The sequence below is a fragment of the Dipodomys merriami genome, unplaced genomic scaffold (genome assembly GCF_024711535.1).
Source record: "Dipodomys merriami isolate MVZ:Mamm:240054 unplaced genomic scaffold, mDipMer1.0.p SCAF_137, whole genome shotgun sequence".
NCBI classification, from domain to species: Eukaryota; Metazoa; Chordata; class Mammalia; order Rodentia; family Heteromyidae; genus Dipodomys; species Dipodomys merriami.
The window spans coordinates 3,387,357-3,449,939 of record NW_027202682.1 but is presented as its reverse complement, the minus strand read 5'-3'; the positions used below and the strand labels follow the sequence as shown (position 1 = coordinate 3,449,939).

General features: G+C 57.4%; 3 protein-coding genes across 6 annotated transcripts in view; 2 read left to right on the top strand and 1 right to left on the bottom strand.

Moving 5' to 3' along the window:
- The first annotated feature begins 5,604 nt into the window (after positions 1–5,604).
- On the top strand, positions 5,605–23,329 carry LOC138825286 (coronin-7-like). The gene is made up of 23 exons (XM_070019683.1): positions 5,605–5,642; positions 5,812–5,866; positions 6,599–6,656; positions 6,737–6,882; positions 6,973–7,065; positions 7,260–7,391; positions 8,596–8,722; positions 8,918–9,093; positions 9,604–9,712; positions 9,819–9,905; positions 9,985–10,127; positions 10,203–10,307; positions 10,388–10,473; positions 11,241–11,382; positions 11,466–11,555; positions 13,023–13,139; positions 13,378–13,513; positions 13,895–13,986; positions 14,641–14,727; positions 21,361–21,445; positions 22,253–22,389; positions 22,727–22,792; positions 23,164–23,329. Exons 1-23 carry the CDS (start codon positions 5,605–5,607, stop codon positions 23,248–23,250), a joined length of 2,394 nt encoding a protein of 797 aa, XP_069875784.1. The 3' UTR covers positions 23,251–23,329.
- A 205-nt stretch (positions 23,330–23,534) lies between these two features.
- LOC138825503 (zinc finger protein GLIS2-like) lies at positions 23,535–42,482 on the bottom strand. 4 transcript variants are annotated; one of them, XM_070020158.1, is made up of 7 exons: positions 42,287–42,482; positions 28,961–29,201; positions 28,152–28,324; positions 27,232–27,408; positions 27,073–27,152; positions 26,824–26,942; positions 23,535–26,010 (listed from the first exon to the last, which is right to left on the bottom strand). In XM_070020158.1, the coding sequence occupies exons 2-7, from the start codon at positions 29,130–29,132 to the stop codon at positions 25,211–25,213; spliced, it is 1,521 nt and encodes a 506-aa protein (XP_069876259.1). In that variant the 5' UTR covers positions 29,133–29,201; positions 42,287–42,482; the 3' UTR covers positions 23,535–25,210. The 4 variants fall into 4 exon arrangements, with proteins under 4 accessions (XP_069876259.1, XP_069876256.1, XP_069876258.1 ...); XM_070020155.1 differs by having other exon boundaries at positions 27,019–27,152; positions 42,287–42,480; XM_070020157.1 differs by lacking the exon at positions 42,287–42,482 and adding an exon at positions 41,835–41,879 and having other exon boundaries at positions 27,019–27,152.
- An 18,936-nt stretch (positions 42,483–61,418) lies between these two features.
- The window catches only part of LOC138825502 (transcription factor AP-4), a 16,341-nt gene continuing 15,176 nt past the window's right edge, over positions 61,419–62,583 (top strand). The window contains exon 1 of the mRNA XM_070020153.1: positions 61,419–61,501. The gene's annotated coding sequence lies outside the window, so the exon portion shown is untranslated. The remainder of the gene's footprint in view (positions 61,502–62,583) is intronic.

The window sequence follows — 62,583 nt, the reverse complement described above, 5'->3', positions numbered from 1 at the left end:
CATGTGTGCTCCTGGGTCCTTTCCCTCCCTTGACCGCGAGAGGCTAGATAATGGTCTGGAGGGAATCCAGCTGGGCTGCTCATTACCAGAGCCCTCTTCCTGCCTCTGACACTCTGTTTACAGAAGCCTAGGGGGCTGATTCCCCCTGGGAGAAGACAGTAAACTCTTCGGGACTGCTCTCCCATCCCCCCACCAGCCTGTCCCAGCTCTGTTGGGCTCTGCCAACAGCTGGGCCCATACTGGACTTCACTGCCCTCCTGGAGGATGCCAGCCCGGCCACTCCTGTAGTGGGCAACACCGAAAGTCTAGCCTAACAGGAAAGGATCTTCAGGATTTAGGCCTGTTCTTGGTTTTAGCTTCCGGTGCCTCTCTCTGAACCTGTGCAGAAGACCAGCAGAGAAGACACCTGGACCTGGGGGCCCATCCTGCCCTGCAGACTCCACCCCTGGGCTTCCAGCAGAAGTGGTCAGCGACCCTGGTGTGGTAACCGTTAACAAATGGGGAGGAAGCAGAATGGTTGGCACCAATCAGCTGGCCTGCCAGTGACCACAGGGAACCTCGGCAGTCCTCAGGCCCTAGAACTGCCAGCCCAGGGACACAAAAGACTAGGCTGGCTATAGGCCATTAAGTTCGCAGCCCAAGCACAGCCCCCCCCCCCTCCCCGGCAGAGGCAGAGATGCAGAAATGGGGTGCCCTGTTGTCTGGAGCACTGGCTAGCCAAGGTGCCTCCCCCACCTCGGGGTGGGGGGGTAGGGAGACCCCCGCCACAGCCCCCCTGCATGTGTGACAAGACCCAGAGGGAGGACTCCCCTCCCCCCCCCCAAGGAAAAGTAAGCGAAGACTATGGCTGGGTCATCCCCTGAAAGGGGTTTGATTCATAAAACTGGTCGTGCCGGAGGGCGGGCCGGCCGTGGGAGGAGGAAGGGAGGGAGGGAGGGGGTGTTTATTTTGTCTGCTCGCGGCCACTGAACCATGAACACGCGCGCACCCAGGCCAGCCGTGGGGGGCGTCGCCCCGGGACGGCCATGGGCGGGGGCGCGGGGACCGTGCGAGGCCGGGGGTCGCCATCCGCCCCGGGGTGCGGGGGCGCGCGGTGCGGGTCTGCGCGCGCACGCTGGGTGCACGGAGCCCACCAGACGTCCCCACACCCGTTCTCGCCCGCAGCCTCCCTACTCCCCATCTCCCAAATACTCACCGGCTGGCGGTGGCGGCCGAGGGAGCCGGTAGGGGCGGGCCGCGGCCTCAGTCCTTGGCGACCGGCCGGGCCCTGAGAGCTCCGGGGTCCCGGGGTCCCGAGGCAGCGGTGTCCCCCGTCTCCCCCGCCCCGGGCTCGGGCTCTGGAGTCGGCCCGCAGGAGGCGGGTCGGGCCTTAAGAGTGGGGGGCGTGGCTGTGGTGGGGGCGTGGTCCGTCGGCAGGGGGCGTGGCTCCTCCCCATTGGCTGGGACGGGCGGGGCCTGTGGTCGTCCGCCCACTCCTCCGCCGAGGCTCCTTGGACCGTTCTGGTCTCTTCTTCACCCTGTCACACCCCGGCCTGGTCCAGCAGGAGAGACTTCACCCCACCTGGTGGGAGTCAGAAGGCCTGGGCTCAACTCTGCCTCTAGTTTACTATGTGACATTAAGCTTTTCGCATTAAAAGCAAGCAAATACCGACAGCAAGTTAGAAACCACATGCCTCTGAGTCACCAGACAAGGTGAAGGTAGATGCAAGGAGTGGACCCCGGGGCCTGTGGGGCCTAGGAGAGGCAGGGGTATGGCAGTCGGTGGGCTGGGATAAGGGCTTAGTTCCCATGACCAGCCTAGCCTGCCAGGGCTAAAGACTTTAAAAGACAATCCAAAATCCAGATTTTGAGGCACAGCCTCTCAATGTGAGTATTGTTAGCAGCTAATCCCAATTTCAAACACTCCTTCCAGGAGCTACTTACATACGACCTCCTTAAAACTGGGGTCCTAGCCTCAGGACAGAACAAGCTGGAGCCCTTCCCCACATTTTAGATGGAGGACAGATATGGAAAGGGAAGTGGCCATGCGCCCAAGGCCCCAACAGCTACTGGCAGTTTCCAGTCCAGAATGTGCCAGAGGTGGGGGTTAGGGTGGGGGGATTGGGGACTTCTGTAGCTGTGGATGGGGCTTGTGTTTCAGTTCACTATGGCCTTTGATTGGCTAGGAGGGATGGGTGCCAGGGGGTGGACTAGTCCAGAAAAATCCCCTGGCTTGGAGGATTCCAGGAAAATGCTCTGTCCTCCTCCCCCTCCATGTTTGTGGTCAGAGTCATGCCTCAGAGCCTTTGGGGACCCAGGTCAGCAAATGAGCTTCCGGACACCATACCCCCTCCTGCCTGGGCTACAGCCAAGGCCTTTGGCTAGGCCATGCCAGTTGGTGACTTATATAGTCCTGGAGGCCCCTGCCTCCAGAAAGCAGGATGGTCTTGTGTCCTCTTGTTGTCAGGGCCTAATCAGGGTCCAACTGTGACAGTCACCTTCTAGATGTCTCCCCTTGGCCCTTTGGCCTCCACAGGGTCCTCTCTCCAGGACAGATGGTGCTCGTCGTCACATACATTCTTGTGTCATGGGTGTTTGCACGGCCTGTGAACCCCTGTTCTTGAGCAGAGCTCACCGCTGAATGTGTTTCGTTTGGCCCACATAGCAGGTTAAAACTTTGAAGGCGCTGCCAGCATTGAAAAATCAGGTGGTTTTGTACTAAAATGGGACTTCCCAGCTTGCCTCGGACAGGAAGTCTCAGCCGGGGCTGAGTGGCAACCCCTTCTGGCCAAGGCCTGGGCAGCTTAGAGGTCACTCTGACCCCCACCTCCCCTGTTTTCTCACACTGGGCTCTCCACTCAGCCAGCTTCCTGCTGGCTCAGAAGCATGTGCGTTCAGTGCTATGTGACTTCGGGGCAGACTGTCCCTGAGCCTTCATTGCACCATGAGTCCTCAGAGGCCCTGGAGAATATTCCACTGATGACCCACAGGAGTGATGTCCCAGGCTCCAGCCTGATATTCTCCAGGCCTCAAAGCCATTTGCCTCTGTTGCCAGTTGCTCAAATGTACTCTCTACGTAAGATGTCCCCTGCCCTGATCCCAGGCCCTAGGCTCATGTGAGTCTCCTAACCCTCCAGAGACTCCTGGGTAGCCTCCAAGAAACCTCCCCAGCTTTCCCAATCTGCAGATCACAGGAGATCTGGGAGAACTGGCAGCATTATGAGGGACAAAAGCCCCTCTTGTTGGTCCATCCTCTTAACTTGAGCTGAAGGCTAGGGGCCGATGTGAGCTCTCGGGCTTCTAAGCCTTCGAGTCAGAGGCCTTGGAGATGGAAGGCCCAGCAGTGGGTGAGGCACAGGCACTGCTCCTTACCGTCTCTGGCTCTCTGCCAGGCCACAATGCACCGCCTGCATTCCAGACGCAGACCTAGGTTGGCTGTCTTCATGAGGCCCGGGGTCAGGCCCGTGCCAGATCTTGGCCAACTCTTGGCACTGGATGTCATGACCCCATTTTTCAGTGCACGCTGTGCCATGGACAGGAGGATGCTCCTGCCTGGCAGAGCTGCCCAGATGGCTCTGCCTGAGGCAAGGAGGACTGGCCTGACCTGTCAGAGGAGCCAGCCCTGCTGGCTGGGCCTTTCTGCCCCCGCATCCTGAGTGCCTGAGTCAATGGGCAGGGGCTGATGCGGCATAGTATGGGGTGGGCAGGGAAGCCGTCCATGGCCCAATAGAATCCTCAGGACTCATCCTGGTCTTACCTAGGCAGCAGAGGGCCGCCCCGCCTTCCCCCCCCCTCCCCACCCCCATGCGTCCCTTGTTCTCAGCCTTGACCCTGGGTCCCATGTTTCCTCCTGTCCCACTCTTCCTACCTGAACCTGTCCAGTGCAGCCTCTGTTCAGTGACACCCTGGTCCTACCCCCCCCCCACCTTTGCATAAAATGTGCCATCAGGGGCCGGTGGTAAAACTCACTAGAGAGCTTGCCTGGAATGCACAGGGTTAGCCCTCAGCTTTTGTTGCTCAATCTCCCAATAAAGTCAGAACTCCCCCATTCTAGCAGAACACACACCCCTCCACCTGTTGTTGTCACAGCCCAGGTCACCAGGAATGTATCACTCTTCCTGCCCTGAGTGGCTTTGCATCCACCCACCACAGGACCCTTGTACATGCTGCTCTTATTGGAACTGTGGCCTCTTGGATTTTTCTCCTAACATTGGGACCATAGGGAAAGATTTCTCCTGAGCGGCCCAGCCAAGGCTTAGTCATCCTATCCCCCATACTGAGATTCATTGTGGGAGTGTGTCTGCCCCATGAGGCAGTGAATTCCTTATAGACAGACAGGTTTCTGTTGGGGTCACCTCAGATCACTCTAGCAGGCTGAGCAGGGGGCTAGAATGCACAATAACTAGTCAAGACATGACCTTTTTTTTTTTTTTGTCGGCCATGGGGCTTGAACTCTGGGCTTGGGCACTGTCCTTGTGCTCTTCAGCTCAAGGCAAGCACTCTACCACTTGAGCCACAGCGCCACTTCTGGTTTTCTAGTGCTTGATTGAAGATAAGAGTCTCACAGACTTTCCTGCCCAGGCTGGCTTTGAACCTTGATTCTCAGATCTCAGCCTCCTGAATAGCTAGGATGACAGGTGTGAGCCACTGGCACCCAGCTTATAAACGTTCTTTAAGGAATGGATGTGAGTTAGAGGCGTGTAGGAGCTACTGCAGGGACCGGATGCCAACCCACTGGTTCCAGCTCAGTGTGGGATGTGCCCAGGCTACACATCATCTCTCTGCCGCAGCAGGCAGTGATGACAGTGCTGAGCCTGGCTTGCCCTGCTGGCCTGAGGTAATTAGGGCCTGTGTTACTCACAGGTGTCCAGCCCAGGGCCCTCCAGGAAGTTGTGGAGACACCAGGGCCCCACCCAGCTCCTCACCCATTCTGTGGTGTGGGCAGGAAACTGGTGGGCAGGGGACAGGGAGGTTGAGCCCCTTGTTACCTGGGTGAGGGACACAGGCAGCTGCCGCAGCTGGTAACCTGAGGGGGACTGGGGGGGGGGGGGGCGCGGGACAGGGCCCTGCTGCCAGGGTGGTGAGGTTGAGCCAGGCCCAAGGGTCCCCAGGGACAAGAAGCCAAGACCAGGGGCAAGGTAAAGAAAACTCACATCCAACTTCTGACCCCTCCCCAAGTGCTGCAGGACAGAAGGCAGTGCTTCTAAGCCCGGGGAGGTCTCAGTGACCTTCCAGGGCCCAGAGAAGAGAGGTGTGAATCCCTGGTCACACACAGTCGGCAGAGGCTGGGCGCAGCGTAGGGTAGCTCCAGTCCACCCTTCACTTTCCCAGCTGCTATCCCACCTCAGAGACGGGATGGAGGTGTCCTGCCCACTTGGTCCGGGGAGGCCAGGAAAGCTCCGCCATGGTCCCTTCTCCCCAGCATCTGGCTCAAGCCTCGGGTCTGGGACTTAAGAGACTGCCTCTCTGGGGCATCCAGAGGACCTCTAGCATGGTGGGGGGTGGAATAGTTGGTACCACCTCAGTGAAGACCTAAGAGTGGGTGGCTGGGCCCCGCTGTCCTCAGGCAGCACTAGGGCCCTGCTCTGGCAGTGTCCCCAACACCCTCCTGGCCGTGATGGCCTCATGACTAGCCAGGCCGAGGGCAACAGGACCGATGGCATGTGAGGTGGAGGTCCCCAGTGCCCAGGTCCTGAAGGGAAGCAGGTTGGGCACAGGAGGAGTCGGAAGGGTTAAGTGGATCCTGGTCCCTGGTACTTTCCAGGTCTCTGATCTGAGATCGCACGTGCTGTCCTGTAACTTTCATCCCATCCCCTGGCCCTCTCTCCCCAGGTCTCTGATACCCCTGCTGGACCCAGACTCGGGACTCCTGGTCCTGGCTGGAAAGGTAAACAAGAAGCTGCTCTGGTGCCATCAGCCACCTAGATTCTGCACCCTCTTCTGCTGGTGTCCTCCTTGCTGTACCCTCTAAGAGGAGTGCCTAAGCTGCATGCTGGTGGTCCGGCCTATAATCCTAGCTACTCAGGAGGCTGAGATCTGAGTATTGCAGTTCAAAGCCAGCCCGGGCAGGAAAGTCTGTGAAACTCTTATCTCCAATAAGCCACCAGAAAACCAGAAGTGGCGCAGTGGCTCAAGTGGTAGAGTGCTAGCCTTGAGCTGAATCGCTGAGGGACAGCGCTCAGGCCCAGAGTTCAAGCCCCATAACTGAGGAAAAAAAAAAAAAAAAAGAGGAGGACCTAGAAAAGTGCATGCTGGCCCTGAGGGGGTCCTGCCCTCCCCTCCCCGCGCCACTGCCATTCACCTCTTCACCTGATCAGCCAAATGATCAGATGATGTAGTCCTAGACATCTGACTTCAGAGCTGTGTTAGCACACAGTGGGCAAGCCGTAAATGCTCCCACAAACACTGGGTACTCGTCATGTGAAATTGGTGGTTAAACAAGTGAGGGAAGGTCTGCCAAGGGCACAGCTCAGCACCCAACAGTCGGTGCTTCTAGATGGCCCTCATGGCTCTGTGGCTTGGGTCCCGGGAGGAGCTGGGACTCTGGTGTCAGAGCCAGGCCCTGCCCAGGCCACCAGGGCACAGCCAGCAGATGGAACTCAGACAGGGCTTGTTTCAGGGCGAGAGTCAGCTGTCCTGCTACGAGGTGGCTCTGCAGCAGCCAGCACTGAGCCCAGGTGAGTCCCCACCCCTCTCCAGCCCTCCCCTTCCATCCTTTGAAAACCTCCCTCACTGTCCCTGGTGATGTCCTTGGCAGTGACTCGGTGTGTGCTGGAAAGTGTGCTGCGGGGGGCGGCCCTTGTCCCCCGGCGGGCGCTGGCTGTCATGAGCTGTGAGGTACTCCGTGTCCTGCAGCTGAGTGATACAGCCATCGTACCCATCAGCCACCATGTGCCCCGGAAGGTGAGGAGGAGTTTGGGAAAGGGACTGCGGGTGGGGGGCGGGGGGGTTCTGAGAGATGAGGGCCTTACCACCCCACCTGCCCATCACTAGGCTGTGGAGTTCCATGAAGACCTATTTCCAGACACCGCTGGCTGTGTGCCTGCTTCTGACACCCAAGCCTGGTGGGCTGGGAGCAACCAGCAGGTAGGGCCAACCTTGCCTCTTGCTCCCACCCAGCTCCACCAGCCCCTGCAGCTCCAGTATAGCCATGTGCAACTTACTGGACCAGCTGTTCCCTCCGCTCACCCCAGCCTTCATCTAGTCTACCCCTTCAGAGGTTCCCTACCCACGTACTAGCCTGTGGTGCTCCCTGCCCTCAACTGCCAGCCTCTCCACAGGTGCAGAAGGTCAGTCTCAACCCAGCCTGCCGGCCCCAACTCAGCTTCACTTCCTGTCTGGTACCCCCTATGGAGCCTCCCCCAGATACCACCCAGCCTGTGGAGACACCTGGGACCAATGCAGACCCAAGCGTAAGTATGAACCACGCTACCTTCCCGTGGCTGATACATGACCCTGATGGGTGCACTGTCACTTGACCATGCCTCCATTCCTTTTCAGTTCATTTTTCAGATAGGACCTCATGCTTCTGCCACAATCCTCCCTACCTCTATCCTGTCCTAGCTAGGATTACAGATATGCACCACCATGAAAACATACACACACACACACACACACAGAGCCAAGTTCTATTTTATGCTAGGATTACAGATATGCACCACCATACAAACACACGTACACACACATACACAGAGAGAGCCAAGTTCTATTTTATGCTAGGATTACAGATATGCACCACCATGAAAACACACACACACACACACACACACACACACACACACACACACACACACACACGCACGCACGCACGCACGCACGCACGCACGCACGCGCGCGCGCGAGCCAAGTTCTATCTTGGGGCTTAAACTCAGGATCTGAGCACTGGCCCTGAGCTTCTTTTTTCTCAGGGCTAGTGCTCTATCACTTGAGCCACAACACCACTTCTGGCCTTTTCTGAGTAGTTTATTAGAGATGAGAATCTCACAGACTTTCCTGCCCACACTGACTTCAAACCATGATCCTCAGATCTCAGCCTCCTGAGCAGCTAGGCTTGTAGCTGTGAGCCACTAGAGCCTGGCTTAGCCAAGTTCTTTATCTTGTATGCATTCCTGAATCTGTTATGCTTGACAATTAGACAAGACCATACATAAGGACTGGGTGTGGTGTCACCCACCTGTGAACACCTGTCATCACCAAGTGTTCTCCCTCTTGTTCCGTATCGTGAGCCCTTTTATTTAGTGATTTTGTTTTTTGATAGAGAGTGTTTCTGCCCTGGCTGTCCCCAAATTTATGTTTCTTCTGCTTCTACCTCCTGAGTGGCTGGGCTCACAGGCATGTGTCACCATGCCCAGCTGATGTCCACTAGCAACATTGTTCTGGCTTCAAACACTGGCAGCTGAAACTTCCTGGCGCAGCCTCCCACCAAGCTAGGAGCCAAGACCTGCTACCTCTGTCCACATGGCCTGAAGCCCAGTCCCTGCCACCATCCATGCCAGCAGCAGAGCCTATGCCCAGTCCAGTGTCCCATAGCCAAGAGAGGCCCACAACAGGAGTTGGCCTGGCTCTGCCTAGCCAGCACACCAGGGATCTGATGGCTAACTGGGTCCTTCTCCCCAGGAGGGCTTCTCTTCCCCTCCCAGCTCGCTGACCTCACCCTCCACACCCTCCAGCCTGGGGCCCTCGTTCTCCAGCACCAGCGGCATTGGTACCAGCCCCAGTCAGAGGTCGCTGCAAAGCCTCCTGGGTAAGCTGCTCAGGACAGCCCCAGCTGTCCTCCGTCCCCCTCAGCCAGATCCAGGCTCCTTGGAGTCATTTGTTCTGTGTGTGTGTGGGGGGGGGGACAGAGAGCGAGCTTCTGCCCTGTCCCACAGGGAGGACAGCAGGCAGGCCAGCAGGCCAAGCCCACAGTGACAGGCTCTGTGTGTCCTCTATCCTCTAGGCCCCAGCTCCAAGTTCCGCCACGCTCAGGGCACTGTCCTGCACCGAGACAGCCACATCACCAACCTCAAAGGGCTCAACCTTACCACACCTGGCGAGAGCGATGGCTTCTGTGCCAACCGGCTGCGAGTAGCCGTGCCCCTGCTCAGCAGTGGTGGGCAGGTGGCCGTGCTGGAGGTGAGGGGCCTCACCCCATTAAGGTTGCCTCTCAGCTGCCTGTAGTTGGCAAGGATGCTCAGGGCATCAGCCACCCACATCATCTCTCTGAGCAGGGGCACGTGCCAGGCTCCTGCCCATCACGTCCCACAGTCCTCCCAGCTGGCCCATGCTGTGGGTGCTATTCTTATCCCCATTTTACAGATGAGAGTGAAGAGGCACAGAGAGGTTTAGTGACTTGCCCTGGTCACACAACTGTGTAAGTGGAGCTGAGTTTGAACCCAGGCCACCTGAACCCTAAGCCTGAGCTCTTTCCACTACTCCACGCTGCCACCCCCTCACTTTCTGGGGCCTCACCGTTGGCACCTGGGACTCAGAGCATGAGGGACCTAAGGCAGAGGGCTTGGGCCATCCAGCAGTGGGTGCATCTGCTCCGGAGGGGTGGGGGCCTAGGCACAGTGTGGCCCTGCAGTCCTAGGACTCGCCCTTCTGCCTCCTCCTGATGGGGCAGGGGGTGGGGTGCCTCCCCAGCTGCGGAAGCCTGGCCGCCTGCCCGACACAGCGCTGCCCACGCTTCAGAATGGGGCAGCCGTGACTGACCTGGCCTGGGACCCTTTCGACCCCCACCGCCTAGCTGTGGGTAAGGAGGCTCCCCCCACCCCGCCCCCTTCCCCACTGGCTTGAGGGAAGGCCACAGATCCTGAAGAGGCGGGGCCTGGCAATGAAAGCTGCTCCTCTCTCTGCAGCCGGGGAGGACGCCCGCATCCGACTGTGGCGAGTACCCCCAGGGGGCCTGGAGGATGTCCTCACCACACCGGAGACTATACTCACAGGTTAGGGTGACTCAGGTAGAAGGAGTCTGCGGGGGCTGTGACTCCCGAGGGGCTCAGAGTCACCTGTGGCCCTCCCCAGGTCACACAGAAAAGATCTACTCTGTGCGCTTCCACCCACTGGCGGCCGACGTGCTGGCCTCCTCTTCCTACGACCTCACCATCCGCATCTGGGATCTTCGGGCCGGAGCTGAGCGGCTGAGGTTGCGGGGCCACCAGGACCAGGTAGGACAGCTACTAGAGCAGACAACCCAGGCGTGTGGTGAGAAAGTTGCCCCTTAACCCCCACTTGGTCCCCAGATCTTTGGTCTGGCCTGGAGTCCCAATGGACAGCAGCTGGCCACTGTGTGCAAGGACGGGCGTGTGCGGGTCTACCAGCCCCGGAGCAGCCCTGAGCCCCTGCAGGTGAGTACACAGAGGCTAGGTGTTGCCCACTGACCCACTTGGGGAGCCCTGTCTGGGCCTCATGTGCTGGTTCTCAACAGGAAGGCCCAGGACCTGAGGGAGCTCGAGGAGCTCGTATTGTCTGGGTGTGTGACGGTCACTGTCTTCTGGTGTCTGGCTTTGACAGGTGAGGATTTGGGGATCCCTGCTCCCCCCCGCCCCGTCTCCACCAGAGTCCCCTTTCTCCACAGTCAGGCCTGCAAAATAAGTTTCCTCCCTTCCTTACTCAGTGGGACCCGTGGCTAGATGGGTGGCTGGTTGAGGGGTAGGTGAGTTGATGGGTGGGTGAAGGGGTGAATGAGCAGGTGGATGGACGGACAGGTGAGAAGATGTGCTTGGGAAGGAAAAGTGAGTCAATGAGGAGCGAGGGGTTCAGGCCAGGCCCAGAAAACCAGGCCTGATAGGAACTAGAGGGGCACAGGAAGCCCAGAGCCAGGCCAGCGAAAGAGGCCTGGACATGGACACCTGGAGCTTTGGAGGTTGGATCAGGGAAGGGTCCCTCAAGGTTGAGACCATCGGGCTGGGTCACAAAGGTGCTGCTACAACCTGGAGAGGAGGGCATTGCAACCTGGACGGGAAGGCCGGAAAGCTGCCCAGCTGAGCCGAGGGCCAGGAGCAGCATGTGCGGAGAGGTCCCTAGTTAGGAGGCTAGCAGTGGGCTAGGCTGGGCACCCCCCTGCACTGAGGAGGGTAAGACAGAACAAGGAGTTGGGTTGGGACTCCACGGCCCCTGCCCCTGGCCAGGCCAGTTCTGAGAGTTGGAGTTGGCTTTCCTGTTGCCTACTGGCCCTCAGGCTCCCAGCCCAGAAAGGATGAGGGTCCCTGTGGGCATCTCTGCCCTGCCCCAGGCCTCTTCCAGCCCTAAGGACCTGATTCTGCCCTGACCCCTGGCAGCCGAAGTGAGCGCCAGCTACTACTGTACGCAGCTGATGCCCTAGCGGGTGGCGCCTGTGCAGTACTGGGCCTCGACGTAGCTCCCTCCACCCTGCTGCCCAGCTATGACCCAGATACCAGCTTGGTGCTCCTCACTGGCAAGGTGGGCTGGGATGGGTGGTGGGGTGTGGGAAAGGCTGGTATAGCTAGTCCCTTCACTGTCGCTTTCCATCCTCTGTCCCCCAGGGTGACACCCGCGTGTTCCTGTATGAGCTGCTCCCTGAAGCCCCTTTCTTCCTGGAGTGTAACAGCTTCACATCATCAGACCCCCACAAGGTGGTACCCCAAACCTGGCCATTGATCTTCTGTCCCCGGTTAGGACTGCAGAGCTTCCCTGCCCCCCTGTGGTCATGAGAGGAAGTGCAGGAGCATGTGGGGTTGGGATCAGACTCAGGGAGACTGGCTGAAATTATCCAGGACTTTTGAGGCCTGGTTATTATGCAGGGTCAGTATTAAAAATCAAACTTTATAAGGTTAAGCTATGTGAACCTGCAGTATGAACTTACAAGCAATTCCACGAAAAACAAAAATAAATAAAGGAAGTAGAGCTGTGGCTCAAAGGGATAGAGCTGTAGCCTTGAGCAAAAGAGCTTAAAGACAGCACCCAGGCCCTAAGTTCAAGCCCTATGGCGCGCACACACACACACACACACACACACACACACACACACACACACACACACACACACACACACACACACACACACACACACACACACACACACACACACACACACACACACACACACACACACACACACACACACACACACACACACACACACACACACACACACACACACACACACACACGGCACTGATGGCTCACACCTGTAATCCTAGCTTCTCGGGAAGCTGAGATCTAAGGATCATAGTTCTAAGCCAGCCACGGCAGGGAAGTCTGAGACTCTTATCTCCAATTAACCTCCAGAAAAGTGGAAGTAGAGCTATGGCTCAAAGTGGTAGAGCACTAGCCATAAGCAAAAAGAGCTCAGGGACAGAGCCCAGGTCTGGAGTTCAGTCCCTTCACCACCACCACCACTACAAACAACTACAAAAACAAGCAAAAGGAGTTGGTGGCTCATACCTAACTCATGAGGCTGAGATCTGAAGATTGCAGTTCAAAGTCAGCCCAGGCGAAAAATAAAATAATAATAAAGCCAGAAATGGAGCTATTGACCAAATGGTACAGCCAGGCCCCAAGTTTAAGCCCCAGGACCAGCAGGAAAAAGAAAAAAATCAAGGAAACTAGGCATAGTGATGTATACCTATAATCCCAGCTACTCAGGATACTGAGGTAGGATTGTGATCCAAGACTAGCCTGGGCAAAAAAGGTTATCATGTGACCCTATCTCAAAAATCAGACTATAAAGAAAAAGGACTGGAGGTGAGGCTCAACTGGGAGAGAACTTGCCTAGCAAGAATGAGGCCCTAAATCCCATCCTTAGATGGGGCAGAAGAAAGAAAAATAAAAAATGGGTCCTCTGTATCACTTGGTGATGTCACTAAGGCTATGCACCTACCCTGATTCTGAGTTAAGTGACCCATCCATCCTTGCTCAGCTTGGTATTCTGTGAATTGAACTGGCGGCTTGAGATGAGCCATGGTTGCAGTTTGCCCTCTCTGTTCACGTTACCAGCACGCCACTGTCCAGGGCCAGTCTCTGGTCACCATGGCCACCTGGAGTGCTGTGTGCCCAGCCAGGAGCTTTTGGCTCCAGCTTCTGCTTCCTTGTCCCCCCAGGGTTTTGTCCTCCTGCCTAAGACTGAGTGTGACGTGCGGGAAGTAGAGTTCGCTCGATGCCTGCGGCTGCGCCACACCTCCCTGGAGCCTGTTGCTTTCCGGCTGCCCCGAGTCCGGGTGAGTTTGGGTCTAAAGACTGCAGTGCCAAGCCCTCCATCCCACATTGGTGGGAACTTAAGTTCTTGTCTGGCCCTGCCTCCAGCCCCTCCCCTATTCCCTGCTTTTTGAAGACACCTGCCTCTTAATTTGGCTGGAACTCAGGGAAACCCTGGTATTGGGGGGTGGGGGGATCCCCACTGCTGGTGTGCCTGGTCTCTGATCAGTGTTTCAGGATGGCTGCCTCCCTTTGCTACAGAAAGAGTTCTTCCAGGATGATGTTTTCCCCAACACGGCTGTGAGCTGGGAGCCGGTGCTCAGTGCTGAGGCCTGGCTGGGAGGCGCTAATGGGCAGCCCCGGCTACTCAACCTGCAGCCCCCCGGCATGACCCCAGGTAGGAGAAGGGTCCAGACTGGGTGAGTGAGAAAGCAGGAGTTGGAGGAAGGGACAGAAGGCCCAAGTCCAATCTTTTGACGCTATGACCACACAGAGACCTGGGTCTCTTCCTGAGAATAGAGGGAAGTCTCTCGACCTATCCCTGTGCTCCTGGAGGGCAGGGCTTGTGCTCCTGTTTCCATCCCAGTTCCCAACCCCAACTCACACGTGTATGTGCCCACATCTCCAACCTGGTCCCTGGAACAACCTTGTGAAGAGGGGCTTGGATAACTGTTAAAGATACTCCTTGGGTCTCAACCTGGAGGTGCAAGTCCCCTGGATGCTAGCACCCAGAACCCCACCCAAGGGACTCTTGATACCTTATCTTGCCTCTCCTCAGTGAGCCAGGCCCCCCGGGAGGCCCCCGCCAGGAAGGCCCCATCCTCAGCACAGTACCTGGAAGAGAAGTCAGACCAACAGAAGAAAGAAGAGGTAGGTATGGGGAAGAACTGGACTGCAATGCAGTGAGGGAGAGCATGTGTCACACTGTCTCTACAGCAGAGCTTGGAGGGGGAGCATGGAGGGACATTGCACGGCCTCCGGGGCATAGGAAGCCAGGGGAGCGGCAAAGGGCCTCAGCCTGGCCAGCCCTAACTGAACCAAAGCTGGACGTTGGTACAGAAATGGCAGCATCTGGACCAGGAGTCACAATGCCTTGGTCTCTGACTGCCTAGCCAGGCATGGTAGCTCCTACCTATAATGCCAGAACTCAGGAGACTTGATGCAGGAGGATCAGAACTTCAAGGCAAGCCTGGGCTACATACAAGTCTGTGCAAAAAACATGTCTCATGTGATAGAATAGCTGCCTAGCAAGTCCAAGGTCCTGAGTTCAAACCCCAGTACTACTCTCCCCCAAAAAAGGTCATAAGGATATAGTCAGTAATAGAGCATTTGCCTAGAATGCACAAAGCTCTGAAGTTGATCCATAGCATGATCAAAAATGTAAAAATTGATGTATGCTAATAAGCAAAATCAACTTTGCCAGGGCTCTAGTTGAAATGGCTCTTTTCCTGACACTGTTGGGGTTGAGCTCATGAGATTTTGATGTGTTCCTGAGGTCAATGCTCTTCCTGTCTACTTTTGTAGCTGCTCAATGCCATGGTAGCCAAGCTGGGGAACCGTGAGGACCCGCTGCCCCAGGACTCCTTTGAAGGAGTGGATGAGGATGAGTGGGTGAGTGGCAGGCAGGCCCAGCTCCCAAGCCAGCAGTACCATTCCTCCCGAGCATCCTGCAGCTCGCCCCCATCCCTGTCCTTCCTAGACCCCCTTAGCCCCCTCCCACCTCTTGGTTTCTCATCCCAGGACTAGCCTGCTCACCAGGTACCCTGGGCCTCAGATGCCACTGCCGCCTCCTAGAGCACACCTCATATCTCTTCCACCTGGAGGCTGCCACTCTGGCCCTGGTACACTTCTCCCAGAAGCCCTGGCCTCCTGTGGAGCTCGGGTACTTCCACAGCTGCTGCACCCACCACATCTCCAAGGACTGTCCACACCTCTGCTTCCTCTGGGACGAGCTGCCTCTCCTCAGCCGCCTGCTAGCATGTGGAACCAAGGGATGGGGGCTGGGGGGTCAGTAGCATGTCCCTGGGCAGGTTCTGGGCTCCCTACCTCCCCTATTCTTTCTGCCGCCTGGGCTGGCTTTGTCTAGCATTTTCAGTGGCTACATGCCAACCCATCTTGCCTGCTGCCCCAATTCTGGTCAAGGGTGTTGGGGGCTGGCCCTCCACCACACTGGGAGCAGCTCCAGCCTCAGGGGCCTCGGACCAGTTACCCTGCTTCCCAGGGCAAGTCAGGAGAAGAGGGTCTCACCCAACTGATGATCCCAATTAAGGGTCATGGGGCCCCTCAGGGACCTGGGTATTCTCAGCAATTAAACTTTTCTAAGCTGGCCATCTCCTGTACTGCTCTAGAAGGGGGAAGGGGAGGGGAGTGTGAGTGAGTGAGAAGGCCCTGGGTGCCTGTGGGTCTCAGCCTGACTTTGATCTTAAGGCCTTGAATGCTGCAAACTTGTGAGTTCATTCACTTAGCGCTCAGATAGCTAGCAGTACTCTGGGTGCTTGGGTGCTGTAATGAACTGCAGGAGAGATAGGACTTCGGGTATTACAGCCTTTTACAAAGGAAGCAGACTTCATGAGCAGAGTGAGGATGGACAGTCAGAAGATGAACTATGAGGAAGCAAATGACTTGGATGCAAAAGCTGGTAGAGTGTTCATGGGTCGAGAAGGGGACTCTCATGTAACCTGAAAGCTAAGACCTGAAGAAGCCTGCCACAGAGAGACCAGGAGAATGGTTTGCACACAAGGAAGCTCAGCATAGTGCTGGGGGAAGAAGGAATTTGGACAGCCAGAGGAAAGAAGGGAGGGAAAACACAGGAAAGGACAAGAGAAGAAAGGAGGGGGAAAGAGAAGGGAGTAGAGAGGAGAAAAGAGGAGAGGAAAAAAGTCAGTGGTCCAGAATGTAAGCCCAAGGTAGCCTGGTTTTCATCCATCTGCCACACACTTGGGGAGTGGAGAAGAAAGATCAAAGTCCTAACCACTGGGAATTCTATTAGGAGTGGACTATGAAGAATAAGCAAAATTAATAAATTAAAGGATAAAGGAATTATATAATAGGTTAGAGGATAAGAGCTCTGGAGACAAAAAAAAAAATAGAGATCTCAAGAACAGAGGCCACATTCCTGTGGGATGTCCAGAGCAGATCAGTCCAGAGGAACAGAATGCAGAGAAAAAAAAAAAAAAATGAGGTCTGGGAAGGTGGCTCAGTGGTAGAGCGCTTGCCTTGCATGCATGAGGCCCTGGGTTCGATTCCTCAGCATCACATAAGCAAAAAGAAAAAAGCCAGAAGTGGCACTGTGGCTCAATGGTAGGCTGCTTGCCTTGAGCTGAAGAGCTGAGGGACAGTGTTCAGGCCCAGAGTTCAGCCCCTACGACCGGACCCAAAAAAAAAAAAGAAAGAAAAAAAAAGAAAAATTCACAGGACTCCCATCTCCAATTGATCAGCAAAATGTCAGGCTGGAAAGCATGGCTCAATTGGTAGAGCACTAGCCATCAGCAAGCAAGCCGTCAGAGCACCACTTGACCCAGTTCAAACCCAGTACTGATGCACGGGCGTGCGCACACACACACACACACACTTGTTTACCCCCAACTCTCCTCAAAACATGGGCAGTCACGAGAGAGTTTTTCAGGTGTCTGGGAAAGTTTCCCCGCAGAAGGAATCTGGAATAGACCTATTAAGTTTGCCCGAGGATTTGGTGCCCTCCTCTGTGTCCTGTTCCCTTATTTCCTAATGTTTCAACCTAAAAAGTCTGGCAAGGGAAGAAACGGCGCTACTTGGCGCCGGCTGACCACGCGGGCCTGGGCTGGCCACGGAGCCCCAGGTGGGCCCCGCCCATCGCTAAGCCCCGCCCTCGGAACAGCCCCGTCCGTTGTACGTCACGGCAGGTGACGCCCCGCCCCCTTGGAACTATGAAAACGCGCGTGCTCGTTGCAGCCTGACGCATGCGCTGTCGGCTTCCTCCCCGTGACCTCTGACCCGTCGCCCGCCCTGCCGCGGGGCCCACGGGGCTGAGAAGCCGGAGCCCGCGCACCCCGAGGACGAGAGGCCGTCATGGTGAGGCTCAGAGCGGCGGGCGAGGTCCGGGGACGGGAGGTCGCGGCGGGAGAAGGGTGGCGCGTTCCGGCCGGGCGCCGGGCGCCGGGCGCCTCCCCGCGTGCCCGGCTTCCAGCCGCGTCCGGGCCGTGGCGCCGGGGTCTGAGGCGGGCGAGGGCGGGCCGGGGGCGGCGGCCGCGGCCCTCACAGCCGGGACGTGAGGCCAAGCTCCGCCGCCGGGAGCGAGCGAGCCCCGCGGGCGCGGAGGGCGGGCCGGCCCTGCGCCCCGGCGCCCCGATGTCGGCGGTGTCGCCCGCCCCTTCAGCCCGCTTGGCGGTTGACCATTCAAGCCAACGGCAGACCTGGGATTCGAACTGGGATCCAGACAGGGGAGACGGCGTTTCTGTGGTTACCGCCCCGGCGGGTCACCTGGGGAAGCTTTAAAAGGCAAGTCCTGGCTGAGCTCTACCCCTGGGGGTTCTGTGTGCCCCGGTTAGTTCACGACCCGGTACCGTAGCCGCTGGCTGCCCGCTGGCGCCAGGCCCTTCTCACGAAGCCATGCCGTTCTTGCACCGGAGGGGCCTGCAGCTTAGAGATTTGACTCCTCCAGAGACTTTCCCCCAAGAGTCAAATGCCAGGTTTGAGCACAGGTCTTTCTGTGTCCTGAGAACGCCTGTTTCTCACCGCCTTATTTATCCCTTGCCTTGCCATTGTAACGGTCCCTGACTTATTGAGGACCTGCCATGACCCCTCACCGACCTGGATCATTGATGAGCGTTAACTCACTGAACTCTGAGTCTTCCTCAAGGCCACAACATAGGGCCCTGGCGAAGTTTGGATCCTAGAAGAGAAAGAAGGGTTGACAGTGCGTGCCCAGGAAAAGAATGTAGGGTGGGAAGATACAAGTGGAAGGGACCTAAGACAATTTCACAGGGGGTTGGGGTGTGCCATGTGCCCTGTCCCATGCCCAGGATGTTGAGTAGCAAACGCTGCCACGTGTAGAACTAAGTTGAGGCTGGAGGGAGAGGTTTAAATGCCAAGCAGAAAGTAGACTGGATTCACAGACAAAGGTGAATGAAGTACAGGGGGTTAGGAGGTATTTTGGAAACTTTATCTTGGGGAGGAGGGGTGTGGGGGGTGACTGGGTTTGAGATTCCAGCTTTGGCCAAAACAAAGCTGAGGGTAAACTGGTAAAGTGTGGGACACTCATTCAAGTACACACTGGACACCTGCAGGTTACTGTCAAGGTTCTGAAAATACTGTGGCAAATGTCTGACCTTCCTCCTGTCTAGCTGCGATGCCTTGCAGCTGTTTGCTGGGCCTGGGTGATCAGAGCTACTTCCTATTTCAGAATCAGCCTGCCTCTGTGCCCTGGAGGAGCACCTCACACAGGGCTGTGTCTAAAAGTCCAGATCCTCCTGGGTGCCTCCCCCACCTTGTATGTGGTCCTTTGCCACAACTTCAGGGCTTTGGGCCCACATGTGCCACATTGCTCCCCACACCAGAAAGCATTTGTGCTGCTTCTCATAGTGGGTCCCAGAGATGGAGCCCTGTGCATCTTCTGACCTGTTACCTGCCCGCTGCTTGGCCTGAAGTTCTTGGTCTATCTGTTAGTGATGTTTTGGGGAGCCTTCTGGAAGGAGCCTCAGCCAGTGGCTGTTTGGATCACCTGTGGTAGCCACAGCTGGTAGAGCTCTGCTCCCCAGGACTCCTCAGCTGTAAGAATGGCTTGGCCAAAGCCAGCACTCAGGGAATATTGGAGCTCAACTAGTGGATGAGAGGGTTGACTGGGCCACCTGATCACCAGATATTAACAGCAAGCAGGATCTGGACCAGAAACAAAGTCAGCTGTTGCTGAGTTCTGCTTTGGATCTGCCACTCTGTTTTTCCACTGTTTTATGTACATTGCCTCGAGGGTCCTAGAGCCCTCCTATAAGGAAAAATTTCCTTCCTTCCTTCCTTCCTCTTCCCTCCCTCCCTCCCTCCTTCCCTCTTTTCCTTCTTCCTTCCCTCCTTCTTTCCTTCCTCCCTTCCTTCCTCCCTTCCTTCCTCCCTACCTCCTCTCCCTCCTTTCCTCTTTCCTTTTTCCCTTTGCTTCCCGCCCTCCTCCTTTCCATCCATCCTTTCTCATTGTGTCATTAAGCTGTAAGCCCAAGCCCAGCAGTTCACATCCACAATCTGTTTAACCTCTGTGACAGTTGTATTATTGTGCAGTTTTTATAAGGAAACTGAGACTCATTGGGGTTGAGACCTTCCCAGCCATACAGCTTGCACCATTCTGCCTCCCCTGGAAGAGGTCTCCCACAGGAACCTTGGTGTCCTCAGACATCTGTCCAGCTCCCCTGCCTGGCTGGGGTAGCTGCTGAAGTGTTGCAGGCCATCCTGCCTCCTCTGCAGCCATGGAGGTCTGGGCAGGAGCCACACACACAGGCCACCAGACACTTTGGTTTGAACTCTGCAGGGGATACTGGAGAAGTCTTCAGTGACAGCCTCTGTTTTGTTGTCATTGTTGTTTCTTGTTGGATTGTTTTTGTATGTGCAGCTCACAGCCTATTTTGTTTTTATTGTTGTTCTCCCCTCTCCCCCAGTTGTGGGGCTTGAACTTGGGGCTGGGAGCTGTCAATGAGCTCTTTTTTGCTCAAGGCTAGCGCTGTACCACTTGGAGCCACAGCTCCACTTCAGGTTTTCTGGTGGTTAATTGGAGTCTCATAGACTTTCCTGCCTGGGCTGGCTTTGAACCTCAATCCTCAGATCTCAGCCTCTTGAGTAACTAGAACTACAGGTGTGAGCCACAGTGCCCAGCTTCAGCCTCAGTTCTTAATCTGCATTGTTTATCAACAGCCATCTGCCTCATAGAAAAATTACCAGTGAGGGGCTGGGAAGGTGGCTCAGTGGTAGAGCGCTTGCCTTGCATGCTCGAGGCCCTGAGTTCGATTCCTCAGCACCACATAAGCAAAAAGAAAAAAGACGGAAGTGGTGCTGTAGCTCAAGTGGTAGAGCGCTAGCCTTGAGCTGAAGAGCTGAGGGACAGCACCCAGGCCCAGAGTTCAGGCCCCATGACCGGACCCCCCCGAAAAAAAGAAAAATTACCAGTGATTGATTAGAAGGTTCTGTCTGTCTGTCTATGGGAGGTGAGGTTCTGAGGGGCTGTAGGCTGAGGAATCTGGCTGTGTGATCTGACACCCCGTAGAGTCACTGGCTAGCTGGTTAGACAAAACCCGCATTCCATCTCAGCCTCCTGTCCCACTTGGCATGGCTTTAGGCAAGGAGGGCAGAAGTCAGGTGAGATTACCTAGTCAGCAAGTACGCCCTGTTACAGCTAACTTGTTGGAGTCGACTCTGGGCTTGCAATGAAATCAGGGCTTACGAAATTTCCACCTGCTTGACAAACCCACTGGTGTTTATTCATTCCCTTCATGACCCATATTCACATCTAGCCTGTTAGGGAAGACAGTGCCTTAGGTCCCACTGGAATCTTAACAGCCCTCTTGAACCTCTGGATTGGATTTCTGATACTAGCCAACTTGCTGTCGCCCTCCTAGGCCCCAGAATGCAGTATAAGGTTCTTCGTGTCTCTGTGCTCCCATGCTGACCTGAGGGTAGCATAGACAAGGTCTCTGAGCGAGTGAACCAGCGGCTGACCTAATGAACTAACCAGACTCTCCCTGATCGCTGAGTCTCTGCCTCTGCCTCACAGGCTTTAGCTCCTGAGAGTCAGGACTGCTGTGCTTTGAGTAGACCCTGAGTAACTTCTTCTTGTATCCACTGAGTGAAACGCCAAGTCACAGGACTTTGAATAGCCTTGAAAGAATTAAGGATGGATGTTTCTCCCTGGCAAGGTGAAGGCTGGCCCAGAAAAGGCTCAGCAGTACAGGAAAGCCATCATTGGCCCTAGGTGGCAAATGATTTGGTGGTTGACCTGGGACTGTTCCTGTGTTCTAGCTCCCAGTCCAGTGTTTCTTCCTAAAGCTGTTGCTCTTCATCTCCTGTAGCCATGTGCCCTGGGCTCCTCTCTGCCTTTCCTGATGGCCAAGTAGGGGCCAGTCCCCCTCTGGGGGGCTCCAGGGAATATCTGAAGAAGATGGCTTGCCACTAAAACCCTGTGTGTCCCCACCGTGATTCCTGGCAGCCATGCCACTGGCAGCCACCTCCAGGGTGGTCCCACTGCAGGCCTTGTGATACAGCCTGGTAACCAAGTGCCTACTCTGCCCACAGGCCAAGTACCTGGCCCAGATCATTGTAATGGGTGCACAGGTGGTGGGCAGAGCCTTCGCTCGGGCCCTGCGACAAGAATTTGCAGGTAAGTGTGGACCCCTACTCCCCCTGCGCCAGGAGCACCTGGCCAGGCCACATTTTTTCCTAGCGGCCTTGCTGGTTATGAATGTGGGGATTGCTCTGTTGCTGGGATTCTGCATGCTGGTGGCACTGTCCTGTCTAGTCCCAGGGGCAGTGGGAGACTTTGGGACAGTCCCATGTAAGGGAGCAAGGTCTGTCTCCAGTGAGGCTGAGTTTCCATGGGCACCCTGGCAGGAGGCAGCAATCTGACCCACCTGCTCACTTCTTTTCATAAGTAAAGTTTTATTGGCACATAGTCACAGCCTCTGGCTGCTTTCAAGGAGAACGAATCATTCTAACAACAACTGGCTGAAGAGTTAAAAGTCTTTTCTCTTTGACCTTTAAGGGAAAGCTCACTGGCTCCTGACTAGGCTCACTGAAGGGAGCAGCCCCTGTGGCAGCCTGCCCTAGTGATCCGGGCAGCAGCAGTGTCCAGGTCCTGGCTGTTAGTGCTCCTATCCCGCCTGTTGTGTCTTTACTTTTTGGTCATCATAGTAACCTGAAGCCTCCCAAGTTGCCCTTGGGATGAGGATGAGGGTGGGTTGGGACCAGGAGCCAGGTTTGATGGTTATACCCTGCTCTTAGCATACGTGTATGTATGTCCATCCTCTGCGTCCCCACCCCCACCCCTCCCCAAGAGAAGCCAATCTTGGCCACCTTTGTTTCTGTATGTCTCCTCTGTGCCACCTTGCTGGGGTGAGCCAGTTGGAAGGCTCAGAGAGGGGAATTCTGGGCTGCAGAGGGCTGAGCAATCACCCTCGTATCCACACAGCCAGCCGGGCAGCAGCTGACGCCCGGGGACGTGCTGGGCACCAATCCGCAGCTGCATCCAACCTCTCTGGCCTCAGCCTCCAGGAGGCTCAGCAGATTCTCAACATCTCCAAGCTGAATCCCGAGGAGGTCCAGAAGGTGAGGCCACCAGACTGGCTCCGGGGGGGAGGGGGGGGGAGGTATGGGGGGGAGGCTGGCAGAATGGGCAGGGCAGGTGCAGAGGCTCTGGCTGCAGCCAGCCACGCTCTATGGGAGAAGCCACGTTGTTTGGGACATCTCCAGCCCCAGGCAGGCTGGCTGCAGACACCACAGCTGGCCATTGGAGCCCCCTCAGTGGTTGCAGAGCCTCCTGGGTTGCCCAGCATGGCTTATGGGTCTCAGGTTGAGGCCTTTAGCCTCCCTTCCTTCCTCACATCTGCTTGCCCATGGGCTTACCTTGAAACTGTAAGCTGCTCGCCATCTTCTCTTCCTGCAGAACTATGAACACCTATTTAAAGTGAACGATAAATCTGTGGGTGGCTCCTTCTACCTGCAGTCAAAGGTGAGTGCTCTGCCAGACCTCTGTCCTGCCTCGCAGGGGCCCCTTGGTTCCAGGCAGGGCACCTAGCAGGTAGGCACTTGGCAGGCAAAGTTGTGCCAGAGTCTCCTCCTGGAGCCCCATCCTCAGTCAGTGTCCTCTCCCCAAGTCAAACTGCCACTCCCTCTGGCTGCCCAGGGGCGATGGGGCTAGGACCTTGAGGGAACAGGAACATGTGGTGGTGGTGTGCTCCAACCAGATCCCAGAGCAGGTGTCCTTATGCCCACTGTCCTCCAGGGAGGTGTCCGAGCCTGGGACAGGAAGGGAAGAGGCCTTGTGCAGGCAAGGGGCAGAGAGCACAGGTTGTGCCCGCTAAATCTTCCTGCTCTCCTCAGGTTGTCCGGGCCAAGGAGCGTCTGGACGAGGAGCTCAGAATCCAGGCCCAAGAAGACAGAGAGAAAGGGACAACACCCAAAACGTGACTGCTCAGCCCCTCCCACCCCAGCCCACTCCTCATAATTTATAGCTTGGTAATAAATGTCTTTTCCGCATTTCCAGAAAGCGGGCTTGCCTTCCTTCCCTGGTAGGACCGGGAGGCAGGAAGCTTTGGCAGCCTAGGGACAGACGTGGGGGTGAGGTTCATATGTAGCCCTGGGCCACTGTGTGGCCACTCCTTTCTCCTGTGTCCTGTCCTCTCCCAGCCAGCGTGGGGTGGCCTAGGGTCAGGTGGCCCAGCTCCTAGGATGTCCACCACACAGAAACCATCTTTACAACTCACTTTTATTGTTTCTTTATAAACTTCCTCTCACATGGAGGAATATATTGTTATAGTCATTAGCTTATCTCTTTTTTTAAAACTCTATGCTAACAGCAATGGAGCCAAGAGGAGGAAAACATAAGCTACAATAGAAAGGCACTTAGAACCTGTTAAAATACTGACATCCGGAATGTGCAAGAACAAACTGACAACAACAAGTACACCGGCCCTTCCAAGCCTGGTCTATCACCAAGTCACATGCTGAGCTAATGTCACCGTCCAGTGCCCTGTTCCTCTGCTCCTGGCCTTGAGTCTCAAACCCCAAACCCCCCCAGCCAGGGACTTAAGGCCTGGGGCCCTAACAGGGTGGGGGCGAGGTTTCTGGGTCCTGGGTGAGGCGGAAGGAAGGAGACCAGCTCCCTCCCATCTTGCTCACAGCCCCTTCAAGGGGTAACTAGCCTGGGTCCTGAGCCCAGCTTCGGGGTGGGCCAGGTCAGTCAGGGTCAGGGTGACCCCTCTGGGACAGAAGGGCAGTCCAAGAAAGGGTAGGGTCAGCAGAGCTGCTTAGAGGAGGAGAGGGCTACCAAGGACCTCACACACACACACTTGGCCGCTCTTTTGTTCTACAAGTAAGGAAATGGGAGGACTTGGCCTCTCCACGGGCCAGGAACAAGACATCTGGAAGCTGCTGGTGGGAAGGAAGCAGTGAGTGGACTGTGGGGTAGGAGGTCCAGCATCCCTGGATTGCACAGTGGGGTTGCAGACCACGTGGGGTCCCAAAGAAGGGAACCACTAAAGGAAGCCACCCTGTCACAAGTCCTCCAGCCTGCTCTTCTCAAGCCCAGGGCCTCCAGGCTACAGCCCCCAGAAAGCTCCTACCTCTAGGCCCTCCCTGCATGCTGATGTCGTCGTACCTGCAGGCCAAGAGCTGCCTCCCTGCCTAGGCTATCCCCAGCCAGCCTCCTACTCCTGGGCTGGACCAAGGCTCTGCGAACTGCTACAAAACAGCACTGCCCAGGCCGGGCCCAGCAGGATGAGGCCAGAGCTCACCCCAGCCCCAGCTCCTGTTCCCTGAGCCCAGGCTGGCTGCAGCAGGGGCTTGGGTCACTTGGATATGTTGCCAGGGCTGCCTGACACCTCCCTTCCCTAGCACAGGAATCCCATGGGCCTGCGTTCCACGCTCCCAGGCGTGGTGCCCCTTCCAGCAATGGATGCGGGATGGGGGCAGCTGGCAGAGCGGGCCTTCCTGCCCCAGTGAGCTGGAAGGCACCTTGTCGTAGGGGTGGGTGAAGAGAGCAGGCTTCTTCCCTGTGGCTCGGGAGGAGGGCCAGGGGGAACGGGTCTGGACAAGCCAAGGCAGGAAGTGAGGGAGGCACCGAGGTGGGGGGACAAGGACTGAGGTGGAGGACAGAAGCTATACGGCAGGGCCTGGAGTGAGGCCTGAGCACCTAAGAGCACAGCTCTCCTTGGACAGCAGGTCCAAGCCAAGCCCTCCCTCAGGAGCTGGAGCCAGCAATGACCTTCTAGCACCATCCTTGCTACCCAGCCCTCCGGGGCTGTAGCTGCCCTGGGAGCACGGACACCCAGGCCCTGTGGCAGTAGGACATTATTGCTATTCGCAGAAGAGTTTCTGTTCGTCGGGGGACAGCGCCCGCGGCGGCCGGCGGGGCTGCTGGGCAGGCGGCTCAGTTCACCACGGCTGGTTTGAGCAGCACGGAGCCAGGTGGGATCACCACCCAGCCCGGAGTTAGTGCTTCGGGGCTGCTGGCTGCCGAGTTGACGCCAGTGGACAGGTCCAGCACGGTGCCTGGCAGCAGGGGGAGTCCATCAGGGTTGGGCCGGGAGCGGCTGCTCTCCGTCCTGTCAAGGGGAGTCTTGCGGCCCTCCATGCCCAGAGCCCTGGCGGGCACTGACCCCCGCCCCTTCTCCCCCTCAGCCTTGCCGCCAGCGGAGCCAGCGAGGAGGGAGACCACAGGCAGGCCCAGTCCACCAGCCCCAAAGGGCGAGGGTAACAGTGGGTTCTTGGCCAGATTGAGGGGCAGGACGGGGCCTGGCAGCCCTGGACCCATGTTCCCCCCTGCTCCAACCCCCCCACCGTTGCCACAGGCCAGGGCACTGAGGTCGAGGGGGCCAGGGGGCAGGGGCAGGGGCAGGCCAGGCAGGCTGGGGCCTCCGAAGAGAGCAGCAGGGTTGGGGATGATGATCTGGGCCCCACTGACGTAGGGGCCGCTGTCGGGGGTGGGCAGGGGTGGTTTGGGAGGTGGGCGCAGCTGCAGGAGCTCCTGCTGCTCCTGAGAAACGAAGTGGCCATGGGCCTTGATGTGCTTGCGCAGCGAGCTGGGGTCTGTGTAGCGCTTGTGGCAGCCAGGCATCTTGCAGTAGTAGGGTTTGTCCACGTAGTGGGTGCGGGTGTGCTTGAAGCGGTCACTGGAGTTGGAATAGCGCTTGTTGCAGCCTTCGTAGGGGCAGACATAGGGCTTCTCACCTGTGGGAGTGGGGGTACCAATCTGACTGTGCAGGTGGCAGGCAGAGCAACCCTATCAGGCCCCAGTCCGCTGAGGTCCTGCTGTGTGTCCTTGGGTTCCCCCACCACAGACACGAACGCTGACAGGCTGAAGGGGAGCACCTGGCCCAGGGCAAGTGCTGACTTGCTAACTATGCTTTGTTTTGTTTTGTTTTGTTTTTTGCCTTACTCAAAGATGAGTTTTTACCCAGGGCTGTTTTGAGGACTGAAACTCTCTCACCAAAACTTCGTAAGTAGCTGAGATTACAGCCAAGTACCATTACATCCAGCTGTGTATGGGGTCCTAGAACTGTGGTCCTCTTGATTTCTGCCTCCCACTCAGCTACATTAGAGGCATGAGCCACCACTGTTAGCCTTCTTTAGTTCTTTTTTTGGGGGAGGGGGAGAACAGGGGAGTCTTTTGTGGGGCTTGAACTCAGGGTTTGGACGCTGTCTCTGAGCTTTTTATGCTCAAGGCTTAGCACTCTACCATTTTAAGCCACAGCACCATGTCTGGTTTTCTGGCAGTTAACTGGAGATAAGGGTCTCGTGGGCTTTCCTGCCCGGGCTGGCTTTGAACCATGATCCTCAGATCTCAGCCTCTTGAGTAGCCAGGATAACAGGCGTGAGCCACCGGCACCCGGCACTTGTTCTTCTTAAGGCAGTGATTAGGTCTGTGCCTGGAGGCCAGAACTAGCTCTCCTGTGGGTTCTGGGTGCAGCGAGGAATAAAGCAGCGCCATCTCTGCCGTCCCTTAGGTGTCACCAGGCAGGTGGTACAGGTGGGGCCACTCACCAGTGTGGGACCGGTTGTGGATCTTCAGGTTCTCCAGGCGGGAGAAGCTCTTGTTGCAGGTGGGGCAGCGGTGCGGCTTCTCGTTGGTGTGCGTGCGGATGTGGATGAGCATCTTGTACCTGCTCGGAGGGGAGGGAGGCACTCAGCCCACTGCAGCCCCAGCCCTGCCCTCCTAACCTCGCCCCGCTCCCTCACCTGGCATTGAAGCCCCGGCCATGGCGGGCGCAGCCCTCCCAGTGGCAGCAGTACCCTGCGTCCTTCTCGGGCTTGACGTGGTAGTCGTTGACATGGTCCACCAGGTCTTGCAAGAGCTCAAAGAGCTGGTTACACTGTAGGGGGCCAGGTATGGTTCTCAGCCCGCATGGCCCAGGCCACACGGCAGTCCTAGACACTCCCTTCCCCACTCACCTTGGCCCAGCGACACACCAGCTGCTTGGGCAGGGGCAGCTCTGGCGAGAGGCACTTGTCCTTGGTGGGGGTGAGGAAGGAGGAAGTGGGCAGGTGCAGGGCTCCCCCAGAGCCCAGGGGCAGAAAGAACTGGAAGGAGCTGGGGACGCCATCCAAGTAGCGCAGGGGCTGGAAGTCCTGTGGGGTGAGTTATGAGGAAAGCTAGTCCGTGTCCCAACTGGGGGCCTCGGGTAGGCCCAGCTCCACGCCTCCCCCGGAGGTAGGCTGAATGGAGCCCCCCAAATGCTCAGGTCCTAATTCTTGGTGCCTGTGGTGTGTGACTTTGTTTATAGACAGTGTCTTCGTGGACAGAGTTAGTTAAGAGGAGGTCCTGCTAGATTAAGGCTGTCTTAAGACCAATGGCCCGTGTCTTGTATGAGGAGGTCAAGGAGGTTTGGACAGATGCACGCAGAGGGAGGGTGAAGACACAGGCGAGGTTGGAGGGGTGCAACACCAGACCAGCACTCGAGCTTTGAGCCTCCAGAAGCAGAGGGAGGAAGGGGTCTCCCCTGGAGCCTCTGCGGGAACCCAACACCTCCAGACTTTAGATTCCAAAAGTGAGAGAAGGCCAAGTTTCTGGTAGTTTTGTTTTTGAGGTGTGTGTGTGCTGAGGCTTGAACTCAGGGCCTCAAGCTCTTGCTCAGCGTTGTCCCTCCATGGCTAAATCCTACACCACTTGAGCCAGTCCTCTAGTTTCAGCTTTTTGCTGGCTAACTGGAGATAAGAGTCTTGAGAGTGTGTCTATCTGGACTGGCTTCAAACTAAGGTCCTCAGCTCTCAGCCTCCTGAGTAGCCACTGGCAGCTTGAAAATGTCTGTTATTTTAAGTCACCCAGAGAAGCCCACTGCACCTTCTTGCCTGGAATCCTCACCCCTCCTTACCGGGGCTGTGGGCATGGGAGGCAGGTCCCCATTGCCCTGGCGCTCAGGGGACAGGGAGCTGCTGCCATTGGGGGAGTCCAGGCCAGATGGAGGGGACAAGCTGAGGTCCACCAGAGGGGCTGCAGAAAAGCGTCCGTCTACCTTCTCAGGGAACTTGGGGTTCAGCAGGAAGCCTAAGAGAGAGGCACGATTGGAGGGGCGGGGCGGAAGCCAGGCGTCCCAGAGGGCCAGGTCCTAGCGGCTCTGGATCCCCACTGGGACCCCCAGCCACAGGTTTCAGGGAGCAGCTGCTACGGCTGACAAGGTGATGGCATCACCCATTTTGTCCAACCTTCCGCAGTGAGCTCTGCCACTGCGCAAGACAGGAAATGGGTAGCACCGTCTTCTGGACAGGGCTGGTCTGGCACAGTGGGTAATGGAGACCAGAAACCTGAACACAGGCCCCTGGCTGGCTGTCAGACTGGCAGAAGGAGTCCCTTCGAGCTCTCCCCAGGCTCTGCCTACCTCAGAGCTCCCCTCTGTAGACGAGAGGGGCTGGGCTGGGCAGGGCTGCCTTCACAGCCATCCACCTCTGCCAAATGGCACATCTGGTTTTCAGGATCCACTTGGAGGCAAAAGATGGGGTGACTGCCACGCCGGGCCTGAGCACCAAGACCTTTTGAGATGCACTTGCTCGGTCTGGTCCCCAAAATTCTCGCACCCAAACTGACTAGCAAGCCCAACCTCAAAGCCCACGCCCCTTTCCATGGCCTGCCGGAGGTCAACTAGAGCCTTCTGGTCTGAGCACCCTGCCCTGCCCAGTGCCATACCTGAGGTGGGGGAGCCCGGGGAGCCTGGCGTGGGGCTGTCATCTACCAGCCCCAGCTCCCTGTGCAGCGCTCGCTGCCGGGCCGCACCCAGTGTCCTCTCCCGCTTCTCTCTCGCCGCTCGGAGCTTGGTGATGCTCAGCTTCAGGTCGAGCGGCTCGTCCAAGGAGTGCATGGCGGTGGGGGGGTGGTGAGGGAGGAGGCAGCAGGCAGAAGGGTGCCCAGTGGGTCTTCAGGCAGGAACCTGCGGAAGGACAGGAGTGTGCTGGAACAGTGGGACCCCAGGCAGGCTGCACCGGCAAGATGTAGCTGGTGGCTCATGCCTGTAATCCTAGCTATTTAGGAGACAGATCCGAGGATCGAGGTTCAAGGACAGCCTCCAATTAATTATCAAAAAGCATTAGGCAGCAGTGGCTCATTCCCGTTATCCTAGCTACTTAGGAGACTAAGATCTGAGGATCACAGTTCAAAGCCCGCCCGGGCAGGAAGTCCATAGACTCTTATCTCCAGTTAACCACCAGAAACATGGAAGTGGTGCTGTGGCTCCAGTGGTCGAGTTCTCGCTTTGAGCTGAAGAGCTGAGGGACAGCGCCCAGGCCCAGAGTTCAAACCTCACGAACAACAACAACAAAAAAAAGCTGGAGGCATTTGGGTTCCTTTGCATGAAACTTAAGTGGGGAATTTTGTTTCTTGAAACCAAGTCTTCTTATGTAGCCCAGACTAACCTCAAGCTTACAATCCTCCTGCCTCAACTCCCCAGTGCTGGGATTACAGACATGTGCCACCACACCTAGTTGAGACTTGAGTTTTGGAGAGCTTGGATGTGGCCAGCGTGACTCAGGAGATGGCTACCCAAGTCCTGGTAGTCAGATCTGGTAGGGCTGGCAGCCATGCCTGGGAAGCCTGTCAGCTGAGTCGGAAGATGTAGACGCATGCCAGGGGACCAACGAACGTCCTCCAAGGTAGTGGTTACTCCTCGGCGACCCACTGCCGGTACCCCTGCGCCCCGCTCTCATCTCTTCCCAGCAGGCCTCCACAGCACCAAGGGAAGAACCAGGCGGACAGCTTGAGCCAGGGAAGCCACGCAAGGCTCGGCCATGACTGCACAAGGGCTGCCTGCCGCAGGCAGCACAGCGCACCCCACCTTTCAGATGAAGCAGAAGAGAGACATCCACACAGGGCCAGGAGAGACGCAGAGCTCCCAGCTGCCACCAGGGGGCAGCTGGGGACTGTAGTCAGGCAAGACAGGGCAGGGTTGGCAGAGTACAGGAGCTCAGTCATCTGTAACACTTTTTTTTTTTTCTCTTAAATCGGGCACAGGTGGCTCACACCTGTAATCCCAGCTATTCAGGAGACTGAGAGCTGAGGAGCTGAGGATTGAAGCCAACCTGGGCAGGAAAAGTCTGTGAGACTCTTATCTCTAATTAACTACCAAAGAGCCAGAAGTGTTTTCTTTATCACACTGGTGATGATGCTATCATGGGTTTCATTCTGTAACTTTCAGCCTTCTAGAATATCTCACTGGCATAGTTTTCTTAGGTCCACTGACCCAGGAACATCAGCTCTTCCTCCCAAGTCCCGCTTCCCCCGCGCACAAGAGGGCACCCCTCCCACGCCATGCTACACCTGGCCTTCACACTCTGCCTGCTAACCAGGCCGCACCATGCCGCTCTCTGCATTTAAGGGATGGATGCGGTGGGCATAACCACCGTCTAGAAAATACTTGGGACATTTCACCATGTGCATCCTTAGAGGCTGGTGTGGCCCGCACGAACCCTCCCACTGGACAGCGAGGGGCCGAGGGTGACCTCTACTTCCTTGCTCATCCCTTCTCTAAGGCCAAGAACCCTGGCAGACTTACTCCGCCCCCATCTCTGCCCAACCCTGCTCATCATCCCCCCCATGTCTCCCACAAGCTCCAAGCTTCTCTCCAAAGCACACAGAAAAGGAGATGGTCCCTTCCCTGCCTTGAGATACTGGCTGCTTGTGGGGACCCACAGCAGGCCCCACCGCATGGGCTGCAGAGAGTCAGGGCACAAGGAGGCTGCCTCACCTTCCCGGGCTGCGGGCGTGCGTGTGTGTGTGTGTGTGTGTGTGTGTGTGTGTGTGTGTGTGTGTGTGTGTGTGTGTGTGTGTGTGTGTGTGTGTGTGTGTGTGTGTGTGTGTGTGTGTGTGTGTGTGTGTGTGTGTGTGTGTGTGTGATGATGATATGTTCTCTCAAGCCAGGCCTGGACCACAGGCTCCCAGGAACACAAAGCAGATGGGGACTGGAGGGCCAGCAGCTGCCCCCCTCAGAAACTCAAGACCCTGGCTGGCAGGTGAGTCCTGGGTCTGTTCCTATACTCCTGAGCCATGAGTTGCCCTCTACCTGACCTTCTACCCCCAGTTATGTCTGTCTGTCTGTGTGTCTGCCTGTCCTTCCACCTGTTTATTTTTAGACACAGATCCAGTCTAACCTCCCCGAAGTTCTACTGTGCTGGGAGCCATGGAGGGGGAGGAAGGAAGTAAATATTTATGCTGATTAAGAATTCAGGAGCCAGGAAGGGCTGGTGGCCGGGTCCCTCTGCTGGCCCTCCCTCCCCACGGCATCCCCACCCCCCCACCTTCACAGGGCAGGACGCTGCTTCTCACTGGCACCCTTGGCACCTGCCCCACTGTCCCATCCTGTCCCTCCCACACCCCAACCCCACAGGGAGCCAGGGCAGAGTCACAGAGCCAGGGCACCTGAGGTGGTGGATGCTGGCCCCAGGAGAAGCCCATCTCTCTGGGTGCAGCTAGACACTAAAGCAGGAGGGGGACTCCAGTGCCCCCCCCATCAGCAGACCCAGTCCTCAGGGACCCCACCCCACCCCCAACTTCCTGCCACTGGATTCTGCCCAGGGAGGCAGGGGTTCATGGACATAGAGGGCCAGGCAGGCGTCACCGCCTGGGAGAGGAGGAGGAAGGAGCCGCCCGAGCATCCCCCTGCCCAGGTTTCCTCTGAAGTTGGTCCCCCAGGGAGATGGCCTGTAACCCCACTCATGGTCTGACCTTGGCCAACCTCTAAGTGGCCTGCCTCCCCCTCCCTGGCCGGCAGCAGCCAGTCTGCGCTCGGCTCTGCCTCTTTGTTCCGGGCTGGGGGAAGAGGACAGGCTAGAGCCAGGTTCCTGATCTCCTAAAAGCTGGGACCCGGCCTCGCACCCCAGGTTTAATGCTGGAGGGGAAGTGGTGGAGGGCGTGAGCTCCCTCCTGCCATGCCCACCCCGAGGCCCCCTGGGTGAGATCTGGCCCCAGTGTACCTACTGTCCCTCAGAACTGGGCTGTCACAGGCAGGTGCTCCTGGGGGGGTCTGTGCTTCATTCTCCCTTCTGGGGACGGCAGTTCGCAGCTGCGATCTCTGACCCAATGCTACGTCTGGGAGCGGTGCTCACCCCAGGCCACTGGAGGTGCTCGCCACACCCACCCACGAGGGCAGCAGGGAGGCCACACCACCGTGGCGAGCTGCCCCGGACCTGCACAGCTCCCCGCGCTGCAAAAGGAACTAATTAAAGGAGAGGGAGCGGAGGAAGCAGGGAGGGAGGAAGCGCGCGGGGGTGGCGGGGGACCACCGGGGACGGAGGGGAGGGGGCGAAGGCCCTCCCCCACCCCACCCCAGGGCGGGGGTCACCCGGAGGGTGGGCTGCCCTCCCCTGCGTACCCCCTCTACGGGGCCGAAACAATGGCTGCCATTGTGCGCCCCTGGCCTTCCTGCACAGAGGCCCCCAGCTGCAGCGGAGAGACAGCGGGAGGGCGCCCGGCCCAAGGCCCACCAGCCATTCCCCAGGGCGCGTTTGGGAAGAAGGCCTCCATCTCTACCCAATGCCCAATGGGGAAACTGAGGCTGGAGGTCACTGAGCAAACAGGAGCAGCTAGAATCCTGGGGAGGGGGGGCAGCAGACTGGCCCTGAGCCTGGGGGAGGGGAAGGGGGTGTGTACACTGGCAGACAGAGGACAGGGGCCTTTGAAAAATGGGGTTGCATCCCTAGCCACCCCACAGCAGTATGGGGCCTGGTGAGTGGCTGCTATGGACCAGTGTTGGGCAAGGGCAACACGAGGCTCCCCCCCCCCAGATTCCTGGGATAGTCCCGAAACTGCCCCTTTGGTTAGCTGTGTCTAGTACTGCCTGGGACTTGGGGGTAAAACCTGCAGACACACAGCTCACAAGTTCATGTACCTGTTAGCTGGGCTTTCTCTGTGCGCGCCACGGACTGTGCTGATTCAGGCCATCACGTGGACACTGCTCTTACAGAGGGGGAAACTGAGGGCCAAAGAGGAAGGCACCTGCCCCAGGCTACAGGAGTAGATGAGTTGCAAGTCGTGGGTACAGGCAGGATGACAGTGCCCACTGTCGGCTGCTGACATCCAAGGACATGCCAGCCAGCACCTGCTAGGGCAGGGGCTGTTTCATTCCCATTTTACAGATGGAGAAACTGAGGCTCAGGGGAACTAAGTGACTCACTCAAGGTCACGGGGCTTTGTCCATGGCAGAGCCGGGTTTCTTAGCAGCTCCTGTGCCCTTAGACATGGGAGAAGGCAGACAGGGAGCTTAGGCTAGGCAGCCCCTCCCTAGAGGGGCTAGAGGCGGAGCCCTGAAGAGGCGGGACAGGCAGTGGGTGGGCGCTGGAGGGGCTGGACGGGGTGGAGGGCAGGAGGGGGGGTACCAGGAAGTTTGGAGAGCTGAAGGCAGAGCCCTGGCCAAAGAAAACGGCCTACAGCCCTGCATTCCTGGGAACCAGCTGAGGCTCCCTGCTCAGCCCAAGAGCTCCACCCTCCTTGGCCGCCTAGCATGGAGGGCTGCGGGACAGGGGGGCAGGGCCTCTGGCCAGCCCCCCTTTCCTGACCAGGGAGCAGTGCAGGGCTCCAGATTCAGGTCAGACCACCACTTGAGCCCCCAACCCTGCTCTGTGGTTTTCTGCCCACGCCGCCTGAGCCCCTCATGTAGAGTGGCGAAGTAAGGGGACCCTGAATGGAGCTTTGAGGAGAAACCATGTGCTTGCTGCACATCAACCATTACTTAAGTGTTTCCCATGGGGGTGTGCTAGTCAGCATCTCCAACAGAGCCTAGCACACAGTAGGAGCGTCAGCATCACCCTCACGCACCTTGTGGCTGTTTATTGCTGAGTGACCCCCAGTCTTCATCTCGCCGCAAACCAGAACTTTGGGTTTGTCAAGGCTATTGCCCATGCGGGAGTCTTAGGCCCCCACTGGCCTCCAGAGCCGGTCTGAACCGGAGGAGCTGGAGGGAGGTGGCTCAGCTCAGGGCCTGGACCTTGCAGGTCCCAGGAGACGGCCTGGGCCGGCAGCACTTCCTGGATGGGCCTGTGGGGGTTCCTCTTCCCTGGGAACTTCTGGCGAGACAGAGCGCCCCTCCCCAGGGAGTGGGAACAGAAATATAAACTGTCACGGGGACCTCAGGAAAAAACAAAAAACCCCAGCTCAGCAGTGGCCAAGTTATTCCAGAGTCAGGTACCTGGCCACAGCCTCCCATGCCCCGCAGGCTGTGGGGCTCAGTCCCTGTCACTCATCTCTGAGCCTTGGCTCCTTGATGGCAATTCAAGAAGCCACCATCGTGGTGGTGGGGAGGGGATTCAGGGTACCCTCAACCCAAGGCTCCTGATGAGCCCTGGAGCAGTGCCTGCCACACAGATGATTGCCAACTGGTAACCCTGAGGGCTCATTCACACACCCGGGTTGGGGTGCCCCACAGAGCACCCCCCCCGGCCTGCCGGTGGGGAGGGCGGCCCGGGGTGCACGCATGCTCGGACACACCTCCACCGCTGTCCTGCTGCAGGGCTGGTATGGCACAGAGGCCTCCCAGCATCCCCGTGGCCCCGGGCCCCCCTCGGTGGCCCCCACCCCCAGCCGCCTGCAGCCACCTTTGCACAACTATGTCTGGTATTTTCCTGTCTGCCCAGCTCGGGGGTGGGGGGTACACGGGGCCATGAACGCCGCCTGCACCTGGGCCTCAGCCAGAGACGAACCCGCCAAGCGGCCCCCACACTGCCTGCCTGCCTGCCTGGAAGGGAGGAGAGGGCTGGGCCGGGCCAGCCAAATCCCTGGGAGGGGCAGGCACCGAGAGAGCCAGACAGCAACACACACCCAGCCAGGCCAGGCACAGGCAGAACTGCCATGGGAGGGGGGGCCTGGGCGCTCAGCAGAGCACTCTGGGGTCTGCACAGCCATGGGCCAGTGTCCCATGGGACGTGAACTATCACTCCCATACACACACGTCACACCTGGGCACACATGGGACTCAAGCGTCACCCCATGTTCCAGGGTCAGGATTCAAGACTCAGGAGGCTGCATGGGCGTGGGGGGGAGGCAGGTGTGGGGTTCAGTCCCCAAAAAGAAGGACACTACACTTTTCCCAAGCCACGCCTAGTGATGGACAGATGCGACCAGAACTTCTGAGGAGTCTGGGGGGGGGGGCGTCCAGTGCCTGTGATCCACCTCTTCCCACAGCCTTGGGGCAGGCACCAGGCCACCAGGTACCACAGCACCTGGCAGCTGGGCACGGATGGGGGGGGGCCGCTCTGGACTTTGACCCTTCCCTGCCCCCTTCATCTCATTTATGCATTCCAACACCAGGCCCTCCGCTGGGTTCCAGGGGGCCTGTGGGTAACTCAGATGGAACGGGGCCTTACGGGCACCCAGAAGCACTTAGAGACAGGCTGCTGTGCTGAGGGTTGGGGGCAGGAGCCCAGGGTTGGTCCTCCGTGGCCAGCGACCAGCCGACAAGCCTCCCACGCACCATCCCTGTTCCTCTCGTGAGTGAGGTGCACTTCTCCCCATTTTCGCAACGAAGTAGACGGCCAAGGTGACAGTTCACAAAGCAGCAGTTTCAAGTCCAGTGTCCTGGACCTCAAAGCATGGCCCCAAGAAGCCCACAGGAAAGGCCATCACAGGGGGCTAGGCAGGGACCTGGAGGACATGAGCGACCAAGGCCTGTTCTGCAAGAATGCCACCGGCCATCAGCCCAGAGCCTCCCTTTCATGGGCTTTCCTTTCCCCAGAGCCGGAGGCTCACCCCACAGCTCCTGCTTCCCAACCTCACACCCTCGTATTCTACAGCTGCCATTCCCTTCTCTAGCAAGTCTTCTCTGATCCGCCCTCTCCAGCTCCAGCATTTGCAGCTACCTCCTCCTGAGTGCCCAAGTCAGCCAGTCGAGGCCTGGCCTTTTCCCTGCTGCTGAAGGCAGCAGTGGCCCTCAGCCCAGGTCCGGGCTGAGGCATCACGAGTGCTGCGATGTCACCAGCCCCGGAGCGTGGAGCGTGCCGTGTGCCTGGCGCTTGCAGTGCTGCAGGCGCTGCCCCCTGACCTTGGGCTCCAGGCATTCGCGTGGCACTTGAAGCTTTCTCCAGGGGCAGGGACCAGGGCCCTGGACAGCCCCAAGCCCACTGGAGATGAAAAGACAGCAGACCACCCCGGCCTCAGAGCCCCATCCCTCCTTCCAGAGGAAACTGAAATCCCCAGGACTCAGAGTTATAGAGTTAGCCCAGACCCGATTTGATGTGGGGCAAGGCCCTGGGCCTTAGTTCCCCACTGGATTGGACTGAAGCCGGAACACGCTAGAACCCCTTGACCACTGTCCTCACACGGCACCGTCACACGACCCCCTCACTTCTCACGAGCACCTGGTCTTCGGTGGGTGTTGGCTGAGTGAGCGCATGGGTAAGTGGGTTCACTTCCTATGTCCACTATCCAGGTGCAGTGTGGGTAGGAACTGGACAACCTGAGGCCCCAAAGGGGGAAGTGGTTCCCAAGGTCAAGACTGGAGGCTGGGCCTGACACAGAGGTCGTTTCTTCCTACCTGCAACGAGGGGCCCAGGTACAGCCCTGTAAGGGGGAGGGGGTGAGTAGGAGAGACAGATGGACAGAGTGACCCTCCCTGGGGAACGTTCACCTCCCCAGTTTCATCTCCTGTGAATGCCTCCCCCAGTCTGGGCCCAGAGTAAGACCAAGCATAGAAGCCCTCGCACACAACCTCAACCTCTACCTTCTGACCTTCTGGGCCACCATCCTTCCTCACCCACTTTGGGCAACAAAACATTCAGAACCAGAGCGGCCTCCAAACTCAGCCTGTCGTCCCCTTCCAGAGGGAGATGCCCATCACGCAGAGCCCTGGCAGACTTGGCAGACGGACTCCAGCGCCATGCGGACCGGCCCGGTGGGTGAACAGTGAGTGGGTGCTTTTTTGGGGGGTGGGGATGGGCAGGGATGCCAGGCTAAGAGTCAGCAGCACCAGGGTGGGAGGAACATCAGAGGATGACGGGGGGGGGGGAACCTGAGGACTGGGGGTGGGAGAGGGGACACTGCAACTGGGGTCACTGTGCCTCAAGTGTGGAAGAAGACGCCGGGGGCTCCAGATAGAGAGGACCTAGGGGAGAAGCAGCCCGGGCAGGCTGAGACCTATGGGGGGCTGGCAGCAAGGGAGGAAGATTGGAGGGGTTTCCTCTGGTCACACATGCCCCCCCCACAGACACAACAAGCCCTTGTAGTGGGTGGGGGAGGACAAGGGGTATGGGGAAGGGGTGGGGGCGGGTAGACTTGGGTGGATTCCAGGCTAAAATGACATTTCAGACTCCTAGATGCCACCTCTCCTTTGTCCCTCCCTGACATCAAGTGACCTCACACCAAGCCCCTGGATGTCCCAAAGCCTCATTTCTGTCTCCCATCCCCAGTGGCGATGAGCACTGGTCTGTGTGCGCTGTGCCGGGTGCACAGCCCCCCCCCTCTCTGAAAGGGACTGTTTTTCCTGGAGGCTCCCAGTCTGGGCTGACTCAGTAGGCTGGGGTCTCCTGGGGCCTCCACCGCTTCCCCACCCGCCTTCAGAGGAGGGGACCCAGGGCTGGGTGTGAATCCCCTCCCGGGCAGCCATCTGCCAAGGCTGGAGCACGCTAGCGCGCGCGCACATACACACACACACACACACACGCGCGCGCGCGCACGCATACACACACACGCATCACACTCAAAAGCTGGGGCGCCTCCCTGCCCTGGGTGCTACCTGGCCCCTCAGGCAGCCAAGACAAAGAGCGTGAGAAGCCAGTACTACTGGACAGTCCCTACAATGGCCAGCCTCCATGATCTTCACGCTGGGAGAGTCTCAGCCCTCCCATCCCCCACCCAGGGCATGGAAGCCCCCCTCCTCCTCCCCACGCCCCTCACAACCCTCCAGCCCTGCCCCTCGCTCATCAGAGCCTGTCTCCCTCCCACCAGGGGTAGAGGATGGAAGGCCAGCGCCAAGGCTTCTGCGCCTGCCCAGCCTGGAGGCTCAGAGGAGGTGTGCCAGCTGGGACACCAGAGAGGGGTCACCCAGGTCGGCCCGCTGCCAGAGCGGCTCCTGATAAATGCCCTGAGATCCTCGAGCCTCAGAGCAGGAGAGAGCAGTGCCCCGGTGCCTCCCCCGTGGGGAGGCCTGGAGCCACAGGGTGGGGTTCACCTGCACAGGAAGGGTCCGTGGGGGTGCAGGGTGCCGAGCTGTCAGGGACAGGGCCCCTTGCTACTCGCAGGCTAGGAAACTGGCGGGGGCCCCCAGCCAACACAGGCCCCATGCCCCTTGACCTCTTCCCATCCTGAGCCCCAGTTTCCTCATTGTCTAGTAGGGATACACAGACCTCTCTCACAAAGCTACGATTCCAGGTAAGAGCAGTGGCCCCTACAGTGGAAGGCATTTGTGCTGCTTGGATTTTCCCCCCAAGGGGTGATTAGGGGTCCCCCCACTACCACCACTAGCACCTCCACCACCAATACCGGCAGCTCATTCCTGTCCCTGAGATCAAAGCAGTGGCCAACTCTGGCCCCATCAACACTAGAGGTGTTTGTCAAAAACTGTCCAGTCCCAGACCCCAGCCACACCTGAAGTAGAATTCACCGGGGTGGGGACCCAGCCACCTGGGAAACTACCGAGTCAGCAGCTGTGTCCTAGAAGTCTGGTCTAGGCTGTGTTCCCTGTACCTAGGCTAGGGCAGGGCTGGGGGTACGCCACCCCTATTTGGGTGTCCTCTAGGAGGTGAACCCCCAGGACATGCCAGGGACTCAGCCCATCTCTGGGGACCTTTCACAGTCCGTGGGAGAGACACAAACAGGCAGTGAGGAGGCCCATTTTTCTGGCTGGTCCTGGAGACCCTGCCACCTTCACCGCCCAGCTCACTGCCGGCCTTGCCAGCGAGGATGTCCCCATCCCTGAGGTCAGTTATCACAGGGAGGGTGTCCCAGCACCCTGTAGGCCCCGGATGCCTGCTGTGAGCTATAAAATAACCATCAAAACCTGCACCCAGCAGGGAGGAGATGGGGGGCTGGTCTTCTGTGGCCTCAGAAAAGGCAGTACCCCCTCATTCCACCCTGCTCAGGGCCTCTCTTCTGGAATCCAAATTTCCCACTTGGGCAAGGGGCCTCCTAGGCCTCTTGCTGGATGCAGGAACCTGAAGAGGTGCATAGGGCTGGGGGTGGGGGGTGTGCTCACCAGGAGCAGGGTCCCAGATCAGTTCCCAGCATGCCTCCTGAAGAGCCCCACCCCACATGCCTCCCAAAGAAAGAGAAGAGCCGCAGGCCCCAGCCCTAACATCTGGTCCCTTAGCCACAGCTGCTGCCCCCCCCCATCCCGAGATTGCCCCAAACGCTGCCCAGCGCAGGTTTCCGCCCCCTCACCCGAGTGGGAAATTCAGATTCCAGCCGAGTCCAGCTGGGTAGATGGAAAGGCACACAGGGAAAACACATTTTTCCCTCCACACTGCGCCAGCACAGACCCTGGGAGGATTAGATGGCCCGGAGACCCTCCCACCGTCCAAGACCAAGGCCAGCCAGCGAATAAAGATGGAGGGGCACTGGGGGCAGCAGAGGTGGCGTCCAGCCTCCCTCCAGGCCCAGGGGAGGGGCCCTGGCAGCAGAGGTGGCGTCCAGCCTCCCTCCAGGCCCAGGGGAGGGGCACTGGGGGCAGCAGAGGTGGCGTCCAGCCTCCCTCCAGGCCCAGGGGAGGGGCCCTGGCAGACCTTTGTCTTCCGGCTGACCAATGCAGCCTCGAGTTCCCCCCCACACTTGCGCTCCTAGGGAGGGGGGCCTGGGCAGGAGAAGCAATGGCTGTGGCCACCCCTTCACAGCTGGGCTTTTTAGAAACAAAAGCTTTGGGGAGATGTGGTCCACACGATTGTTTAAAATGAGGTTTTGGGATGTCTGTGGCATCCAGTTATTCATGCTGGATCCTCCCACAGATAATTGAGAGTTGGCTTTTGTTGGACTTAGCCTCCCTCCCCCCCCCCCCCCCAGCCTCCAGCCCCAGTCTTCTCAGGAACTCTTAAGTTCAGGAAGCTCACCTTGTCTGACCCCTCAGTTTCTACAGATAAGGAAAGTGAGGCCGGAAAGGGGAGGAGCCAGCTCCAGGTCCCTTGGTGATGATGCCAGAATTTGAACCCAAGACATCAGACTCCCAGACCAGGGGCTTTTTGAATTCATCCCACAGACTGAGGCGTAGTCCCACAAATCCCCCAAAGCCACTGACCCCAAAAGCAATGGTGCCTGGAAGTGGGGTGACTCACTGTCTGGCTTCCCAGGGCACCCCCTCCCTATCGGGAGAGGGGGACTGGCAGGTGTCCCTGTGCAGAGAGCCAGAAGCTGGGAGAGGCCCCCCAGGGGACCTGGGACAGGGTCACTCAGGGGTCAAAGAGCCCCAGCTGGAGGGATTTAGCACAAAGGTCAAAGGTCACAGACAGGGAAGGACTGGCAGGCATAGGGGGTCAGGGGGGTCAGCGTTAATGGCAGCTCCGGAAAGGAGGGGGGAAGGGAAAAGGCTAAGAAAACAGGACTCCTTCCAAGGGGTCCCCACGCCAGAAAGATGAATGTTCCAACCGTGTGGCACTGCCTCCTGCCTGGCTGGCAGCAGACAGGGCCAAGACCGACTGGGGGCAGGTACAGAAATGGGCTGGGCTGGACTAAGCAAGAGGTGACCTGGGTGGGGGGCTCAGGTGCAGTCCCTCTCCCCCAGTAAGGCCCAGCCAGCTGGGAGGCCCAGCCTGGGCGAGGGGGTGGGAAGCAGGGGGGAGGGCTCCGAGGTCACCAGGGAGGGACGCGTGGGCCGGGCTGGGACAGCTGTGATACTGTGCCCCAGGATGGGGGCCTGGGGAGGGGTGGGCGGTGGGAAAGGGGCGCATTTCCCTCCCCCGAGCATGGGGGGGTGCTTTGCCAGACCAGAAGACGGCACAGCCGACTCCCCCCCCCCCCTTCTCCCTGCCAGGATGCCAAGACAGCAGGCCGGATAGCTGCCTACCACACTCAGGGTGGCAACCCCCAAGAGCCGCTGCCCGGGAGGCCCTAGCTCCGGCCCAGACCAAGACCCAAGACCCGCAGGAAGCCCAGGCCTTGGCCAGGTCCCCGGCCGGCCTGGCTGCCCCCTCGGTGTCAAGTGTTCCCTCCAGAGCCAAGATCCTGGGCCGCGATGGCTGGGGTCCCAGGCCTCCTCCCAGGATCCCTTTCCAGCTTCCCAGGCCCCAGGGCAGGGCCGGGCAACTCCCCGCAGCCGCGGCTCCCCGCCACCCTCGGGCAGGGCTGGGCGGCCGGGCAGACGGGCGGCCGGCGGCCCCGCGGACCCCGCCGGGCAGGGCGGCGTGCCAAGGCCTCCAGGTGCCAGCCTGGACTCCAGCCCCACCTCGGGGGCCTCGGGGAGCGGCGCGGGCACCTCCCTCCCCGGGGATGCACCTGCCTCGCCCCCTCGGCCGCCCTCCCCCAGACCCACCCGGCCCGGGCGCTTTCGGAGCCCCGGGCTCGCGTCCCCCCCGCGCCCAGCCCCTCACCTGCTTCCCTCCGTGGGGCAGGGGACGACCGAACCCCGACCTGCCCCCGACCCCCCACCCCACCCGAGACTGACCCCAGGACCACCCGCTCCCGGCCTAACCCCGGGCGGCCGGGAGGCTTCCCGGGCGAGCGCGGCTCCTCCCGGACCCCGCGGGGAGGGGCGGCTGCCCGGTGCCCGGACAACTTCGTGCCCCGGCCCGGGGCGCCGTCCTCTCACCCCGCAGCGCCCCCCGCCGCGGACGCCCAACTTCCCCGCCGAAGTTTGCTCCCCGCCCGGGGCCGCGGCGGCGGCGGCCCGGCCGGGTCCGGAGGCCCGAGGGCGGGAGGCAGGGAGGAGAAGGACGGAGCCCGCGGGACGGAGCCCGGCGCCGCGGAGGAGGGAGCGCGCGAGCCCGCGAGCGAGCGAGCGCGGGGGCCCGGGCGAGGGCGCACAATGGCCCGGGGCGAGGCGCGGGCGCGGGGCGGGGGGCCGGGCCCGCTCCCCGGCCCCGGCGGCGACCCCCGGCGGGGGGGGGGGCTTCCTACCTCGGCGGCGCGGCGCTGGCGCTCGGGCCGCGGGCTCCGGCGGTCGGCGGGGGGCGAGCGGGGGCGGGGCGGGGCGGGCGCGGGGCCGGGGCGCGGGCTCACGGGGCGCGGGCTCCCCTGGCACGGCCGCCCGGCGCCCGGCCGCTCCGCCACATCTGCAGCAGCTCGGGCAGGGAAGGTGGCCGCGGCGGCCGGGCCGTGCGGGGATGTCTGCGCGAGGGCGGGGGGAGGCGGAGGGGCGGCGGGAGGAGGGCCGGGCGGCCGGGAGGAGGGGCGCGGGGGGCGGCCTCCCTCCCCCGCTCGCGCTCGCTCCCGCCCTCGCCGCAAACCCCTCCAGCCGCCGCGGCCCCAGGCCCGGGGCGCCAGCTGCCAGGCGGGGCGTGCGCGTCGGGGGGAGGGGGCGGCCGGCTGGGCCGGGGGAGGGGCGCGGAGGGGAGGGAGGAGAAAGGAGGGGACGGGAGCGGAGGCGGGCGGCCGAGCGGGCACCGCGACGGAGGGAGGGAGGGAGGGAGGGGGGCGAGACGCGCGCGGCCGCCCCGCCCCCGGCCCGAGGGCAGCGCTAGGACACGGCCAGGAGGTGGCCTGGGGGGGACCCGAGATCCCCCGCCCGGGGGAAGCCCAGGAGGGGCGGGCGCGGCCCCCTGGAAAAGCCCCACACGCGCCGGGGGGCGGTGGGGGGGTCGGCGGCCGAGGGGGCGGGGAGCCTCGCCGCCTCCCGCGGGGTCACCTTGGCCGGGGCCCCCCGCGGCCCGGGCAGCTGGGAAGGCGGCGGGAATGCTGCCGGGCTGCTCCCCGGCCCGGGTTTCTCCGCCCAGTCCAGTTCCAGGAACGCGCGGGCAGAGGCCTCCCGCGGCGGGCGAGGCAAACCCGGGTTCGAAGCCCGCCGGTGCCGGCGGGGCCGACGCGCCCGGCCTTGGCCTCAGTTTCCCTCAGAGTGGAAATCCACGCGGGGCCCGGCCCCCGAGACACGGCGGGCTTTCTGCTCGTCTTGCTGTCAGCAGGCTGGGCAGACCCGGGTCTCCCCAAGCCTGGGGCGTCCGCCCCCCCCCCCGGGCATCTCGGTGCCCGCCCCGGTGGTGATCGGATCGATTCCCTGCTCCTCGCCGTCCACACAGGCCCAGGGGCTCGGGGAGGCTCCGCCACCACCCCCCCCCCGGGCTAGCGCGGAGTGTGACCGGGTTAAACATTAGCCGGCAGATGGGCCGGGGAAGGCCGGCTTCGGGACCCGGAGCCTCCCGGAGGGGAGCCGTTCAGGGCCGACGCTCCGGGTCCCACGGAGACCGGCGGGGCGGAGGGGTGACGAGCGCCCCCTCCCCGCGGCGCCGGGCACCGCCGGCGGGGTCCACAGCACCCCCTCGTACCAGTTCCACCCAGGAGGAGAAACAAAAGACGCCCCGGTGACCGGCCGGGGTCCGCGGCGTGGCAGAATCGCGCATGGAGAGCCTGGGGGGCTCCGCAGTGAGGAGCGTGTCGGGCTCTCGATTCAATGTCAGACACCAGCAACGCAAAGCAAAACACAATACTCACGGGGGCCTGCAGGATCGGGCGCACTGGGCCAACAGCCGCTCGGCTGGCCTGGGGAGACTTAGGGCTAAGACTCTCACCCTGGAGGGCCTTTCCCAGAGCTGGTCTCTCTGCACGTTGCTCCCAGGAAGAACTTGGAGCTGGGATCTCTGAATCAAGTTATTATAGGCCTGCGGCTGGTCAATTCCAGGACTTACCTGGTGACCAGAAGAACCCTACATTTGGCTGTTTGACGCCTGCAAAACCAATAAGAATGGAGAAGGAGCTCCATCCACCCCAAGTAGGCCCGCACATGCCTCTGCGGCAGAGGCATGCTAGCCGGGCTACAGAGCTCATTCTTCGTTCAAACAAATAAAAAAGGATTCTAATCTCCAGATGACCAAGCCAAAAGTTCCCAGCTTCTGTATTCAGCTAAACCACTTCTTGCTCCCTAGCCAACATTTTCATCCCAGTCCCCACAACCCTGAAGGTAAATCTTATTTCCATTCCCACTTTTCAGAGGTTGGAAACAGGCAGAGGATTACACCAGGTTGCCAACTTCGTGGATCCGAGTTGTACACAAACTGACTACCTTCCTGGGCCATCAGGTAACCAACAAGGGAGGAGGGAGGAGCTGTTTTTTTTTCGGGGGGGGGGCAGGGGTTATTCTTGTTAGTGAAAAGTGAGTAAGGAGAGATACCCTCCTTTCCTGCCTTCTTTGTGTGTGTGTCCTGGGGCTTGAGCTTAGGGCCTGGGTGCTGTCCCTGAGTTTTTTGGTGGTTGATTACAAATAAGAATCTCACAGACTTTCGTGCTCCGCCAGCCTACAAACCACAATCCTCAGATCTCAGCCTCCTGAGTAACTAGGATTACAGGTGTGAGCCACAGCACACAGCCCTCCTTGCTGTCTTGCTGATCTTCCTTCTCCGGGTCCCTCTTTGAGCACACACCCATCCTTGCTGAGTTAGATAAATTCACAGTTGTTCTCCAAGGAGTAGGGGTGGCAGATATTGTCTATTCTGTCACTCCTCCTGGAGGATTCTGCTCAGATGGGGCTGCCACACGTAAATGCTTCCTAAATATTACTGATTGGTCTATTTGGAGGCTGGATTTGATGCCCTAATTCTTGACCAATGAATATTAAGTGTACCAGGCTCCTGTTCATTCAAAGAAGTCTTATGTACTTATTCAATATATATTGAAGACAGTGTAGAAGCACCTAGTGTATCTGCACCGATGCCTTTAAGGAGATCTTGGGTTTAATGAAAACCCATCAGGACCCAGACTGGCTGCTGCTTGCCTGTCACACACATGCACCTGCCCACTGCAAGGAGGCTGTTCTGCACAATGTAGGCACTTAGTGAGTGGATCTTCATTCACACTCCCCACGGTGCGAGTTCCAGTAGGAAGTCAGCACCATTCTGATCTTTTCATAGCCCGAGCCCAGCATGAAGATACCAAATGACATTTTTTAAAAAAAAAAAAAGTGAGCCTTGCTTGCTAGGCACTAGTGGCTCAGGCTTGTAATCCTTAGCTACTCAGGTGGCTGAGATCTAAAGTTCATGGCACAAAGCCAGCCCTGCTGACAAACCCCCAAAGATTCTTATCTCCAATTAACCAGCAAAAAGACAGAAGTAGAGGTGTGGTTTGAGTGCCAGCCTTGAATGAGAAAGCCCAGAGAGAGCTCAAGGCCCTTAATTCAAGCCCCAGCACCAGAAAAAAAAAATGGCATGTGTTTCAGATGTAGGAGTGATGATTTAAAAACTAGAATGGATAAATAGTGGCAAGCCTCAAACTCTAATCCATGGCCTTGAGTGCTGCGTCCTTTCTGAACCTCAGTTTCCCTATATAAAATGGCGATTTTCAGAGTGCCTTACCACAGAGCTATGTGAGCCTCCAGGGAGAAAGCTTGGAAGAGACTTCTGCCAGGACCTGGCTGGGTGAAAGAGGGACACAATCTATAGCTAGTATTGTTATTAAATTGTTATTAATGAAGTTGCAACCCATGGTAGCAGAGCCCAGGCACAAGGAAGGAAGGAGGGAGAGAGGGAGGGAGGACAAAATGACTTATTAACCTTGCCCTGGTAGCCTGGTGAGCAGCTCTCTGGGTTGGCTCCAGCCGGCTGAGCCTGCAGGGCTGGGGCTGTCTGTGGGTGGGGTGTTTATTCTGGGAAGTGGCCCTGGCTGTTCCTCAGGGGAAAGAGGGCTTTGAATCAGAAGCAAGGTCCACATTGAGCCTGGCTATACAATGCAGCACCACCTGTGTGCACACAAGTACCTTGCACACACACACACACACACACACACACACCTTCTGCTGAACAGTGCACAAAGCACGATCAGTCCAGGAGTCCAGCTGGTCTTGCACGTGTAGGACCTGCTCTTCCTGAGGGAAGTCATCTCACCCCTGAAAAACCTGTCCCTGAGAGCCTAAAACACTCAGCTTTTGGGAGTCTGGGACTGAGCAGGTAGTGATCATACCTTGGAGAGGAGACCCTTGGCTTTCTTCAGGTGGGCTTCATGGACATTCAAACTGGATAAGCACATGGAAGCCTATCTGGCTTGAATGTTCCAGCATTAAAGGAAGTCCCACACTTTATCTTTTTTTGTCGGTCATGGGGCGTGATCTCTGGGCCTGGGCGCTGTCCCTCAGCTCTTCAGCTCAAGGCTAGTGCTCTACCACTTGAGCCACAGTGCCACTTCCAGTTTTCTGGTGGTTAATTGGAGAAAAGAGTCTCACAGATTTTCCTGCCCAGGATGGCTTTGAACTATAATACTCAGATCTCAGCCTCCTGAGTAGCTAGGATTGCAGGTGTGAGCCGCCCGTGGCGGGTCCACACTTCCATTTTAAGTTATGGAACTTTGAAGGTGCCTCTAATCCACTTGGCACCCCTCAGCCACACCCAGCAAGAGCAGAGGGCCTTAGGGAAGAACCATTTCCTGAAGGGACAAGCGCAGCACCCCCTCCCCTTATAAAGCCTGGGGCCAGCTATGTGACCTGCTCAACACTCTGTCACCTGTTCTGAGCTTCTAAGGATAACATTGTGCAAACTCCAGTGGAATCATTTGAGAGGTTTGTTTTGTCTTGTTTTTTAATAGTATGTGTAAAGGGCCTGACAGAATATGAGCTCAGGAATCACAATGATTATGTTTTGTTTGTTTTATTTTGGGGTACGGTCATGGGGCCTGAACTCTGGGCCTGGGCGCTCTCCCTCAGCTCTTCAGCTCAAGGCTAGCGCTCTACCACTTGAGCCACAGCGCCACTTCCGGCTTTTTTTTTCTTTTTGCATATGTGGTGCTGGGGAATCGAACCCAGGGCCTCAGGCATGCAAGGCAAGCGTTCTACCACTGAGCCACCTTCCCAGCCCATGATTATGTTTTTAAAGTGAGGACGGGGCTGGAGGTGTAGCTCAGAGAAAGAGCCCCAGCACTCAAACACAAAAAAGGAAAAAAAAAAAAAAAGTTTTTTTTTTTAAGGATGAAAAACCAGGTGCCGGTGGCTCACGCCTGTCATCCTAGCTACTCAGGAAGCTGAGATCTGAGGATCACAGTTCAAAACCAGCCCGGGCAGGAAAGTCCATGAGACTCTTATCTCCAATAAACCACCAGAAAACCGGAAGTGGCGCTGTGGCTCCAGTGGCAGAGCGCTCGCCTTGAGCTGAAGAGCTGAGGGACAGCGCCCAGGCCCAGAGTTCAAGCCCCACGACAGACAGAAAAACCAAAAGAAGGAGGATGATTACCGGGTATCGAGTAGGAGCGAGGGGAGGGGTCTGGGGCATCGCTAAGGAGAGGAGTGGTTCTCGCTCCCCCCCCCCCCCCACACACGGTCAGGGACCAGGGGCGGAGGAGCGGGCGCGACACATTTTTGAGCCGTGACCAAGTGGAAACTCCCTCCCCGCGTCGGAAGCCGGGGGCGCCCCGCTGGGGACGGAGCCTCCGCCGAGGCTGGATCCTGGGCCCGGGGGCGGGGCCCGTCTGGAGGTGGGGCTCCGCGGTCCGGAGCGGCCACGCCCCTTACGTCCTCATGAATATGAATGAGCCAGCTGAGGAGCGGAAGTGAGAGACGCAGCCCCAGCCCGGCTGACTCCGCCCACCCCGCGGGCCCTGGGGGCCGGAGGGGCGTGGCCTCACGGGGAAGCCCCGCCCTTCCCGCCCCGCGCGGGGCCTCCTTCCGGCCGGCGCGCCCCGGACGTGACCCCGCGGGGGGGGGGCGCGCTCGGGCGGGAGCGGCGGGGCGGGCGGTCCCCGCCGCACCGAGCAGGTGTGGCTGCGCTTCCCCCGCCGCTGCGGCCTGCGGGGCTTCCGGACGCGCTCGCCGGCTCGTTCCGTCCTCCGGGCGGTGGAGCTCGGCCCTGCCCCGCCGCGGCTTCCGCCCCGGGCCCCGCAGGCCACCCGCGGCGCGCGGAGCTCGGACGTGTGTCCAGACCCGAAGGAAGCCAGGACCTAATGAAAGCACATTCCAGAAGGCGGTGGAGGCCGCGCCAGCGGGGCTCTGAGGCGGCCTGTGGTGCATGGAGTCGTGATGAAAACGGCTGGTGGTGTTGAGCAGGTGCCAGGAAATGCGCTGTGTGCTTCGTGCATTTCCCCGTTTCATCCCGGGAACAGCCGGAGGTGGGAGGTGGTCTCTGGTTTTATCTGGGGAGACATCAGGTTCAGGGAGGTGAAGAAACTTACCCAAGGTCACACAGCCTGCCCGTGGCCAGACCCGCACTGGAACCCCAGACTGATGTCATTGCCTGAAACACCCGTTGGAGACCAGGGTGGAGTGACCCTGACCAAGACAGGCCTCCACGCCGGACCTCCCTTTCCTCCTCCAGGGCTTGGGGGAGGGAGGCAGGGACTCACTGACCTCCAGAGGTGAAGGCCGGCAGGCAGGGCCTTTTTCTGCTGCTGTAATACCCACTCTGCAACGGGGCTCCTAAAGTCAGTGCACAGAACAAGGGTGTGCAGGGCCTTCTGGGAATACCCGTTCCCCTGGAAGAGGCAGCCATTGCCTGAGTAGCAGGTGTCACCTCTGGCTCTGGAGCAGGTACTGCGGGCTTTGAGGAGGGAGGGCAGGAGGTGGGAGCCTGGAAGAGGGTGTGGATCGTGGAGCCCCCATGGGTGAGTGTTCTGGAGCCGTTACAAAGGCGGTGCCAGCAGCCAGCCAGGCTTCCCTGCTGCCAGCAAGGCACTAGGCAGCGCCCCAGTCACCCCACCAAGGAGGAGAGATTAAAGCTCACACACAAAACCCAGCCCAGCTCCTGCTGCCCAGGGAACGTGACAAGGGCCTTTGAGCTGCCAGTCCAAGCTCTGCCCACTGCATCCAAGCTCTGCATCCAGCTGGGAAAAGGGGAAGAAACAGCTCGCAGCAAGACTGGTCTGTGTCTTTGGTTCCAGTGCATCAGAAGCCTGCGGTCACCATCAGTGACAGCATTCTAGAATTCACCCACCCTTTCCTCAGCCTGGTGCAGCCCGGGCCTAGAGGAACTGGTGTGAGAGGTAGCTGGTTGAAGAGCAGGACCTAGTGCTGTTTATTGGGGGGGGGGGGGGGGCTGAGCAGTTACCTGCCTCAGATCCTGATTATGTCAAAGGTACCAATGGGAAAGAACCAAAGTGGAGCTCCTTTTTTTTTTTTTTTTTGGGTCCGATCATGGGGCCTGAACTCTGGGCCTGGGCGCTGTCCTTCAGCTCTTCAGCTCAAGGCTAGTGCTCTACCACTTGAGCCACAGCGCCACTTCCGGCTTTTTTCTTTTTGCTTATGTGGTGCTGAGGAATCGAACCCAGGGCTTTGAGCATGCAAGGCAAGCGCTCTACCACTGAGCCACCTTCCCAGCCCCCAAAGTGGAGCTCCTTAAGGAGGCCCATTTGAGTAGGAAGCTCAGAGACGTTCTGTGGTTTTCCCAGGAACACACAGCTATACAGTAGCAGGAATGGAATTCAAGTCCCAGCTGTTTGACTTCAGAGCACAAGCCTAGTGGGTACTTTCTTTACAGCCCGCCCTCTTCCCCCACACAGACTCAAGTCAGAGGAACGTGAATATAGAGACAGTAAATGGGAGATTGGCGTAAATTGGGAGATGGGGGTTGGTAATGTCCCAAGTGGACAGAGAGATACTTTCTACTCTTCTCAGAGCCTTGGTCTCTTAGTGTGTCACAAGCATTGGTGGGGCAGGATCACTTTAGGAGATGGCTAGCAGTGACAGCCAGCCAGGACGCTTTTCCGTGAAGTTTAGTCTGGGGCTTGGTCTTAGAGCTGGGTGCATTGGATGCCTCCCCACCCCACCCCCAATGACCTTGAACTTCAGGTCTGCTGAAGCTGCAGCATTGACAGGTAGGGTGCTAGGAATGGTGGGTAGTGGGGTGGAAACCCCTGAGGGGCCACAGATCCAAGGCCACACATGTGAGTCACGAGACTCCTTTGTGGAAAGACAGAGGGAAGGGAAGGAGCTTGTGGGAAAACAGTCAGTGTGCATTGTTCCGTGTTGAGCTGGTCCCCGGCTCTGGTGACATTGTGTGTCTGAGCCGAGAGTCCAGGGCGGGTCCCAAGGACCAGTGTTTTTCACAAGTTTCCCAAGCGATTGTGCGATGCACTGCAGTCCTCTGACTAAACCTTGAAGCTGATTGTCCCGGACCTCCCACCTGGGGCCACCGGGAGAGACCCCCTTCCCAGCCTTCCAGTCAGCGCTGGAGATGGCAGCCTGGTGTGTGTTATTATTTTCCATGACTGAATTGAAACGCATTCCAGTCTCTGGAGCACGGTCATCTGTGAGCTGCTTCTCTGTTTAAAATAAACGTCTCAGCCATGGCCTTGTCTCCACCACTCCCCCTGCCAAGTTGCTCAAAAGAGTAGGCCACCCCAGGTCACCTGCTCCCTGCCCAGCCGCACACTGGCTTTCTTCCTCCTGGACAGGTGTGTTTGTGTGTGTGTGTCCCCTGAACTGTCCCTCTTGAGACCCTGGGGCCACTGGCTTTTCCTCTGTCCTAAGTCCCTCCAGGGACTGCCTGTGGCTGTCTGAAATCCCAGGACCCTTAAGGATTTCCTCTGTTTGACATAGTCCTTCAGTAGAAGGGGCAATGAGAGGCCAGCCCCGTTTCTAGAAGCCCTGGGCATCTATACCTGACATCTGGGCACACTGTGTACAAGGTGAGTGGCGGCTCCACTTCCAGCGACCTCACTCATGGTTGCTTTCCCTGATAAAACTCAGCTCCCCTCCTCTGTTGGGTCTAGTGTGGGTTTCTTTTTCTTGGGGGTGGGGGGGTCTCTTCTCAACATTTACCTCTCTTCCCAAATTGTATCTCATGCCCATCACTTGTTAGTGGTCTCATGGACCCCCCCTTTAAGAGAGCCTTCACAGTGGGCTGGGAAGGTGGCTCAGTGGTAGAGCGCTTGCCTCCCGTGCATGAGGCCCTGGGTTAAATTCCTCAGCCCCACATAAGCAGAAAAAGCTGGAAGTGGTGCTGTGGCTCAAGTGGTAGAGCGTTAGCCTTGAGCTGAAGATCTGAGGGACAGCGCCTAGGCCCAGAGTTCAGGCCCCACGACTGGACCCCCCACAAAAAAAAAAAAAAAAAAGGAGAGAGCCCTCATATTGAGCTGTTGGATGCGACTGGGCAGATTCTCTGCTGGACTGTCCTGCCCTGCCTTTCACCCGCTCTTAAGAGCTGTCTGCCTTGTCAAAGGCTCTGTCCAGAATAAGGGGTTTAGTTCAAACCCTGGGTTTACACCTGTAGCCCTTATGACTCAACAGGTTTCTTTTTTTTTCTTTTTAATTTTTTTTGGTCCGGTCATGGGGCCTGAACTCTGGGCCTGGGCGCTGTCCCTCAGCTCTTCAGCTCAAGGCTAGCGCTCTACCACTTGAGCCACAGCCCCACTTCTGGCTTATTTTCTTTTTTTGCTTATGTGGTGCTGAGGAATCGAACCCAGGGCCTCAGGCATACAAGGCAAGCACTCTACCACTGAGCCACCTTCCCAGCCCCTATTGTAAGGCTCTTATAGGGACTGGTTTAAGCTTGGTCTCTTTTGGTTTTTTGGTTTTTTTTGGGTCTGGTCCTGGGGCCTGAACTCTGGGCCTGGGCGCTGTCCCTAAGCTCTTCAGCTCAAGGCTAGCGCTCTACCACTTGAGCCACAGTGCCACTTCCGGCTTTTTTTCTGCTCATGTGGTGCTGAGGAATCGAACCCAGGACCTCATGCATGCAAGGCAAGCGCTCTACCACTGAGCCACCTTCCCAGCCCCACATGGTCTCTTTTGGGAGTGATGAAAATATTCACGAAAGCCATTGAGTTTTGTGTACTAGCACAGATGTAAAGTGTGAATTGCATGGCGTATAAATAATGTCTCATTAGAGGGGCGTGTGTGTGTGTGTGTGTGCGCGCGCACACACACGTGCTCACTGGTACAGGGGCTTAAACTCAGGGCCTCGGTGCTGTCCTTTAGCTTTTTTCTTTCTTCTCAAGGCTGGTACTCTAGCACTGGAGCTACAGCTCCATGTCTGGCTTTTTGCTGGTGAGTTGGTGATAAAAGATTCATGGATATTCTTGCCTGGGTAAACCAGGATCTTCATATCTTAGCCTCCTAAGGCATGAATTACTGATGCCCAGCTTCTCAGTACAGTTCTAAAAAAAAATCATTCAGAAACTTGACATGGTGGTCCCACTGTAATCCCAGCACTCAGCTAAAATAGCAGGATCACAACATTCAAGGCCAGCCGGGCACCAGTGGCTCACTCCTGTAATCCTAGCTACTCAGGAGGCTGAGACCTGAGGATCAAGGTTCAAAGTCAGCCTGGATAGGAGAGTCTGTGAGACTCTTATTTCCAATTACTGCAACTACCAGAAAACCAGAAGTTGCACTATAGCTCAAAGTGGTAGAATCCTAGCTTTGAGCAAAATGATCCCAGGGACAGTGCCTAGGCCCTGAGTTCAAGCCCTATGACCGACAAAAAAAAATGTTCAAGGTCACCCCGTGTGACAGATTTGACCCTGTCTCAAAGAAAGGAAGAAGGGAAGGAGGAAGGGGGAGAGAAGATGGAAAGAACGAAGGAGAGGGAGGAAGGGAAGGAGAGAGGCAAGGGAGGAAGAAAGGGCAGCAGGAATGAGAGACTGCTGTAGAGCTGGAGGGAGTGAGGGAGGAGAGAGGAAAAGAAACTAAGAATCAGAAAATAAAACGCAGCCTGAATTCTGGCTCTGATGCTCGCCCAGGCTGGAGAAGGGGACCTCGGGGTGCTCGGGGAAGTACCCCGGAGTTAGTGTGTTGCTTCTCATGAGAAGGGAGTGGCCTGACGGGGTTCCTGGTCAGCCTTCGCTCACAGGATCTCCCCAACAGAGGCCTCTGCACCCCATAACCTCCCTTTGCCTCTCCTAGCCCATTTCTTCCTCTGGCAGCTCTTCCCACCGATGGCCCTTTTTTCTATCTGTGGCCTTGGTTTTGTCTGACTCTGGCACTCAGCCGAATCCCATGCTGATCTGTGTCACTTAGTAGGTGCTCAATACATTCCCACTGAGTGAATGAACTTATGTACAGCGATGGATCGATCGATCCTGTCTATCCATCTGTAGACAGAGAAAACCTATAACGGGGCCTGTTGGGGGCCATCCAAGCTGCGTCCAGGGCTGGGCGCTCTGGGGAGGAGTGGCGCAGTTCAGGGTAGCAGCTCCCTCCCAGTGTCCCTGGGCCAGTGGAGAGTCTCTGGGAAGGAAGCCCAAAGCCTGGCCTGGCTGGGGAGAGGCCAGAGGGAGGGGAGGGGGTGTGGGTCTGGGGAGGAAGTCGGCAGCCCGGGGCTGCCGCGGGCGTGGCGTCTGTGTTTGTACCTTTGGAATGCGGCTGATTCACTTGGGGGCGCCTGGTGCCTCCGCTGCTGAGCCGCGCAGCCTTGGATCTCACATCTGGAGGCTGAATTCCAGGAGGAGAGAGGCTTTCTGCGAGCAGATGCCAACTTTGAAGGTCAAACCCAGTGATGGGGCAGCCCAGGAGGGGGCTGAAGGTGTCAGTCGTCCTCTCCAGGGCTGAGGGGGAGCTGAGGCCCGGCCCTGGCCTTGACCCAGCCTCTAAGCTACCGGAGGCCCTGCTGGGAAGGCCCCGACACTCAGTAGTCAGATCTAGGTTCAAAGACCAGTTACTTAACAGCTCCAGTAATTGCAAGAGCCGAGGTCTGGCCGGGGTCAGGGCCAACAGCGCACCTGGCTTGAATCTCCCGCCAAGTTTCCTCTGCATTTGCTTAATCCGAGGCCAGCTCTTCCCAAGGGGGGCTCGTGACATCACAGTCCTCAGGTTGCTTCTTCCTTGGGTACCACCAGCAAGATTCTAGCTTGCTTCTCCCAGGCAGGCCACGGGTTGCAGCCCTTCCCCCAAGAGATCACAGGCAGCTGATTGGACAGGTCAGAAAGCTGACACCCCCAGAGTCACATGGAGAAAGTGGGAGTTGGGGACCTCCAGGGAGCAAGGAGTAACCCCAACTCTGCCAGCTACCACCATAGAACTGGCCAGGCATCGTGTCTGGTTTTATGGGCTTTGATCTACCAGGCTGTACTTTGGTTACGTTTCTGCCTTAAGCTCTCCAAAGCTCATTTTTTTCATCTGTGAAATCTAGGATTGTTCTAAGGATTGAAGGAGACAGGGCACGAAGAGGCACAATCCCTGATAACTAATGTCCAGCTCCCTTTCTCTGGATTAATCTATATTCTGTGTAATCTGTCAGGACGGGGTGTGTGTGTGTAAGTGTAAGCAAGGTGCCTGAAAGTCCCTCTTTGATCTCTCTGATCTGAGTTTTTTTTTTTTAATTTTTATTTTTTTTGGGGGTCCAGTTGTGGGCCTGAACTCTGGGCCTGGGAGCTGTCCCTCAGCTCTTCAGCTCAAGGCTAGCGCTCTACCACTTGAGCCACAGCACCACTTCCGGCATTCTTTCCTGCTTATGTGGTGCTGAGGAATCAAACCCAGGGCCTCATGCATGCAAGGCAAGCGCTCTACCACTGAGCCACCTTCCCAGCCCTGATCTGAGTTTTGTGAGGTGTTTTGCTTGCCTTCCCCTCAGAAGGCTAGGAGGTGACACAGGAGGGCCAGTGGGCAGTGGAAGAACAGAATAGTTCAGACCCAATGCATGTGCCTCAGCTGCAGACCTTCAGGCCCCGCCATGTTTCTTCAGCTAGCTGTGTCCAGGACTGGAGGAGGGGCCTGGAGTCCTCTACTCTCAGAGAGAAGCTGCTCCTGTCCCTCCTCAACTACATCAGTCACTGGACATATCCCAGGCTGGTCTCAAACTTTTCATCCTCCTGAATGCTGGGATTACAGATCTGCGTCGCTATGCCCCTAAGTACTATTTAAAAAATGTATGGGCTGGGAAAGTGGCTCAGTGGTAGAGTGCTTCCTTGCATGCATGAGGCCCTGGGTTCAATTCCTCAGCAGAAAAAGCCAGAAGTGGTCCCGTGGCTCAAGTGGCAGAGTGCTAGTTTTGAGCTGAAGAGCGGAGGGACAGAGCCCAGGCCCAGAGTTCAAACCCCACACCGATCACAAAACAACCAAGAAAGTGTTCATGTGATTTCTTCTATTGACTTTGATCGAATCCCTGAAATTGCAGGATGTACTAAGGGACGATATATTTTCAAAACTCATCATGTGCTTTTACAACTATTAAGTGGTTGTAGCAGGAGGTGGCTGGGGCAGGAAGCTGGAGCGTTTCAGGCCTGTTGAAGCTCCCTCTCAAACCTGAGGGGGCTGAGAGTGTAGCTCAGTGGTTGAGCACCTGCCTAGCCTGCTTGAGTTCTCGGACTCCATTCCTAACACCACACACAAAGTGAGAGAGAGTTCCATAACCAACTGTTTACCCTCTTACTGTGTACAGGCACTGGTTCCACTGAGTTCACAGTCATATGCCATCACTGCTGTCTACTTCCAGATCATTTTCATCACTCCAAAAAGAAACACATACTCACTAGGCAATCACCTCCCATTCCTCTCTCCTCCCAGGCCATGCCAACTACAAAGCTGTTTTCTCTATGAATTTGCCTGTTCTGGACATTTCCAATAAACATGGCCTTTAAATAGGCTTTCCAATAAAAATAGGCCTTTTGTGTGTGCCTGTCTCTTTGGAATTAACATAAAAGTTGTTGAAAACCATCCTGAAAGTTTGTTTGTACTAATCATTATTACTGCAGTACTGGGGTTTTTTAACTTGGGCCTCATGATTGCTCGTCAGGTGTTCTACCACTAAGCCACAACTTCAGACTTGTTCTTTGCTGGTTAATTGGAATAAGAGTCTGCTGGGGAGCCGGGCACTGGTGGCTCACACCTGTCATCCTAGATCCTCAGGAGGCTGAGATCTAAGGATCGAGGTTCAAAGCCAGATCGGGCAGGAAAATTCGTGAAACTCTTATCTCCAATAAACCACCAGAAAACCAGAAGTAGCGCTGTTGCTCAAGTGGTAGAGCACTAATCTTGAGCTGAAGAGCTGAGGGGCAGTGCCCAGGCCCAGAGTTCAAGCCCCATGACCGACAAAAAAAAAAGTCTGCTGGGGCTGGCTTCAGACCTTGATTCTCTTACCTTCCTGGGTAGCTAGGATTATAGGCATGAGCTACCAGTTTTTGTTTCTTTTGTAAGGCTGAGGAGTATTTCATTGTATGTCATTTTGGCATATATTAGTGGACATTAGGGCTTGTATTTACATTAAGATGGTCTGAACATAGAATGTGACATTCATGGGCATTTTCCCCAGTGCTGGGAATGGAAGAAACTCAGAGCCTGGCACATGGCTAGACTTGTGTCCCACCACTGAGCCAGGCCTCTGGTCTTTTTTTTTTTTTTGTCAGTCATGGGGCTTGAACTCTGGGCTTGGGCGCTGTCCCTCAGCTCTTCAGCTCAAGGCGAGAGCTCTACCAGTGGAGCCACAGCACCACTTCCGGTTTTCTAGTGGTTTATTGGAGATAAGAGTCTCACGGACTTTCCTGCCTGGGCTGGCTTTGAACCGAGGTCCTCAGATCTCAGCTAGGATTACAGGCGTGAGCCACTGGCGCTCGACTGCCTCTGGTCTTTTTTGTGTGTGTATCAGTCCTAGGGTTTGAACTCGAGGGCCCCAGGCTGTCTCTGAGGTTTTTGTTTGTTTGTTTGTTTGTTTGTTTGTTTGTTTGTTTTTGGGTCTGGTCGTGGGGCCTGAACTCTGGGCCTGGGCGCTGTCCCTCAGCTCTTCAGCTTAAGGCTAGCGCTCTACCACTTGAGCCACAGCACCACTTCCGGCTTTTTTCTTTTTGCTTATGTGGTGCTGAGGAATCGAACCCAGAGCCTCAGGCATGCCAGGCAAGTGCTCTACCACTGAGCCACTTTCCCAGTCCCGTCTCTGAGTTTTTTTTTTGCTCCAGGTTAGCACTATACTACTTGAGCCACAGCTCCATTTTCAGCTGGGCGCTGGAGACACACCTGTAATCCTAGCTACTTAGGAGGCTGAGATCTGAGGATCGAGGTTCAAAGCCAGCCCAGGCAGGAAAGTCCTCGAGACTCTTATCTCCAATTAGTCACAGAAAAAGCCAGAAGTGGTGTTGTGGCTCAAATGGTAGAATGCTAGTCTTGAGCAAAAAGAGCTCAGAGACAGTGCCCAGGCTGAGTTCAAACCCCAGGTCAGGCAAAGAAAAACAACAACAAAAACAACAACAAAGTCTCACTTTCTTCCCTTACTGGCTTCAAACCACAATCCTCAGAACTCAGCCTCCTGAGTAGCCAAAATTAGAAGAGTGAACCACTGTTGCCCAGCTATTTATTTATTTACTTACTTATTTATTAACTGCCTGTCCCAGGGTTGGAACTCAGGGCCTGGATGCTGTCCCTGAGCTCCTTTTGCTCAAGGCAAGTGCTCTACCACTTGAGCCACAGTGCCACTTCTGGTTTCCTGGTAGTTAATTAGAGATAAGAGTTTCATAGACTTTCCTGCCCCAGCTGGCTTTGAACCGCCATCCTCAGATCTCAGCCTCCTGAGTACCTAGGATTACAGGTGTGAGCCACTGGTGCCTGGCATGCCCAGCTTTTTAAAAGACTTTGAATGGGCTGGGGAGTTGGCTCAGTGGTAGAGTGCTTGCCTTGTCTTGCATGTCCTGGGTTTGATTCCTCAGCACCACATTAGCAGGAAAAAGCCGGCAGTGATGCTGTGGCTCAAGTGGTAGGGTGCTGAGGGACAGCGATCAGACCCAGAGTTCAGCCCCCACTACCGATTGGGGGAGTGGGGGAGACTTTTAACAAGCACTTGATTCTGTCTTCACAGCAACCCTGCAGCAGGCCTGGTACTCTGTCCTTCAGACAAGGAAACTGAGGCTGAACGGAGTGAGTGAAGGTCACACAGGGCCAACCCTGGTTCTGGAGGGGGGTCGTCTGGCTCTGGATGACTGTGATGCCCACAGAGACCCCCGGTCACTGGCAGTGCCGCTTGGGGATGTGCTTGCCCACAGCAAATGCGGCCTGCTTCAAACAGGGCCACACAGCCCTCAGCAAGCTCCATGCTCTATGCAGTTGAGTGCTGTCCACGCTTCATTTCCTGCCTCATTGGACTGGACACACAGACTTGTGCTCACCTGTAGTGAACTTTGCTCTTCCTACCTTCCCCATGAGGGCATGGTGTGTATGAGTTCACCTGTTGCACAAACCCAGGTGCGAATCAGTGTTGGCACCATCTGGCTGTGTGGCCTTTGGGCAAATTTCTGAACCTTTCTGTGCCTCTCTTTTGTCCATCTGTCAACTGGAGGGCCATCCTAATGACACCTGTTCATGGGCTGTGCAAAAATTGCCTGAAAGAAAGGAGGTATGGCACTTTTGCTTTGATACCTCTAGTTGATTCTCTCTCTCTCTCTGGCCAGTCCTGGGGCTTGGACTCAGGGTCTGGGCACTGTGCCTGAGCTTCTTTTGCTCAAGGCTAGCACTCTACCACTTGAGCCACAGTGCCACTTCTGGCATTTTCTGTGTATATGGTCATGAGGAATCGAACCCAGAGCTTCATGCATGCTAGGCGAGCACTCTACCACTGAGCCACCTTCCCAGCCCCCTCTAGTCCATCCTTACCGCATGCCCAGAGAGTCCATGGGCCTAGGTCCAAGAATCTTGCATCTCCTAGGAGGAGGGAGGCCTGCTTGCCTCTGTGGCGTCCTGTGCTTCGCACCTGACGGAGGGAACAGCAAGGCTGTGTGAGGCTGTGACCCTTGGAGGATGTCCCTGGCCTCTTTCTCAGCTCTGCAGTAATGAGCCCCAGGGCCCCATCCCAGACCTGCAGCACGGACCTGCTGCCTGGTGGCCAAAGGGCTTGGATGCCACCCGGAGAGGATGTCCCAGCCCCTGGCCTGCAGGGACCTGCAGGGGAGGAGCAGGCAGCCAGCTCCGGCTCTGCCAGGGTAACCTTTCCTCACTGCTCAGCCTTCTCCAGCCACCGCTGGTGTCCGGCTTCTCACATTTCAGCTTCTGAGTTACTGGCAGCACCAGCTACTGTGGCTGCACGGGGCAAATATTAACCCCAGATGTGCTGGCAGCACCACTAGAGGCTTAAAGCCTGGGCGGGGGCAGTGGCGGGAGGGCAGAACCATCCCTCTGCCCCTTCCCTACTAGATGGCTCAACTTGCCTCCTTCCGCCCTCTTCCAGAACTCAAAGCCAAAGCCTCTGGGCACTGACCGTGGGACCATAAAGTGCGTTGTATGTGACCTTGTACTTGACTTTGGCATTACACAGAGCACCAGGATTTTCCCTCTGGATCCTCTGGCACCTGGCCTTCCTGGTGAGGGTGGGCCACTATGACCAGGTGAATGCTTGGGCCTGGGGACCGGCGCGGAAGCCTCTCTCCGGAGGGGCTCACAAGGTGTGGAAGGAGCCAAAGGATGCAGGCTCCTCCGGTGCTCATTAGAACTTGGGGTGGGTCTGAGTCTGCCACTCCTGAGCACTCTCTGCACCCCACACCCCGTTCCCTGCCTGCCCTCCTTGCAGCTCTTCCCTCTCTCTAAGCAGCCTCTGTTCCTTCTAGTCCCAGCTCTGTGTGTGTGTGTGTGTGTCCTGGTACTGAGGCTTTAACTCAGAGCCTGGGCACTGGCCTTTTTTTTACTCAAGGGTGTGTGTGTGTGTGTGTGTGTGTGTGTGGCCTTTTTTTTTTTTTTTTTTTTTTTTGGGTCCGGTCGTGGGGCCTGAACTCTGGGCCTGGGCACTGTCCCTCAGCTCTTCAGCTCAAGGCTAGTGCTCTACCACTTGAGCCACAGCGCCACTTCCGGCTTTTTTCTTTTTGCTTATGTGGTGCTGAGGAATCGAACCCAGGGCCTTGAGCATGCAAGGCAAGCGCTCTACCACTGAGCCACCTTCCCAGCCCTGTGTGGCCTTTTTTTTACTCAAGGGTGTGTGTGTGTGTGTGTCCTGGTACTGAGGCTTTAACTCAGAGCCTGGGCACTGGCCTTTACTTTTTTTTTACTCAAGGGTATGTGTGTGTGTGTGTGTGTGTGTGTGTGTGTCCTGGTACTGAGGCGTGTGTGTGTGTGTGTGTGTGTGTGTGTGTGTGTGGCACTGGCCTTGACGTTTTTTTTACTCAAGGGTGTGTGTGTGTGTGTGTGTGTGTGTGTGTCCTGGTACTGAGGCTTTAACTCAGAGCCTGGGCACTGGCCTTTACGTTTTTTTACTCAAGGTTAGCATGCTACCAGTCAAGCCACACTTGTTTTTTTTTTTTGGTGGTGGGGCTTGAACTCTGGGCCTGGGCACTATCCCTCAGCTCTTCAGCTCAAGGTAAGCACTCTACCACTTGAGCTACAGCGCCATTTCTGGTTTTCTGGTGGTTTACTGGAGATAGAAGTCTCACAGTCTTTCCTGCCCTGGCTGGCTTTAAACTGTGATCCTCAGATCTCAGCCTCCTGAGTAGCTAGGATTACAGGCGTGAGTCACCAGCGCCCAGCCACACTTCTATTTCTGTGATTAACAGGAGATGAGGTTCTGTGACTTTTCAACCTAGGCTGGCTTTGAACCATGATCCTCAGATCTCAGCCTTCTGAGTAGTTAGAATTACAGGCGTGAGCCATGAACCCCTGGGGTTCAAAGGATTTCCTCAAGGACCAAAAAGATTCAGGTCCAGCTGGAGGAAGGTGATATTCAGAGGTCATGCCCTCCAGGACTCCTAGAAAGCTAGGCACTACCTGGATCTACAGGGTTTGGTGGGGGGCAGGAATAGGGGGCCAGCAAGGCCTTGCACCCCAACACCGCCTGGTTTCCCTCTCGTGTACAGGCTCTTGCTTGCCCGCAAAGCAGCATGTGTGCTGGGCGCCCTCTGGTGGATGGGGATCTGGGCCTTGGCTCAGAGATCTCCCCAGGGAATTGGGGAAGATGAAGGTGGGGATGGAGGCGGTGGTCTAGGGCATTAGGGGATATTGGGCTTTGTCCAACAAAGGCATCTGCCTTCCTGGGACTACTCCAGGCCCTTCCCCACGCCTCTTGGCTTCTATGGGTCTCCTCCTGGCTTCAATCACTGGTATCTGCCCCTCCGACCCTCCCTGCTTTTGCCTCCAGCAGGTTCTCCTTCCCCACAGAGCATATGACCTGAAAGAGCAACTGGTCTACACCCTGTTTCTGTCTGGAATGGACAGAAGTCTCATGCCCAGTTTGGTGACATAGATTTCTGGTTGGGTTCCATCTCTTTCAAAAACTCCTCACTGGCTGTTTCTTCCTTCTCCTTCCCCCCAGGTTGGTGGCAACAGTTCTCATGTGACTCCCAAGGACCCCCTCACACACCGTGTTTGATCCCCTCCAGGTCAGTATGGGGGGAGCTTGTGAGTCTGTCACCTTCAGGATTGGTCTGTATTAATTGGCACAGGTCATCTTGGGCCAGAGGTCATTTGGTGGGTCTGGCCTGCGCACATGAGCCCCCCACTGCTGCAGAAGAGGAAGTCGGGATTGCAGACCATCAGTGGTCTTGGAGGAGGAGCTGGAGCGCCAGATGTGATGGCAGCCCTGGACCATGTCCTTCAGTCCAGCTGGCCCAAGGCCCCCAGCAGGACTTGTGCCTTCAAATGAATGACATTTTGAGACGTTTGAAAACAATATGAAAGGGTAACACTTTCAAAATGGCTTAAGTCACCTACACACAAAAATAGCTTTATTAAAGCTCACGCTGCTGGCTCTCGCCTATAATCCTAGCTACTCAGGAGGCTGAGATCTGAGGATCACAGTTCAAAGCCAGCCTGGGCAGGAAAGTCTGTGAGACTCTTACCTCCAATGAACCACCAGTAAACTGGAAGTGGCGCTGTGACTCAAGTGGTAGAGCACTGGCCTTGAGCTGAAGAGCTGAGGGACAGCGCCCAGGCCCAGAGTTCAAGCCCCATGACCAAAAAAAAAAAAAAAAAAGCTGTATTAGACAATAATTTAAAAGCCACATATCTATTCTATACAAATTGTATAATTTAGTGGCTTCTAGTATATTCAGAGCTATGCAGAATTCACCATATTCTTTTTGTCTCCTTTCCTCCCTCCTCCTTTTATTCTTTTCCCATCCTTGGCAGGGTCTTGCTATGTAGCCTAGGTGGGCCAGGACCTCATGATCCTCATGCTTCAGCCTCAAATGCTGGGATTGCAGAGATGCACATCATGTGTTTTTCTTTTTTTTTTTTTTTGCCATTTGTGGGGCTTGATTTTAGGGCCTGGGTTTCTTTTGCTCAAAGCTAGCACTTGAGCCACAGCACCACTTCCAGTTTTCTGGTGGTTAATTGGAGATCTGAGTCTCAAGGACTTTCCTGCCTGGGCTGGCTTTGAACTGTGATCCTCAGATCTTAACCTCCGGAGTAGCTAGGATTACAGGCGTGATCCACTGGCACCCAGCTCATAATCTTTTTTTCT

Excerpts from the sequence above, each read along its gene's own strand:
- LOC138825286 (XM_070019683.1), top strand. The coding sequence starts at position 5,605 with ATGACTAGCCAGGCCGAGGGCAACAGGACCGATGGCAT. Across the intron at positions 7,392-8,595 it reads GGACCAATGCAGACCCAAGC|GAGGGCTTCTCTTCCCCTCC; the intron begins GTAAGTATGAAC and ends CCTTCTCCCCAG. Across the intron at positions 13,987-14,640 it reads ACCAACAGAAGAAAGAAGAG|CTGCTCAATGCCATGGTAGC; the intron begins GTAGGTATGGGG and ends CTACTTTTGTAG.
- LOC138825503 (XM_070020155.1), bottom strand. The coding sequence starts at position 29,132 with ATGCACTCCTTGGACGAGCCGCTCGACCTGAAGCTGAGCATCACCAAG. Across the intron at positions 26,943-27,018 it reads GGCCGGGGCTTCAATGCCAG|GTACAAGATGCTCATCCACA; the intron begins GTGAGGGAGCGG and ends CCCTCCGAGCAG. Across the intron at positions 26,011-26,823 it reads CCACAACCGGTCCCACACTG|GTGAGAAGCCCTATGTCTGC; the intron begins GTGAGTGGCCCC and ends CCACTCCCACAG.